Here is a 72,089-nt window from a genome sequence, read left to right as displayed (position 1 = left end):
TAGCTTTGTCCTCCTGCTTTCGAGAGAGTCCTTTATCGCTCCGTCATGAGACCAAAATTGATGATCTCATTTTTGGTACTTTCTCGAAGGTCGGAAGGATTAAGCCGTCCGTTTAGCGCCGCTCGCTCTCACTCGTCTTGACGTCGTTCGCACCGACAGATCGCAGTTCGCAGACAGTCTCTTTTTCATTTCGCACTTCCAGTGGATGAATAAGAATCGCGCTATCATTGCACTTCTCGCAATCGCCGAATATCGCTCACCGCGTTTCATATTGAGCAGAATATAGAACCACATTGTACATTATCTGTAAATATAGTGCTGTTTCAATTATTCTTTTGTGTCGCTCGATTCTGTCTTTCTTGTACTGTCTCTCTCGCACTCGAGTCCGCGCACTACACCGCAATTCGCGCACATTAGAATTTGCAAGATTATCACGAAGTTTAAAGGAATTAGACAAATGGAAAGCAACTGAATTTCGTTTATTTTTATTATATATTGGACCTGTTATTTTAAAATCAACAATGTCTGATGTATATTATACTCATTTTCTTACGCTTAGTATTGCTATAAGAATTTTGTGCGATCCTAAATTATGTATAAAAATGAATGATTATGCACATAATTTATTAGTTCATTTCGTAGATAATTATAAAAATCTCTATGGCCGAGAATATATGTCGTATAACGTTCACAATTTATTACATTTAGCAAATGATGTTAAAACTTTTGGCTCTTTAGATAAATTCAACTGCTTTCAATTTGAAAATCATTTACGAAGGATAAGGCGAAAAATTCAAAACTCAGGAAAACCTCTAGAACAATTAATTAATAGACTTAGTGAAGAAAATTAATTGCCTATTATAAAAAATTCTATAAAATTATATAGATGTGTTCATTATTCGAAATCAGGAAAAATTAAATCTGTAGAATTTAACGAATTTATTATTTCTACAAAAAATCCAAATAATTATTGTTTATTGAAGGACAATTCTGTTTTTATTGTAAAACAAATTATTCTTTCAAACAAAAAGTTGTCTGTTGTTGGCGATCAGTTCATTAAACTTGAACCATTATTTCTACAACCTTGTAATTCATTAAATTTGCAGATTTGTGTAATAGATGAAGTAGATAATGAAAACATTACTGTTCCAATAACTGAAATTAAAAAAAAATGTTTAAAATTCATATATTTTGGATGTGCTAAATCTACCCAGGTAGCAAGCACACGTTATTTTGACGTTTCAAATTGGTCATTTTTGGTCATATGTCGTCAAAGTGACCTATTTTTTATATGACCTTATATTGACATCACGATGTGACATTATTTTGACGTCATATTTAAGTCTTAAACTGACGTCATATTTAAGTCTTAGGCCGGTATTCATAGTCCGATCTTATATTTAAGATTATCTTAAGTCTGGTCAGAGGTTGACTTAAGAATCTTAAGTTATTTTAAGATCCCATTCAACCAATCAAATGGCTGCGTGGCATCTCAAGTTCGGACTTAAGGCAATCTTAAATATAAGATCGGACTATGAATACCGGCCTTAAACTGACGGCTTAATTTTAAACGAGCGGAGTACAGATAGCGCCACTCATCGTCATGCTGAACGCACATGGACGTGGCACGTGGCTCTTCGGTATCCTTCTCGTGTTTCGACGGGGCAGCGTTTCATTTTTGGTTGTCGATCCTGTGTTTCGACGTTGTATCTCTATCTCTATAAATTTGCTATGGTGTATATACTATAATTTTGTATCGTGATTTATTGACATTACACCTGAGGTTGTAATAAATGTAAGTATATGCCTACCGAACGTTCCTTTATTTATACTCTCTCGCGTTCTCTGAAGAAAGAAAATCGGACTGCTATCTTGTCGAAATTGTGTTAGCGATCAAATAGTAAAAGTGTCAACAGAATTATTCTTCTCTTTAATAAAGTAAAGAAAATGCATATTAATGAGTACATTCAGCAGAACGTAAAGCGTCGTCTACAATGGCAGCAAACAGTATACAGAGTAAGCAGTAAGCAGTAAGCAGTACAAAATGGGATTTGTTCATTTTGTTACTCCCAACAAAATGAGCAAATCTCATTTCGTACTGCTTACTGCTTACCGCTTACTCTGTACTGCTTGCTATCATTGTAGATGACGCATAACTGTTATTGCATTGTCTTATTTAATTAATAGAGTCTTAATTAATAGATTTTCGTATACAACATACAACTATATGAGCAAGAAATCATAAACGTCATTTCTACTGAATACGCTCAATAAAACTAAATTTTAATGAAATTAATTATAAAATAATTATTTATTATTTTTTGTGAACATATAGTACCAAAAATGGCTTTTGTGGGTGTTGAATTTGTTAGCGACAGTTGAAGAAACAGACATAATTGCGTTGGTGCATAAATCATGGTTTACGCCTTCAAAGAATCAAGTCTGGTGGCCTCCATACAAAACAAATGCTCAAATAAAAAAAGCACTTTTTATTGAAGAAGAAGTGAAAAAAGATACATGGACATTGTATAGTCAAACGTATATTTTTTGCTTGTGGTATGTATCTTATAGGTATATACATATAGTATATTATACTTATGTTTTTTTGTATAATAGTAATACAAATAGAATTAAAATTATTATCGTTGTTTATTTCCAGAAGAGTTAAATAAGGCTAACAAGAAACTGAAAGAATGTGAAGAATTTTCGGATTTACAAGCTACTACTGGATTAGAAGATGAAATAATACATCAGAAAAGAAAACGCAAACCAAATCAAAAATATCTAAATTCTAGTAGTGAAAATGAAGACCAAGAAAATTTTGATTCTTTACAGCCACCATCAAAACTTTATAAATCAGGTGAGAAACATATTATTTTTATATTCCATTAAATATGATAAAATATTTTGTTACTTATTTAGTTTCATATTTTTACCCAAAATATATACACCATTTTTTGTTTCATATATATATATATATATATATAAATTAACATATATATTTATTATTGACAATTGAATAATAAATTAAAATAATATATATTTATTATTTCAATTTGCAGTACAATTGAGAGATGGATGTTTAAAGACACGATCCAAACAAAATTATGTTGCAGAAAAGGGTAAAAAAAAACAATTTTTATTAATTAAATATTTATTTAGAGAGTATTGGTTTTTAATATCTTTATATTTTTCTTTTAACGTGCTGCATTAGATTATGTATCGCAAGAAATATGTTCAAAATCTTCTGAAAGTTTTGCACGTAATTCACCTATAACTGCTCCCACCTCTTTTACAACTGAAAAAAATGCACATTCAACATTTTTAAATAAATCATATGGAAGTTTATGTACGCATAAATAAGAAGGTATATTTTGTTATTCTATTATACATATGTTTTAATATAGAAATAAAATCATTTTTGTGGTATTGTCACCTATTCTTATTATTTTTTATTGTTTTATTTATATTACATTATATATGTATATGTTTTAGAGGAAATTTTTATTGAAATAAAAAAACTGAGAGAACAAGTTAAAGAAATGCATGGTATATTAAAACAATCTCATATTCCAAATAGTGTACCTATTTGTGATAATGTTCCTGTTGACTTATTTCCACCGAAAACACATGAACAGCTACAAGATTTAGAAAATTATTTAGACTCTCCTCAAAACAAAAAAACTTTGGTATGTTATATTCAATTAATATATATTTTATAACTTATATACTTACCATATTTAATATGTATGTGTGTTCTTTTTGTTTCATAGTTATTATTTTTATCAACATTGGGAGGTGACACTATTGGTACGAAAACTAATCGAATTCTAAAACGCGTTCTCACCAATGAACTTGCACAAGAGTTTAACTATGTAGGACAAAATAATGTTAAGAAGCCTTTTCAAAAACTCAATTTGAAAACTGTGGTAATACGCAAGTAATTTTAAAATATTATAAACATAGAAATAGAAATAATCTATAAACAAAATTTATTGGAGCAATACAAATTTTTTTTGTAATATAATAGGTAGTGTACTAATGAAATCACCTGCGGACACAGAAAGTGATGTTGAAAAAGCGATAAAAGTTTGGTTAAAACATGCTCCGGAAAGGGCAAAAGAAAGTTCAAGAAGACAGAAAAAGACGATATAATTTTACGTATAATTTTTAATTAATATTCTTTACTGTTTTTCTATATTTTCTATATTCTATATTAAATAATTAAAATATTCTCTCTAAAATACTATTTAAAGTTGATATATGTTTATATTCAGTTTAATAATACGCGTTTCAAATTATATTTTCATTTATTGATTTTATGTTCAAAAAAAGTTTATCAGTATGTTAAACAATAGACGGAAACGCAAAGAGTTTGTTGGACGACGCCAACAATACAGAAGAGTAGTAGAAGCTGTAAAGGAAACATTTTCAGTCAATGATTCTAACAGAATGTCTTGTAATATTGTAACTGCAGCCACATCAGACGAAATAATATTATCTAATAATTTAAATAGTAACATAGATTTAATTAATAATGAAATGAGTAATAGTGAAAATATTTCGGAAAATAGTGACTGTTCAAATGTACAAGTCGATAATAATTCTGATGTTGATACTGTGTCTCACAATTATGAACACTTAAATAATTCTTTCGATACAGATCTAAACACTAGTTTAGAAAATCAAAATAGCCTAAGAGAAAAATTAGTTAGGTGGGCTATCAATAGACATGTATCACACACAGCTATAACAGATCTCTTGCATATACTCTCACCCTATCATCCAGAATTACCTCTACATGCTCGTACATTATTAGATACTCCATGTTCTTCACACGCTTCTATATTTCATAAATTAGAATCTGGAGAATTGTGTTACACAGGTATCAGTGAAACTTTAAAAAGCATACTGTCACAAAAATATACTCAAAATTGTTTAAAATTTTGTAAAATATTAAAACTTAGTTTTAATATAGATGGTATTCCATTATTTAAAAGCAATAGAATACAATTATGGCCTATTTTAGGACTTATAAAAAATTTTCACAGTAATCCATTTGTTATTTCACTTTTCTGTGGAATATCAAAACCGAAACCTTAAATATTTTTTTGGAAAAGTTCATAGATGAATTAAATGAATTACTAAATCAGGGAATTAATGTTAATGGAACTCACTTTAAGATTAAAATTCATAGTTTTGTGTGTGACGCACCTGCTCGTGCTTATTTAAAGCATACAAAGCTTCATTCAGGTTATTCGTCATGCGATAAATGTGTTGAGCATGGAGAATATTACAAAAATAAAGTTATTTTTAACGGAGAAATAGCTCAACAACGCACAAACACATCGTTTAGAAACCAAACAGATGATAATCACCATAATGGCCTATCTCCGCTTTTAAATTTGCCTATAGATTTAATTACATGCTTTCCCACGGATTATATGCATAATATTTGTTTAGGAGTAGTAAAAAAATTATTAAAAACATGGATTGGTCCAGTAGGTCCATTAAGTGTTAGATTATCTGCCGATAAGGTTCGAATTGTTTCACAACATTTAGTTAATTTACAACAATTTATTCCTATAGAATTTAATAGAAAACCTCGATCATTAACGGAATTAGCATTCTGGAAAGCAACTGAATTTAGGACTTTTATAATTTATATTGGTCCTATAGTTTTAAAAAATTTCGTAAAAAGAGCTGTCTATGAGAATTTTCTATTATTACACGTTGCAATTACTATATTATTATCACGAAAACATATCAATACTTTTGGAATTCCATTTGCACGAAATTGTTTACTAACCTTTATCAAACATAGTAGAAGTGAATTATATGGTTTAGAATTTGCTGTTTATAATGTTCATCTTTTAGCACATATATGTGATGATGTCGAAATATATGGTCCTCTGGATGAATTTTCGTCATTTCCATTCGAAAATTACCTTGGTCATTTAAATAAATGTAAGATCTTCTACTAATCCATTGAAACAAATATATCGTCGACTGCAAGAAAGTAATCCTTTTTTATTAGAGTTAAATGAACGCAAGTTAGAAAATTTTGACAAAGTGAAATATTTTCTTTACATAGAGCATACAGATGGACCTTTGTTAAATAATTTCTGCAAATGGCATAAACAATATAAAAAAATTACTTTTGCAAATTTAGTATTTACTACTAACCAAAGCAATATATCAAACAGTTATTGTAGTTTGAAAGGCAACACACAAATAATACAATTACATAATATTCTTCAAACAACACAAGGCGATGTTTATCTTATAGGAAAACACTTTATCGAATATTCACCATTATATTTATATCCATGTAACTCATTACTTAATATTTATGTTGTTGAAGGTTTGAGTGATCTCAATAAAATGTGGCCTGTTAATCTCATTAACAGTAAATGTATTCTATTGCCATATATTAATGATAATAATCGTTACGTATGTTTACCAATCATACATAGTTTTGATTGATATATTTAATTTGATTGATAATTAAATATGCGATAAAAATTTTAGTTAAGTTACCAAAGCAGATATAGAATTTTTTAAATTTGGTACTACAAAATAAATATTTTGTTAGTTAAGTTGCTATAAAAAGATTAGATACATTATTTTATTTAAATCTGTGAAAGTAATTTTTAAATATATAATTTAAATATATATTATAGTTACATTGTCAAAAATAAGATTAAATAAGATTTTCTAAAATGTGCAATAACCATTTTAATTAAGTGTGATATGCTACTTAAATAATTATATATTTTTATTATCTAAACATTTATTTTATAATTAATCATTTATTATTATTCTATTTAAATTTATAAAAGACTTATATATTTATATATTTATATAATGTATATATAAGTATAAGAATAATATATATACTATATATTTTTACATATACATATATGTAGATGTAAGTTTATTTATGTTTTAAGAAAATAATAAATATATCACATAAATATATTATGTGCCATATTTGTTACCACATTTGCGCTTTAAATACATTATTATGCTAATAAAAAGATGTCATTTCATGACGTCAAAAATACGGTACATTTTATGACGTCAAAATGCAGTACATTTTATGACGTCAAAATGCGGTACATGTCATGACGTCAAGAATTTTGTGACATTAGACCGTCATTTTTACGTCATAAGAGCGTCAACTCATGACGTCAAAAGTAGTCAATGACTGACCAATTTAAAACGTCAAAATGACGTGTGTTTGCTACCTGGGTATAATTGTACCCATAATTCATAATGAAAATAATTAACTATAAATATTCTACATAACAATAAAACAAAGACAATATAAAAAAATTGCACCTTATTTTTTTACCTGACTAGTCAATCTTTATCCATTTTTATATATCAAAGCCTCTCATTATTACTAACAATAAAACAATTATTGTTAATACTTGTAACATACAAATATAGGTACTTATTAATTTATTTTCTATATTTATCATAATTTTTACGCAAAGAAAGTCAATATGCTCTTTTATAAAAATTTAATTCTTAGTTTATTGTATTATATATAAATACAAAACGTTACAATTCAAATGCGAATACTTTATATTTGCTTATTTTAAATTTTTTACTGAAATTATTCTTATTTTCTTATTTCGGCTTTTTATTATTCTTATTTCGTCTATTAAAAAAGATTTGTAACTACTATAAATGTTTTATATTTAAAATAAAAAAAATTATATATTTTAAAGCAAAATTTATATTGCTTAAAGTAAAAATTATCTAATTAAAACCTATATATTTTATAGTAAAAAAATTTTTTAATTCATATATTTTAAAATCAAAATTATTATCTTGTATAATATTATTTTTCTTATTTTAATTGTTAAAATTTATTACATATAGTTTTCTGTTTAGGTTAAAACATGGCTTACGCAGTAGTTTATTTTATTGATGATGAGCTTACATCAGAGGTTACAACAAACTGGTTACATAAAGATGAAAGTGATTTTATGTGTTGGTGGCCACCATCAAATACAAAGAATACAAAAACACTTATAATGAAACGTGCTGAACCAGATATTACAACTTGGTTACTACTACGAGTACATGTAGAAAAATATTGTGGTAAGAATTATATATTTTACATATAAATGTATTTTTAATATATAATAATTTTAGTATAATAAATATAGTATAATAAATATAGTAATATAAATAAATATAATATTTGCATTCATATTTGTTTTAGACACATTTGAAAAGGCACGTAAACTCGCAAAAGATGAATATTATACCTCCGCAGAGGATACACAGTTGGGAAAAGGACATCGAAAGAAATGTCCTCCAAGTCGCTATATTAATACTATTCCTTTATCTGACTCCTTGTCAGATGAAGGAGATAACGAAAATAATAATAAAACTAACTCACAATCAGTTAATGTAAAATACAAAAAAAAGTATAACTAAGTACACATACTATTGATATTCAAGAACATAATGATAATACAATAATTGAAAGTTGCACAAGCAAATTGCCAGAATGGCCTTCTTCTTCTACAGTCAATTCCAAAAATGAGAATATTGTGCCTACAGATGGAATACTTATTTTCGAAAATAGTGAGTATTTATGACATATATAAATAAAAAAGGTACAAAATAGAATATATACATATAAAACATTTTTTTCACATCAATTTTTCAAGTTGCAGCAAAAAATCAATGTGGACTTGATGAACCTTATGATGACAATCATAACAAAGACTTACAAAAATGTGTTCGAGATATTAGAGGTAAATTTATAATAAATATATTTATGTAAATAAATTATATTAATGTAAAAGTTGAAAAGAGAGAGAGAGAGAGAAATACAATTTAAATCACAATAATTTATTTACAGGAAATACAGAAACATTAATAAGAATGTGTGCATCTTTAGATTTGCAAATGAAAGACATATTGCAGCACATTAACAAATTGACACCAAACATGCGATTCAATGCTTCAACGGAGCGTGTAAAAAATGTATTACCGGTAAAATCCATTGACGAAATTAAAACACTGGAAGTATTATTAAAAGAAGAATCCTTTTTAAAAGAATATGTAAGTAAAAAGATATAAATATAAATAATATAACAAATAATATAATAAATAATATACATATATATAAATACTGTATTAAATAATATATAATATATAATAATTATATATAAATAATATATTAAATAATATAGTAATTATAATATGTTAAATATATTAGTTTATAATTTTTTACCTTATTTATCAATTTCAGAAAACATTTATTTTAAAAATTGGAGGCCATTCACCAAAAGAGACAGTACGGAATGTATTGTCACGTCTATTTTCAAATGAATGCTCCATGAAATGTTCATGGAAAGGACGTCGACAAAATTTCGGCGTAGCAAAATTGACTCTTGTTAATATTATAAAAGGTACAATTATGTCGATATTTATTATATCAATGTTATTATGTCAATATATTTATTACATGCATGTTTATTATATATGTACATTAAATTATATATTTTTATATATATATTCAAGTATCCCTCGTGCAAAGAGCCATGTGAACAATAGTTATGAATTGTGCAACATACTATCTGGCATAACAGGATATAGGAATGCCGGACGTTGTAGTTTCTTTGGATGTAATATCGTTGTTCACAAATATTCCTTTAGATCTTGCATTTGACAGCATTAACAAAAGATGGAATCACATTAAAACACACACATCTATTCCCAAGAACGATTTATCACCAATAATTGCCGATTTAGTAATGCAAGATCTGGAGGAATCAATATTAAATACACTTGATACGAATATATTATTTTACTATCGATATGTCGATGACATAATACTAACCGCGCCCGAGAACCAAGTCACAACAATATTAAATAAATTTAATGGTTACTATAAAAGATTACAGTTTACAATAGAATATGAAGTTGACAGGAGCATAAGCTTTTAGATTTAATAAAGATAATCAATAAAGATAATCAATAATTCCATTTATATAGATTGGTATAGAAAGGAGACATTCTCAGAGAGACTGCTATCATTCTTCTCGAATCATCCTACATGTCATAAAGTAGGGACTATGTACAATCTAATTGATAGAGCAATGCTCTTGTTACATCCTCAATTCCACAAAAAGAATATAGAAATAGTTATAAACATTTTGTTGAGCAATGGATATCCCTTGCATCTGATATTCGAGACTATTAACCGCAGAATTAAAACTATCATCAATAATAAAATAAATACAAAAAGCAATAATAAAAATAATGAAACTAATAAAAATTACTTTGTAATTCCATATATTAATAACATATCTGAACTAGTTGCATCGTCGATTAAGAAATCAGAATTTGCTGTGGGTTACCGTTGTCTCAATAAACTTGACAAGATCATAAAAACACAAAAAGATAAAAATAACCATCGGTCTAACAGCAATGTAATATATAAAATTAACTGTAATAATTGCGACGCTTCATATGTAGGACAAACGAAAAGACAGTTGCACACTAGACTTAAGGAACATATGAATAACATCAAACTTGATTCCTCGAGACATTCGGTTGTCTCTGAACACATTTTAAACTTACAACACACATTTAATTGGAATAAAGTCAAAATATTAGACATAGAAAATAATTTTCATAAGAGACTAATTTCAGAGATGATTCACATTAAAGAGCAAAAAATGGAATTAATTTAAAAACAGACACCGAATTGCTTGATAGTGCATATTTTGATGTTATTAACGAATTATCGAAATTATAGTTTTGTTAGTTTTTTGCTTTGTAATATAATACCGGTTTGCTTGTCATTGTTTATTTACATACATATTGAATTAAAGTCACACCGACACACATTACCAGTCACTCTCGAGGTTCGACAGCGGCATGATGTCTTATACATCGCTTATAATATGTGTCCTTATATCTTTCGACATAACTGTAAGTTTAATTAAGAACTAATTAACGTTTTTATGTATTAATAGTCTTCTGATTTTATTTTATCAACAGCTTAATGGAACTACACTATTGCTAAATTGACATCTCAAAAAAGATAACTTCTCGCTTCACAACGACGAATTTTTCTTTTTATAAAAATCTTAAGTGTCCGCAATTAGTTTCATAAAATGAGAAAAGACAAAATTTTTATATAGAGATGTTCATACTATTATGCTCTGTCCAATCTCTTATATGTGTGTCAAGATCTATTATCTGTTCTTACTCTATTGCAATTTAATTATGGATTATTACACGATTGATTAACCTTCACCATGAATTTTATACACCGTAATGTGACAACTTTAATATCGACTATTTAATTATTATGATTACATGTTTTTTCACTGAATTTATACTGAAGAAGACTAAGTAAAGTCGAAACGTTTATATCAGATTTAAGTATGTTTGATTAAAGAAATTGATTTATTTATAAGTCTTTTAATTATTTGACAACCTTTTAATTGCTCGTTACTTAGGATCTTTTATAATACATTTTTGCGTTGCAACATACGAGCCATATATATATATAATTATTTGTTTTATATATTTTTTACAGAAATAATTCTGGAGCAACATACACTAACGGAAAGAGAATTAGATGATTTTATGGCGGAATGGTTCCGTTTTGGAAAGCAAAGGTTTCATAGAACCAATAATTTGCAAGACCAAAATTAAGGCTCGAAATCAAAGATTACTTATAAAAAGAAAAAATTGACGTATTATCTCTCTCACGCATATGTATGAGTACAAATGGCGAAATGAATCAAAATACGGTGATAAAGTTTTTTTTTTATTTTAGTATAAATAACATTGTTTGTTATTTAAGATACTTTTATTTTTGTTTTTAATGCTAGAGTTTAAAAATTATATTCAAGAAAATGAGTTGTATTAATAATAAAGATGCATTATTTTAGAGTTCTAATTTCTGTTTTTTTTTAATTTAAACCCATTTTAAAGTAACTAGTATAATGTATATGTAATTATAATTAATTATATATATGTTATATATATGTGCATATACATATTCTATGTAGGGTGAATTTTTTTATTTCATCGATTGATCAATCGCATGAAGCGCAAATGAAGCACTGCTGCATTTGCGCTTCATACGATCAATCGATGAATTAAAAAATTCGCCCTACATAGAATATGTATATGCACATATATATAACATATATATAATTAATTATAATTACATATACATTATACTAGTTACTTTACAGTTATATAACAGGAATAGATGTTTGTATATAACCATAATATAACATGTTATATTACATGTTACATCTATAAGTGGGAAATAGTTACATACCAGTAACATATAAGTAACTTTCATGCAATATTATCTGTTATAAAAATTTCTATTGCGGTTATATAACATTGATACAATTGTGTTTGCTGGGACCGGAAGAGGACTTGTGTCTGTTGTCCATGTTTTGTCCTATTTTGTTCTTTCGTATGCTAATGTAAAGTTGATGTTTATGCATGTGTTTTGGATATCTCGAAACAACTATCTGGATTGTGAAGTATATAAAGAAAAATTATAAGAAATAGTGCAAGCAGAAAAAGTTGACTATTTCATTTTCCTTGCACGTGGCGATCAGTAAGTACCCAGATAGCAATGCCTGATGATCAGATTTCATCACGTCATGATCTTCTGATATAGATCGAAATGTGTTGTATGTCTTGTAATTATATTATGATGATAGGTATCATGAGCACAAGTTACATGCACATGATGAAAAATGTGAGCTCAGATATTAACGTTATTTCATTAACTCATGATAATGTCATACTGACTACAATAATTAACTATCATGTATTATAAGTTATGTACGTTCAGTATTTTCGTCATTATTATATATTATGGAGCTCAAGCAAATGATCTCCCTGATGTTTTTAGTCTAAACAAGCAAAAAAGAGAAACATTTTTAAATATATATATTTCCCAAACTGCAAATATTTTTTAAATATATATTTATTAAATGTGGATATTTTTAATATATATATATACAGGGTGTCCGGTAATAGTCACGCCAACCGTCGTGTGCAGATTCCTGGGATCATTTGGAGACGATTTTTCCTCAGCAAAAATGTCGAGACACCAATAATTTTCGAGTTATAAGCGATGAAAATAAAGGGTTTTTCGCAAACGAAGCCTTGTGGAAATAAAATAATAATAAATTCATATTCTTCAGTTAATTTCAGGTAGAGTTTACTTTAATAGAATTTTAATTTAAGGCTTAGTTACAAAGATACATGATGGCAAAAATTGGAAACATGCAAAAAATAATGACCTCCCTCGACATTTTCGCTGAGGAAAAATCGTCTCCAAATGATCCCAGGAATCTGCACACGACGGTTGGCGTGACTATTACCGGACACCCTGTATATATACTGAGAACGCATATGCGTCTACTAATATATATATATATGTATATACACTTACTCCAAAAAAAAGCGGTACACTTAAAATTTGGGAAAAAATTATCAAATTTGAATATCTCAGCGAAAAATCATCGTATCGAGATGATTAAAAAAGCATTTTAAAGAGGAGACTCTGTACTATCATATGCTTTTTATCCCATTGAGTTACGACATTTGACTCACGCCATGTGCCGTGGCGAACTTGGACCATTATTTTTCAATTTTGCATGCTCTTGTTTTGTCATCCGCCATTTTCAATAAATTTATCTCGCAACATTAAAATGAATACCCAGGTAGAACATAAAACTCATAATGACGTCATAATGACGTCATCATGATTTTATTCATCACTTAAAAGTTATCTAAACAGAAATGATTAAAACATGATTTAAAGATGACAAAAAGAATAATAATATTTTAAAATCGCATTATATAACTTTCAAAAAATTTATATTGCTTAAATATTGTTAGAATATATGCGAACAATAGAATAAACAACAGTAATTGTAATATATAAAAAAAATGATCTTATTATGATTGATTCTTGAGATTTTATGCGAATGTCCAACATAGAGTTCGCTGGAATCGCACGATTTTATAACCTCCATCTATCACACAGCTTCAGGCGGGAAGTATTCTGTTTGGCTACGTAAAGTTGGTTACAAGTAGGAAATTACATCATTTGTTTGCCACTTTGCGATCTGGCCAATCCATTGAATATAATTCGCGGTTATTCAACGTAAACGTGTTCGCGTGTGCAACACAACAAGCTAGAGTGCAACGCAACAGTGCAACATAACAATAAATTTTTTCCAAACGTAGAAACCGAAAACCATTATGTCTGGAAATAATAATAAAAAGGTAAGAACTAATTTTATCGCAAAATAATCCCTTTTTTAATTTCTTAATGTAACCTAATCTAACCCTAACCTATTACTCGCTTGATTTTCCTCTTTAATTGTTTATTCAATCTAATTTAATTATGCGCTATACCACCTTTAATTTTTCTATATTTTTAAATCATAGGCTACGTCATTTAAACGAAAAATAGCATCAAAATATAGAGTTAGTGCTACGAAACGAATCGCATTAGCCAAGCTTCAAGCAAGAGCTGCAAGATCAATTGATTCTGACAGTAGTGATGATAATGATACAGACTTTGATCCTGAGGATTTTTTTGAAAGGGAAGATTGTCAAGAAAATAATACCTTCCGCTCAGATCCTAGTTCAGATGGCAATTTTAATTCTCCTGACAATTCCATCAATAACAATATAAATGACAATATAAATAACAATATAAATGATAATAGAGATGATAATGACAGTATTGAGAGAGAAAGAGAGAGAGAGGATGAGACACAAGATAATAATAAACAAATAAGAGATATATTGAACTTTAATGATGAAAGGCAACGGAATGATTATTTATTAAACATGTTAAAGGAATGGGCTTTGCGTGGAGTATCAAAGAAAAAAGTAGATGCATTGTTGACTTTCTTAATGCCAATTTTTCCATTTTTGCCTAAGAGTCATAAAACTCTGTTACGTACTTCAAGAAAAATTAATAATGTCTTCGATGAAAATGATGGACTATTTTGGTACAAAGGAATAAAACTGAATATTAGACAATTACTTTCTGATGAATATATTCGTAAATATGGTGAAATATTAGCGATAGATGTCAATATAGATGGCATTCCTTTAAGCAAAAGCACAGAAATGAATTTTTGGCCTATTCTTAGCAAATTTCGAGATTTCAAACATCCTTTTTTGATTGCTGTTTTTTTGGGCTCTAAAAAACCTACTGACGTTAATATTTACCTGGAACAGTTTGTCGCTGAAGTAGCAGATTTACAAGAAAATGGGTTTCAATGGAGTGATGATAATATATATCAATTTAAAATTAATAATTATGTCCTAGATGCTGAAGCTCGTTCATTTATAAAACAATGTATCGCGCATAATGGCTATTATGCATGTGAAAAGTGCGTTGTACAAGGGACATATTATAAGCGTAGAATGTGTTTCTTTGAGCAAGATTGTCCCAGACGTACAGATGAATCTTTCTATAATAGAGATAATCCTTATCATCATGTCGGTAATTCAATATTAGAGGATATCGGAACTGGTATGGTCTCTCAATTCCGTCTAGATGCATTACATCTTGTGTATCTAGGAGTTGTTAAAAGAATGCTTCTTTTTCTCATAAGTATTCGTTCTCGATGTACATTGTCAGATGCGATTGTGTTTGAAATCAATAATGCGTTAAATAATATTGCCGGCTGTTTTCCATTAGAATTTACTCGGAAACCAAGAAGTTTGGGTGTTCGTAATAAAAGAGAAAAGTGGAAAGGCACTGAATTTAGAAGATTCATATTGTATGATTGTATTTATGTTTTGAAAAATCGTGTGCCCAATAATATTTACCAGTGCTTTCTCCTTCTTCACTGTGCAATTTACATCTTGTGTACATACGATTTTTTTCAAAGAATGAATAACATTGCTAATTATTTGTTAAGAAAATTTGTGAAGCAGTCAGCTCGATCATTTGGGCGTGAATTTGTCGTCTACAATGTTCACTCCCTCATTCATTTGGCTGAAGAATGTCATAACAGAGGTACATTAGATTCCTTTAGTGCATTTCCTTATGAAAATTTTTTGGGTGTTATAAAAAGTCACTTACGCTCTACTCATCGACCATTACAACAATTAGCTAACAAAGATATGGAAACTCAAGGTGCATTGATAAATAACCCAAACCCTCATAAAAATTCCAATTTTGTAACTTTAAAAAAACCATTTGATGGTTATAATTTGCCGATTCAACAATATGCCATTGTTATAACAAAAGATTTCACACTGAGTACAAATAAAGCAAATCGGTATTTTAAAACTATAAATAATGAAGTTGTACGTTTATACAGTGTGATTGATTCTCCTAGAGGTATTATTATTGCGGGAAAAAGATTTAAACGCTATGAAAACTATTATGAATTTCCTATGGAGTCTTCAGAATTGGGTATTTTTAAAGTGTCGAAATTTCAAAATACATTTTATTATTGTAAAATTGAAGATGTTAAAGAGAAATGTATTATTATGCCTGACAGTAATGACACTTTCCTTTGCATTCCACTCATTCCGTTTTTTCATTAAAGTACGTTTATCTTTTTATACAATCCCTATAATATTTAATTACTTTACTCCTTGTATCAATATATAACATTTTGATTATTTGTGTTGCAGTATGTTGTTATGAAATTTCCTATTTCGGATAATGTACAGGAAGAAAGTGTAGCCATTGTTCCATCATCATGGATAAACTATAAACTCAACACTTGTAAATGGCCACCAAAGAAATATCCCTCTGATAAAATCAGCAGATGGGTTATGAGTTTAACAGAACCAAAGGATGATTTTCAAGAAATGCCAATAGAAATCATGCATAAATATGGTAAATTCTGTTTTATGCAGTGTAATAACAAACTAATAAGTGCATTCGTAGTGTTTAATAAAATAAAATAATTTTTAAAGATTAAAAGAAATTACATATGCTATTATATTGCTATATTTATTTCCTTATTCAACGGAATAAGTTTATATAAAAAAAACTTAATATTTTTTATATCCATGTATTTTTTATCAATATTTGTACATTTTTCAATTCAAAGAGCATTATTGTTTCAAAAGAAAAGCATTATAAATACATTAAAAATGTTTTTCCAAATATATTCATAAATAGTTCATTTCAAATTTTTCATACATATGTGATTAATTAATTTCATTACCATTAAAGTAAGATTTGTTAGTTAATATGTTTTCATCAAGTTAATTGTTTGTTCAGATACTTATGCAAAAGCACGTAAGGCTAGTATTAAAGCTGAAGAAGACAGTGCCATTGATACAGCTGCTGGAGAAACTGATACAGAGAAATCTAGAACAAGACGCATGCCTGCAAGATATGTAAATAAGTCTGATAGCTCTGAAGTTGATAATCCCTCTCCAAAGAAATCAAAATATTCCTCTAATGATAGCAGTGACGAAGAAAATTGTACAACAAATAACATTAAGACAAAAGTGAGAATGCTCCTAGAAAATAAAAAAAATCGATCTCCTTCTCTTTTATGTCAATCAAAGAAGCCCAGAATAATAAAGCATACAGTTATTTCTCCGTCCTCCTGCTATACTGAACGGAGGATATTATGTCGTGCATCACAGTCTTCCGTATTGCAAAATAATACTTGCATAGAAGTTAAGAAAAACTCAGCAGTAAAATGTCTTTTCAATGATGGTAAGTTAAATTTTACACAAGTCGTATATACATATATTAGAATTTTATCTTAATGGGGCAAGGTTTTATTTTTTAATATATATATATATATATATTATGATCCTGAAGTGAAAATAAATCAACAGAGTGTTCAAAGCAAAGCTTGCTTTTAAATTCTTTTTGCAAGAGCAATTTTTTTTTTTTTTTTTTTAAACTGTTTTGGCTTTCGTGTATTGCATTTTTGTTCATATTAAAAAATTTCATTGTCACTTATTTCTTTTACAGCGGCTATGGAAATGCCTATTTCTGAGTTCTCCCCTAATCGCAATAAATCACCATCCTCTAAAATGACCTCACCTCTCATTAAAGGTAAAGGTGAAAATAGTACTTTATGATTATTCATTAGTACTGTTTTATAAAGAAATTAAATTTTTCTCTCTGAAACTCAATGTCAAGGTACTTTATCTGAAGTTTTGGACAAAGTTTCTCCAGTTAAAACTTTAACTACAAAAGCTGCAACTTCCCAATTCTGTTCAAACTGTATGTATCTATATGTTATATTGTTTACTTTATTTTATAGCTTACATGCATGATATAATCAATGTTTAAAGAGCATATTCATTGCTCAGCTTACAATTTTATGAAATATTTGCTTTTAATTGATTATTTGTTATAGCATATAACAATCCATCATGTTTTAATGCTTCACCTCTACGAAAGAAATTACCAATACAACATGGAACGTCGTCCTCGTTTTCCGAAAAAATAATGTCTTTTAGTGAAGCCTCTACAAAACAAGATACTTCTATATCTTGTAAATCTGTGACTTCTCAACCATGTCATAGGTGTAAGGTTATAATGTTATTTTTGGGCTGTAACAAATTTTTTGCCTTATATTATGTCCATTTCCATAATTAATTATACTGATATTTTTTGACTTAACTACACGTTTCAGCTTCTTTGCCGTCATTGATGAAAAATGTACAAATAAAATTGGGTACGTTGTTGATTATTTCTTGTATAAAGTTTATGATTTTATTGCCCATCAACACATAATTTATGCATATGAATGAATAATCTTTAACCTCATTATTTCTTTATTAATGTTTATTCAACTTCGAAATTATTATTTATTATATGTTACTTTATTTCAGAGCCTCATATTGCTGCTGTCCTTCAAATTTTAGTGGATAGGCAAGAGGAATTGAATGGCAAAATGGAACATGTAATTTTGATGCTTCATAGGATTCATCGCAAGTTAGCCCCAGAAGAAGGAAAAATTATTAAACCGAAAGGACTCCCTACACTCCCTTTAAATGATGAAGATGCCTTCTCAGAGTTCCAAAAGTTTCTTATATCTGATGATAATTTTTACCCTGTAGTAAATAGAAGTTTCATTATTCATAGTATATATAGTGACACAGTTTGCAAGTTAAATTTAATAGCTACATTTTATTTCATTTGTGTAGATTATTTTTATTAAAATTGAAACTATATTTTATATTTTTTTTGTAGTTATTATTATTATTTTATTGCATCTTATATATTTACAAATAAGTTTAAAAATTTGTCGCTATCCCAATGAAGAAATTTCTTGTTCTTGGATATTCAGTTACTTAATAAACGACATTAAATGCATATGAAAGTATATAATATAATTGTGGAAATATTAAATTTCTTTGCATTTCTTTTTTTACTACAATAAAAAAAAGTTTGATTTATCAATAATCTGTTAATTTAATAATCGAATATATGTAGTTTGTGTTCTAAAATTAAATTTATTTTTTTGAAGGTAGATTATTTTTGTACATTGATGAAAGTCGATGAACAGACCGATGAATATGCAGCTGTGGGACGTATTCTTCCTAAACTTATTACAAATTCTTTGGCTCGCATGATAAATTATGCAGGGTCAGGTTTAGTAAAACTCAAATTTCAAAATACTAAACTTCATGAAGTAATTAATTGTAAGTTTAAATTTAGCTTTTTAAAAAATATTTTTTATTTTTAAGTAACACACTGATCTCTATTTTATACATATAGGTGCTGTTTTAAAGATGTTCCCTGATAGCAATTTGGCACAAGCGGAAAGAAAAATGTTGCGTTGGTTACACACAAGTAACCAGCGAAAAATCTAGTTACGGATTTTTGTAGTAGCCGAAATTGGAATCTAATATTTATGTTATAATAACTATAATATTGTTCTTCTGTGTCAGGATTTTCATTTTGAGTTTTTTGTTTGTTTTAGAGAGATTTAAAAGTTTTATTTTCTGTTATGGTCTTTTTTTAAATTTGTATTACATTCCAGTTAAAAAACAATATCAGAGAATTTATTTTTATGTTAATATGATATACTTCTATTATTATAATATTGTCTTTCTGCGTCAGGATTTTCATTTTGAGTTTTTTGTTTATTTTAAAGAGATTTAAAAGTTTTATTTTCCGTTAAGCAGTCTTTTTTAAAATTTGTATTGTTTTTTAATTAGAAAATAATAATAATAATAGGCGTTTATTTTTACAATTAACATGATGTGTTCTCTTAAAGTGCTAACATTTTGTGCAATGTTTATTTATGATTTATAATAATATATAATTATGTAATTTGTAATGCAAATAAAGCTACAGTTTCGTGTACCACTCAATTTTACATAATATTCTTCTTTTTAAAGGTCATATTAAAGTCAATATGAAATCAAAAATAAGTCATCAAAACGTTGCTAAAAATGTATTAAATGAGATCATTATGATTTTTTCAAAATGACATTTTAGTGACGTCATAATGACGTCATAATGACGTCATTATGAGTTTTATGTTCTACCTGGGTAGATTCTTAAAGTAGAGATTCCAAGCTTCATTTTCGTTTTTTATAAACCTTTCTATCTTTATTATTTACAAAGTTATTGTCATTTGAAATTTGATAATTTTTTCCCAAATTTTAAGTGTACCGCTTTTTTTGTAGTGAGTGTATATATATATAGTATTTATATTTCTCGTATATTCTCAATTTTGGAGTACATACATAGAATGCGTATGTATAGCTAATATATATTAGCAGATACATATGAATAGCGCCGGAAATTACGTACCTAATATGGCGTTTGCCATACGTTAATATCCGGAATTTTTGGCAGCACTAGCCTCTTTTCTACCGGCTGTAATCGCGCGTGTGTTCACCATATGTTTACGTGATTGTAATCGCAGGTAATCTTTTTTTTTTCTTTTAAATTATATTATAAAACATAAAAATATTAAAGATATTTTTGTATGAAAAACATTTTTTATAATATTTGTTACATATATTTGATAGTTTTTGATGAATCATTTAGAAGAATCAGTTAATTGCAAATTTGTGGTATTTTATCGTGAGCTTATATATATATTTGATTTTTATATTTAATATGAACTGTTATTCTTTTTTCATTTTTATTATATTTTATAGCCACACAGATGATAATATTTTTCCCATGTAAGAAAATCAGTTTCAATACGTAAATTTTTGGAGCTGGCCTCTCTTCTACCGCCTCTGTAATTGTCGGCGTTGGCCTCTTATTATTATCTACCGCCTCTGCGTAATTGTTTGCTTACGACATTTTAATCACAGGTAATCTTTCTTTTCTTTTCTAAATTTAATATTATTAAACGTATGGTTAATGTAAAATGATTAGATATCAATACTTATATATAATTATTAGTTTTAAATTTGTTTATAATCATTGCAGATTTTTGTTACGTTATAACAAGAAAAAAACGAATGACTTGTATTGATAATTTTTGGTCGTTTGACATATATCTTGTAATTCAATATATTTCTTACGATTATATGTCTGATATGTCTATGATACGTGATTGCTGCAACATAGAATGCTTTTACTACAGCTATAAAATGATTTGTGCTAACTAGACCTCTGAGATCATATTGAATCTAAATGTCGACAGTTATATTTATGAATTGAATGACTTGTACTGTTAATAAGATGGTCATATAGTAAGATTTCATAGTTATTAAAAAAACAATTATAGAAATGAATAACTTCTATTGCGTAGATTAATACTGAAGAGTCTGAATACAATAAGTGTGTTTATAAGTATAATATGGCATATTCAAATAAAAGTAATAAATTAAAATATAATAAAAATTTCATGCATAAAAGTATATCGCAAAAGAAAAAACAAATATTATTTTTAAGATTAAAAGAGAAATACAAAACATTTAATAAACAATGCGATTTTGAATCTGAAGACAATTTTACAGATGAAGATAATAATTTTGTAAATGAAAACAATAATTTTGCAAATAAAGACAATAATTTTGCAAATAAAAACAATAATTTTGCAGATGAAGACAATAATTTTAATTGTATTAAAGTAACACATCCAAATATAGAGGAAGAATCAAAATTGAATGTTGACTCATTGTCAGATCTAGAATTAGCTGTCAACTGTAATGACAGTTCAATCACTAATCATCAACATTTATTTACTTCAGCTTTACGTAATATTTTTCTCATACATAATATAAAACATGTGCAAGGTGATGTTATTTTACGTGTTTTAAGATCACATCATTGTTTTTCGTATTTACTACGTTCAACTAGAACTTTTTTGCAAACACCACAAAAATCAAATTACAATATTGTTTCATTAGGTTCAGGTAAATACGTTCATATCGGTTTCGAAAAAACTATTCAACAGAAATTAGTATGCATACCTATAAATCAATTACCTACTGAAATAGTTATAGATATAAGCACAGATGGTGCAACATTGAATGGATCGTTTCAATTTTGGTCAATACAATATAGAATAACAAATATAATAAATAATAAACCTATTATAGCTGGAGTTTATTTAGGGAAATCAAAACCATGCGATTCTCATAAATTTATGGAACGATTTGTTAGTGACATTGTACAAGTGATACAAAATGGTGGAGTATCTATTAATGATAAAAAAATTCCTTTACGTATTAGATCTTTTATTGCAGATGCACCAGCAAGAGCATTTATTTTAAATCATAAAAGTCACATGTCTTCAAATCCGTGTTCTAAATGCAAAGTTGAAGGGTTTAGAGCATCTAATAGAATGGTATTTAACGTATTTGATTCACCATTACGAACTGATTTTGAATATAAAATGTGTATAGATACAGAACATCATAATGGTGAAAGTCCATTATCTGTACTTCCAATGGGATTAGTCTCAAATGTTCCTTTCGAATATTGCATTTGGTTTTGCTTGGGGTGACTAAAAAATGGATTATCGCATGGCTTGAAGGGAAGTATACTGTATCAAAATTATCTGGTAGACAAATAAACATACTTTCAGCAAGATTGCTTTCTTGCAGCGTTTATTGTCCACGTGAATTTTCTCGTCGATGTAGAGATATTGTAGAATATAAAACTTTTAAAGCTACTGAATTTCGTACATTTTTAATATACACAGGACCTTCTGTATTACGTGACGTGGTGACACAAAATGTTTATATACATTTTTTATTGTTATCCTGTGCTATTCGCATTCTTATGTCTGATATTTCATCTGACGAAGATATCTTATTTGCAGAACAAGCATTGCGAAAATTTGTAATTCTTAGCGAAAATTTATACGGAATTGAATTTTTGTCATATAATTTGCACGGTTTACTTCATCTTGCTAACGATGTTAAACTTTTAGGAAAATTAGATTCATTTTCCGCATTTGATTTTGAAAATTATATGCCAGAATTTCGGAATTTTGTACGTAAACCTCATCTTCCATTGCAACAATTTATACGAAGATTGCACGAGTTAAACTTATGTGATGTGTCCTTAAAATCGAATAATTCTTATGATATAATACATGCATCCTGTACTCATAAAAATGGTCCTCTTTTACGTAGTATTCCTTGCACATGTACTCAATTTAAATTATTAAAAGTTGGTTATATTACATATGGTTGTAATAAACGTGACAACTGTTGTATTTTAAAAAATGGTATTATATGTATTATAGAAAATATTGTTCAAATCTCAACAAATTATTATTTTATTGTGAAAAAATTTAAGGAAATTAACAATTTCTATAATTATGTAATTGAATAAAAATTAATGGGAGTGTTTGAATGTTATAATTTATCTGAACGATTTATTATTGCTTTATCGGATGTTTATACTAAATGTTTTAGAATTCCAAAATGGTCTAGAATTATTGGCAAAGAAGAAAATATTATTCAAAATACATGGGTAAAAACCCCCAATGTTTCCAGATATATCAAAGATATACGAGTAGATATAATACTGTTTTGTTGAGATTTGAACAAATGTATATATAATGTATATAATGTATTCATAATTATCTATAATTAAATATAAAAATTACTAGATTAATATTGTTCATTATTATTTATCTAACATTAACATTTTTATAAAATTTTATTTATAAAAATATTAATGTTAGATAAAGTAATATGAAAAATAATTGTATTTCTCTTTTTCCTGTTTAGTATAATGTCCAACGTTAAAGGTAATGAAAACAGTCGTATAAAGAAGCATAACAGTAAAATAAAAGAATTGAAAGTGACTTCAAAAGGAAGACATATAATAAAACCCAAGAAATTGCTTACAACTTCATCTGATGAAAAATTGAAAACTAAAAAAAGGATTTTAAAACGCAAATCTATAAATATGTATGATGAGTTGAACGATCTTCAGTCATGTGCATCACAATCAAATATCTTAAGAGATATCACTTCATCAAAGTGCATACATCAAAACGTATTACATCAAAAACACCCCACGCAAGTAACGTTTTACCTCGTAGTATTAGCATGGATGATACTAATCTGTTACACAATAATCATTATTCAAAACAATCGATTAAATATGATGCCACTCATGCATTGACAAGAAATCTAACTGAAGTAGATTCAAATACATCATTTAACGATCAGAATTCACAGCGATCAATCGAATATGATAAAACTGATTCATCATCAAAAAATTATAGTGGATCAGATTCAAATATGTCATGTAATGATCAGAATTTAAAGCAATCAGTCGAATATGATAAAACTGATTCATCATAAAAAAATTGTAGTAGACCAGGTTCAAATATGTCATTTAATGATAAGAACTTAAAGCGATCAATCGAACATGATACAAGTCATTCATTATCAAAAAAATATAGTGGAGGAGATTCGAGTATGTCTTGTAATACTAACAACTCTAAATTATCAAGTCAAAATAATAAAACGGTTGAGCCATCTGAAAGTATCAATGGATTGGAGAAAGATATCACGAACCTACGCGAAATTCTTAAACTTTTGAGGTATGCTAATAATATTAGTTTCTTATATTTCTTTCAATTTATAAATATTTATTATAATTTGAAAATGTTGACTATAAGTTTATTCAAAATTCTTATGTCAAACATGCTTTTAAATAAAATGTTATTGAAATTTATTTATGGTATACCAATAAAAAATCTTATGTCTGTGAAAAGTTTATAGTAATCATGTATTATGTATTATTTTTATTTTATTACATGTATGTACAATTATATATTTTCTACGTTACAGGCAACTGATGGAACAAAATTCTAAAATGTTATCTGACATAAAAACTTTAAAAGGGCAGCATATATCATCGATGCAAAACAATTTATATAAAAGACCAGATGGCTTTCCATTGAAAACGGTAGAAGAATTTAAGGAACTAGAAACTGATACAGATCGTCTGCAAGAATTGGTATTTATAATATACTTTTAATCCAACGACATATATTATAATAAATATCATAATGGATCAAGCATTCAAATAAATAAAGCTGAAATTAATAGTTTATAAAATTAAGAAAGATAGTTGTTCTTTAAGACTAGTCATTTATTTTAGAGCAGAAAGATGTCACTCTATTAGCAATCAATTGTCCTATTAGATAATTGGTTGCGTTCAGCAGAGAAAGTTGCTATACAATAATTGTAAAGCAACTTTCTCTGCTGAACGCAGCCAATACTATATAATTAAATGCTATCTTAGAATTGACATATTGATGAAATATATAAGATACAACTAAAACAATTTTTAAAAAGCTTTCAAAAATATAGCTTTCACAGTAAACTGTCAACATATAGCTTTACATGGTGCTGTACAAAGATATATGCTTGGTCTATATGATATTAATATTCTTTGCAAAAAATATATACGAGGGAGGTCACTTATTTTAATTTATCCACTCAAATATCTTTTTCCTATGCTTTTTACAAGAAACTTTTTAACAAAAGTTGTAAGATTGCAAGGAGAACTATCTATTGATCCTCAATTGGCCTCGTATGGCGTCTTTCAAGGTCATTTTAAAGTTAACTTTTTAAAATAAAATTACCCTAATATATATAATAATTTTATATAAATTGATTCCTTGTATTCTGCATAAAAAATTATAAAGATAAAATAACCAAAAATTGAATGTAGTTTACAAGATATTTTACCTCTCAATCTGACATTTTGGTATATAAAAAATTACAAAATAAAAAAAATCAAAAGGGATATCTTGTAGGGAATAGGAGGGGTAGCTTTAGGTAATGATAGGATTTGGTCGCTTGCGTATGCTGACGATATAGTTTTACTAGATAATAATTAGATAATAATTTATTTATTTATATGGCTATTTATTATCCTTATAACTTATAACTTTTTATGCAGAATATTACAAGAAATTTATTTACATAAAACATTTTGAGTAGTTTCATTTTTAAAAAATCAAGTAAATTTTGTGTGACTTTGAGAAACGCCACTCAAAAATAATTCAAGATCGTGATATAATGTTCCTCTTGAACTCTACTACTTTTTTGTCAGAACATTTTTTTATAAAAAGCATAGAAGAAAAGATATCTGAATCGATAAATTAAAATAAGCAACCCGTATATAATTATAATTTAAAAATTTTATGAAAATTTGTTACAGCTAACATATCTTAAATTTGTTGGTGGCATAAAGTTAAGAGAAGCTCTCAGTCATTTCCAAAAAGAAACAATGACAGATGAGCTAACATGTAAATTTACTTACTGGGGTCGAACAAAAGAATCGTTGTCATTTTATACACAGATGGCAAAAGTGTATTTTTGTACGTATTTGTTGTTTTTTGAAAGCTATATGTATGATATGCGCTACATATATTAAAATGTAAATACTTTGATTCTTGAAATATCAATAATGTATAAATATTTGTATTTTATAGATGCAGCTAAAACGTGTCCAAATTTTAAAGAGCCCGAAACTAGAGCGGAATTTAAATTAGAAATAATGGAAATTTTTCGTGCGGCAAAGCAACGACAGTATTTGAAAAATAAAAGTACAGCGGCACTTTCAGAAGAAAATGAGGAAGAAATGTCTTCTGAGGATACTATTTTCAACGTTCAGTTCAATATTGATGATATTCCTGAAACGGAAGATCCTGATGCGTCCCATGAAAGTGATTGATGTAATGAGAGTATTCAAGATATGCACATTTATTAAAAATGTTATCCCTTTTAAATTTTAATTTCTATCTAAGTTTTTATTAAGACTTCTGGGTCCTCGCGATCATGTTAGATTGTGACGTCAGAGGAGAGAAAGCACACGCTGAAAATTCTTAGATGCCATTTTTAAATGAAAGGATATTTCGATGAAACACTATATTTCAGATGGTTTTAGTACACTTTTAAAATACCTCGAAAATTATTCTTTCCCTTGACAGTCAATCAACAACTGTAAAATAATCGTGATATATCAGACTTTGTCATGTGGAATGACTGCGCATGCAAAGACCAGACGCATTGGGCTTCATATTTTACAGTCATTTTACAGCTGTTTGATTATAAAGAGAGAAAAAGATAGTTTTCGAGGTATAAAGAGTGTGCTAAAGCCATCTGAAGTGCAGTTTCATTGAAACCGGAATATCTTTTTATTTCGAAATGGTATCTAAGAATTTTTAGCGTGTTTTCTCGCCTCTGACGTCATAATTCCAACATGGTCGGTGAGAAGCCAGGAGCCTTAACGGTGCGGACTATCTCAGAACAGCTTTTTTTTTATAGAAATGCAATTTCTTTTTTTCCGCAACATTTTTTGTGCACATTCTGTGTGTGTATAATATATATATATTATATATATAAATAATATATTATTTTTCTATAAAAAAGAATGTGCCCCACATAGCATATGCGTATTCACAAGACGTTAGGAATAAGATATATCCCAAAGATATTTTTAGGCGATAAGAGCCTCTATTACGGTTCTTGGGTGAGTTTGTTCACAAGGTGAAAATTACAAAAGTGAGGAGATTCATTAGATTTCGACAAATGAAATTGTAGATAATCTAGTGAATCTCTCACTTTTGTAATTTTCACCTCGTGAGTAAATTCATCCAAGAACCGTAATAGATTCCAAAAGATGTGGAGCAATAAGTTAAATCCTATATAATATATATATTCGGTCTCGGGTTCGATTCCCGATTCAGCGACTTTCGGATCTATATTTTTCTCGCCTACATTTCTTTAGGGGGGACAGAGGGGATCTTATATATGTAAAATTTCAGTATATTCACTCGTAAAGGACCACAACCACATGGCCGAAACGTTGTGAATGTTAAGAAATCATTTCAAGCTAGTTTGGTCGATTATTCTAAACTCGTATAATATATATATTATTGTATATGAATATGATATTATAGAGAACAAAAAACAACACTTCGTTTAATATGCATGACGTGAAATGCTTCGAAATAGCTATGGTATGTTAGCACTATATATACAGTGATTACTATTAATACATATATATATGATAATAATAATAATTTCTCTGAGAATTCTCTCGGTAACACATACAATTATACATAAAAATTATAGTTATTTATAATTTTAGTGCTATGTATACTATAATTTAATGTACTATAAGAATCTATTAAGGAATTAATTGAGACAAGAAAAATCATTTGAAGTCTAATATTACACTTTCCAGCTTAGTATTTGCAGGAGCAAAAAAGAGCAGTTAAATATAAGGCCGGAAAACGTAAAATTTGCGGTTGGAATGATCGTAAAGCATAGCAATCGACGTAATTTAAATAATTGTACCAGTGTGATAATCGGATGGCATCGGCAAGAAGATAAACATATTAAGTTTGACACACATAAAGATGAAGAGCTTGATAAGAATTATAAATATGAGAACAAGTGGATAATGCCGTTAACTGTGGCTGTGATGATTTTAAAAAGCAAAAAACCTATTATAATAAAACTTATTATATAATTCTAAACGAAGAGAATGAAATGTGTTACGTGGAAGAAGGTATGAAGGGGTATCATTAAGATACGTCTTTATTTAAAATTATATTTGGTTATTCTACGAACTCGCATCCTTCTGTGTGCACAATATCAAACAATATTTTATATTATTTTGGTTTCTTTTGTTATCTTTTTAACTTAATTATTTAATTTATTTTACTTTTTATTTTATTATCTAATTTCATTTATTATTTTGTTGATCTTAATTATATTATATTTTTTATTTAGAATTTTTAAGTCTCTATATATTGAATATATAAATTTGAATTTAACTGGCTAAAAGAGCCGTACGCGGATAGTAGTGCGTCAGTAACAACGAAAATACAATTTTTTGCTGTAATTAAATGGTGCACGGGGTATGAATTTTACTTAGTACGATGCCAAGAGTTATTTGGAATTGAACCTCAATTAGAGACTTAAATACCATTCGCGTACGGCTCTTCTAACCAGTTAAAAAAGAACAAATTCAAATTATATTATAATTTTTATTTGCACTTTTTATTTTAGACGCCATAACTTTAACAACACCGAAACGGATAGATAATAGCGAAATTGGTCGCTATTTTTGTAAATTTGCAGACACGCATTATGTTTCAAATAAAATGCTGGCGAGAATTTATCCTCACGATGTGGCTGTGACTGCCCAGACAACAATATCTAAGAAATAATATAAATTAATATAAATTATATTATGTACTCTCTCATATGTGTGTGTTTGTGTAAGGACTTTTCTCAAAAAATTGCAACGCACATAAATAGAATTTTTTTAAAGTTACATCTTGCGAATATGTACAACATTATTACTGATTTTACTGTTACATTTTACTGCCACAATCAGTCGATCATACTTGAGATATAAACATTTAATTTTAATAATCATATTATCAATTTTTTCATAAAAATATTAATATAATTAATAATATATATTACGTATTAAATGAAATGCTATAGAAGCCTTTACTCTCAGGATGCTGCTGTAACTGCCCAGACAATAATATCTAAAAATTAATATATAAATTAAAATATATAAATTACAATATATAATATATAAATTATGTACTTTGCGTGTTTGAGTTTGTGTCTGTATTCGTATTTCTGTATTTGTGTGTACGTGTGTGTATTTGTATGAAGACTTCTCTCAAAAAATTGCAATGCAAAATAGTTTTCTTTAAAAATTACATTACACAAATATGTACAATTATTATTACTGATTTTATCAATTACATTTTGAGTAACACAATCAGTAAGATGTAAGATATAGACTAGAATTTTAATAATTAAATCATCGATATTTTTCATAAAAATATCAATGTAATTAGTAATATTAATTAAAATTAATTAAATACTTATTAATTTTTATAAAAACAGACGAGACATCTGAAAGGCGACACACTGTCGACTAAAGTGTGCTTTCACGCTTCTTCACAAATATTTTTTATTCTGCTCAAACGTCTTGCCTTAACTATTCCTGACAGATATCGATCATCTCGCTTATTCTGGATAATTTTATTTATTCTTGAGTAAAGATTTCGATACACTTCAAGAATTAACCGATATCGATCACCTTCGATTACGAAATTCATGTTTTTGTTGTAACGAAAGAAATATAAAAGAGAAATTTTAATAAGATAATTAAACCCTCTGTCAATGACTGTCAATTCTATTCAAAGAAATTGTAAAGAAGTGTGAATAAAATCAGTATAAAGTATATATTTTCTCAGTTTTGTAATAAATAATAGGTACTGTATTATTTTGAATTTTTTGAAAATTTATTTCTATTTTTTTTCATCGTTCAAGAATTATCTCGTTTTAAATGTATAAAGTATAATAAAATTTTGTTAATAGTTTGAGTTGAATAAGTTTTACAGCAGTTCGACTTCCGATTGTATAACTACTAAAATAAAAAGGTTTACCTGGACCAGAAAAAAACGTGAGCGATATTAAAAAATTTTTATAATAAATTCAAATTCGTCATATTTTTACAAATTATAGTAACAAATAAATTTGAAACTAAAATTACGTTTTCAGAATTATTATCGATCAAAATAGTAATTGATAATAGTATATAGAATACATTTTCATGAAAATTTAATAAATAATATCTCAATATTTTAATAAATTAGATTTTAAATTATTTTCGTGCGCATTTTTTATTTCTACAAATTGTTCGACTAATTTTAAAATCTTTTCAAAATTGATTTATTTATTCCTCTATATAATATTTGTATATAAACCTCAACATGTTTCCTCTTTTCTTTTGTTAAATATTTTTGATAATTTTAATATTATTTTACATTAATACACTTACTTGTATGTGCATCGAATGCGCATACATGCGATATACATGGATGTATATGTATTTATGAATATTCATAGAATATTGAATGGATGTATGTGATATGTATATTCATTCAATACGATAGCTGGAATATACATAGCATATACGTCTTGTACATTCCATGTATGTACATCGAATGCGCATACATGCGACATACATAGATATATATATGTATTTACGAATATTCATATTGTATGGATATATGTGATATATGTATATCGATTCGATAATAGCTGGAATATCCGTAAGAATATACATAATGTACATTATTCCATCCATGTTCGTCAAATGCAAGTATTAGATATGCGCGAAAATACTGCTGTTACTCTAGTGTTTTTCTAAAGGAATAGAGCATTCAATCTATTCTATTATTAAAATAATAATATATATATATATATATATATATATATATATACCCTAACAGCACATGATATCATACGAATATTCTACACTCATATTGTGAATGTACGTACCGTACGTAATATACTGAGAACATCTCTATAATATCTCTTGTAGTATATCATTTTTGGTATATTTTCAGAATATTATCAGAACATCTCTTGTAGTATATTATTTCTCGTATATTCTCAGAATATACTTTTACGTATATTCTGAGAATATACTTTAGAATTACGCGAATTTATTTATTGGCGGATATGTACAGCAACGCCATCATTTTGATACGAATTTCCGGTATTGCCGGCCCCTAGCGCACGGTCTCTTCCTTCTTCCTTTTCCTTTGTGCTTGTGACGAGTGTACAACGTGACGACGTGATTCTTCATGTAATCCTAATTAATCGCAGGTAATTCTTTTTATATTTATTTTAAAAAGCATCAAATATTCAAATTCAGATATTTTCACATTACATAAAGATATATTGGTCATATTTTTTGTTAGTACTTGCGATAGTTTATGATAAAAAACGTTATTTTGGTATTGAAGAAGACTGAGTACAGTCGAAACGTTTACAAAGATTTTTTAATAATACAAATTCATAATAATAAATAATAACAACCTAAAATTTAAATGCTCGTTTAGTTGGCCTAAATATTTCACTCCTCAAATAATTTGTTAATTTATACAAGCCTATTATTATTTAATTTTTATACACGCTGGCCTTACAATGCGTTGTAATAATAATTATCCATTTAGATATCATCGTTTTAATTTTAATTTCATATATCATTGGTTTGGTGACAAAGCAGTTGAGCACTTGAGACTTTGGCTTGATGCAAATTATGCAATTATTAGAACATGTTCAAAATTATTGTTTTTAAAGGAGGTTGTAAAAGAGGTGGTCTCTTTCCCAAACACTTGCGCAATTATTGTAACGGTAAATTCAATCTTTACCATCATAAATCGAAAAACAAGATGAATGGTTTGTTGTACAAAATCAAAACGGAAATTTTTAACATAGAGATTTTTGATTCATATAGGCTATTAAACTCTCTTAACAGAAATCGATCAAAATATTTTCAAACACTACACAATTGGTTACCACCTTATATTTGGCAAGAAATATTTAACCACCACTTGATCTCTTTTTACTCTTTCAACCAAAAGCTATATCACCTACACAAAAAAAAAATTTTTATGGTTACGGAAACTAAAAGAAACCGAATATATTAATAACATTAAACCAATCGAATTTAATTGCATTATGGAAAAATCACAACCTAGAAGATACAATAAAAAAAATAACAGGGCACTCAGACAATGTTGTTAGCAGCGGCGTGAGTGCGGATAGTTTTCGCGACAGAATTTCCAACCCTTTAGAGCAGACGAATAAAAAATGGTTTATTAATTTGTCCGATAAAGACATTCCTCCGAACGTAACTAATTTATTACAACTAGATAACAATTTTAGTCTTTCAATTAACACCGACAAAAAGACAGCCATACACGAATTTATTAAGGATATAGAAAGCAATTCAAAAAATATTAGAAATCTCACTGCGATTCGTAATGCTGCCATTCCTCAATTTTCATTTTTCTTAAAGAATAACGACAAAAAAACAGATACACAAGAGAAATTATCTCGCATGCAAAAAGAAACAATCAAATTTTGTAATAACAATCCTAACATCTTATTCACTAGAGCGGATAAAGGCAATGTTACGATCGCAATGAATAAAGAATTTTACATAGAAGGAGTTGGGGATTTGTTGAGAGATAAAACTACCTACGCTGTCGTTAAAAACAATCCGTCGGCGAAAATAGAAAGGGAACTAAACAATTATTTAAAAAAATGGTTGAAAAACGACATTATTAGTAAGAAGGAATATTACCACCTACATTCCAGCGATTCTCTCCTGCCTAAAGCGTACGGGCTTCCTAAAATACACAAGGAAAATATACCTTTCAGAATAATAGTTTCATCGATAAACACAGCATTATATAACTTATCATCTTTTCTTAAAATTTTAATGGATAGCCTCCCTCATAAAATTTTAATGGATAGCCTCCCCAAAGCGGAAAGTTTTATTAACAATAGTTTTGATTTGTGCAACATTCTGTCTGGAAAAATGATTAAAGATTCTGATATGGTGGTGTCACTTGATGTGGTGTCGTTGTTTACGAATGTCCCTGTGGATCTTGCACTGAGCGGTATCAGCAATAGATGGCATTTCATAGAACCACACACAAAAATTCCAAAAAACGAGTTTATTAGTGTGATAAAATATTTATTAACATCTACATGTTTTATCTTTAACACAATCTACAAACAAATTTATGGGGCTCCTATGGGTTCCCCACTCTCTCCGATTATTGCTGATATAGTTATGCAGGATTTAGAGACGTCAATAATTGATAAGCTTGATCTACATTTAACATTTTATTACCGTTATGTTGATGACATTATTCTGTGCACTTCTGTAAGCAATCTGTCTTATATCATGGATAAATTTAATAACTACCATGATAGACTAAAGTTCACATTGGAACGAGAGGTTAGCTGTATAAGCTTTTTAGACATATCCATCATAATAATAGACAATATGATACATTTAGACTGGTTTCACAAAAATACATTTTCAGGCAGATTACTTTCATTTTTTTCAAATCATCCTATTTGTCATAAAATAGGAACAATATACAATTTAATAGATAGAGCTATATTGTTGTCACATCCCCGATTTCACAAAAAGAATTTGGAGATGGCCATAAATATATTATTGTCGAACGGTTATCCTCTTGACCTCATTTTTATAGAAACAAATCGTAGGTTAAAACACCTTATAATTAATAAACTAAATACAATAGTTAGTAATAATACAGATAATGTCCGTACTGTCGCGGAGGATAATAATAATAAAAAATTTTTCGTAATACCATACATAGAAACAATTTCCGAAATAGTTGCGTCAGCAATAAAAAAGCCAGACATGAAAGTGGGATACCGCTGCATTAAGAAGTTAAATAGTATTATAAGAGTTCAAAAAGATAAAAATGATTGTCCTAAGAACTCAAATGTTATTTATAAAATAAATTGCAATGATTGCGATGCATCCTACATTGGACAGACAAAAAGACAATTGGGGACCAGATTGAAAGAACACAAGAATAACATCAGATTAGACTCTGCGAGACATTCAGTCGTTTCAGAACACATTTTAAACGAAGGACACACTTTTGATTGGGACAATACGAAAATTATAGATTGTGAGAAAAATTATCATAAAAGGTTAATATCCGAAATGATACACATTAAAGAACAAAAAAATAGCATTAACTCAAACAAAGACACTGAGTTGCTCGACGAGAGTTATTTTGACATTCTTGAAAAATTGTCTGAGTCATAGTCCATGGAAACATCGAGAAACAATACTTGGATAAATATAAACATTCTAACGCTGGCTGTTTTATCACTTCCATGTCTGACGTTCAACTATACACACAACACCGCTAAATAAAACGAACATTTATAATTTCAATAATCTGTAAATAATTATATTTATATAATTTGACTGTTTTAATTCCTATTATATAAAGAACATTAAACAATTTCACAGCACAATTGTTAACTAGCTGTGCAGTTGTCAACTTTGGACTCATAGAATTATATAAGATTCAGAATAACAAATTGACGAGATAAGAAAATTGACCAACACATTCTTCGCCTACTAACGATGAATTTTGGTAACAATTGTTCACTCAAACCCATTGTCCAGCGACTGTTTTGTATCTTGACTGTATTTTAAAATAGTATTTTGTGATTTAAATTATTCTCGGGCGACAGTCCGTTGCTCACAATTATATAATGTCTTATAATTGCGAAAAGACACCTCGTTACTATTTTTGTACTTTGCGGTTCTTATTTGCGCTGATTTATACGTTTTTTATTATGTAAATTATTGATTTTAATGTGACTCTTGTTATTTTGGTATTGAAGAAGACTGAGTACAGTCGAAACGTTTACAAAGATTTTTTAATAATACAAATTCATAATAATAAATAATAACAACCTAAAATTTAAATGCTCGTTTAGTTGGCCTAAATATTTCACTCCTCAAATAAAAAACGTTATTGCAAATTAACCTTAAAATCGCATATTTTTGAAACTTGTCTATATTAAGGTTAATTTGCAGTAATAACCACAGACACATCAGATATGTCTATGTATACATATATACATATTATCGTGTCATAAATTATTGTGCCATATAGATATTTTTAATAATATAAAAGTTATATATCTATTTAAAAGTAAAACATTTCTTTTTTAGTTAACTATACATTGGCGAGAAAAAAATTAAAAGATGCTGAAGAGTTATCGGATCTAAATTCTGGTACTGATAGAGATGAATATTTAAAAAAATCCCGAAAAATTAGAGCCGCAAAAATATTAGACGAAGATACGAGTAACGACAGTGAAGAATCGGATAGTTCACTTATTTCGAAACTTCCAAAAGTTCCTGAAAAGCATAATTATGCAAAAACTAAAACGACGAAAAATGCAACAGTTTCACAAACAGGTTCAGCGAAGCGACTTTTCGGACCAATATTTTTCTCGCCTATTTTTCCGTTGTAAGTTTGAGGTTAATTAATCAATGGAACTCAGTAATCTCAAACCAAGAGATACAGTTCCGAAAAATTAAAATTAATTTTCGCGCTTGGCTCTATTGGCCGACTTTAAAAAACATCATATTTATTTATATATGATAATATCTACTTTTTTATGCGAAAGGTGGCCTGAGCCAGCCAGGGTCTCGCTTTTCTTCCAAATGTAACTTCATTTATTGTTGGGATTTCTTTAGCTATTGCTTCTATACAAAAGAATAAATAAAAACATACATAAGCACACAATTACATCTATGAATAAATTCAAAAAGAACTCAGATTTATAAAATTGATTTTAATTTAGCTTTTTTCTCTGAAACTCAAGTTGACTTAAATTATTTACCATCCATATATAGGCAGAATTATACTTAATTATTATAATAAATTTAATTGTGAAATAATATCTTACCGATCATTATTTTGGTAATTCGACGTCCTGACAATTTAAGTTTGTTGCCTCGTTGACCTTTCCAATTAAAAAAACTTGCTAACTTATCGTCTAGAACCATCCGAAGTACGGAATTTATTTTTTTTTGAATTGATTCTCCCATAATTCCTAAACGTAGAACATCAACCTATAAATTGTATAATATTATAGTTTATGTAAATTTTTTTTAATTTAAAAAGAGCAAGAATATTTTACCACTTTCAAATAAAAAGTTTCATCTTTCTTTAGTTTACGCTCTATTTTCTTTAAATCATCCAGACTTGCTATTGGAAATTCGTCCAAAACTGATGATGTGATAATAGGATTTTCAGTTTTGGAAGAATTTTCAATAGCAGGTGTGACTATTCTCTGTGTTTCCAAAAAACTTTCAATATTCTTGTCCGTCTTGCGCAAAATCAATTTACTTGATAATATTTTAGCTGAAAATGATAAAAAAACAGAATTTTTATTTATGTCTTAAATATAAGTTATTATTTATGTCTTAAATATAAATTAAATGTAGATTTAATTGTATAACATCTTCAGCATTAATTCTATTGGTTGTGTGTGTGTGTGCGCGTGCGTGCGTATGTGTATGTGTGTGTGTGTGTGTGTGAGAGAGAGAGAGAGAGCTGAATTTGTTATAACGGTATATTAAAACATTTGCTTTAATAATAATAATTTCATTGTTATAATATTAACGATTCTCTTATAGGACCTATTTTTAAAATTATAATATGTAATAGTATTAAAATACGATTTAAAATATTAACGTTTGTCAATTTTGAGTAATTGTTAAAAGAAGCTATAATTATAACAAACATTAAAAACGTCGATTTTTATATATTTAATTCATCTTCTAGAGTTTTACACTTGATTCTAATTTGTTTATTAACAATATTGTAAAGAAAATAAATTTTAGTTGCAATTTATTAAATTTTGATCTGCATTAAGAGTAACTTTTTTAAATTGGAGATATATTTTAATGAGTATAATAATATATTATAACAAAAATAATAAAATCTTACATAATATATATGTAAATGATATTTTCAACATACCATGGAGATAACAAATTGCATCTGCAAGAGATTCTAATGTGACTTCTCCTTCTGATTGTGAGTTGTAAGCACATTTATGATTTATCTTGAAATCTATTTTACATCCACTTAAACAATTTTTTTCATTACTTTCTGAAGCAATTGTAGACGTTGATTTTGGCATTCCGTCAAAAGATGAGAACTCTCTTGTAAAGGTATTCTCTTACATTCTTTATAACTTTTATGTGTGTACTTTTTTATTTCATGAGGAACACTTTTCGAACACCGTTGTTCATTAATACAAGATAATGTTTGACGTTTGACTTTTTCATTCATTATATCAGGTAATGGCTGACGTGCGGATTTGCTTATTACATTTGTTAATTTTGGAATGGGTGGTAACGTTTGCACCTTATATCTTTTCTCTATCATATTTTCTTTATCAGATTCCTCAAAATATTTAATTGGTCTTTTTAATCGTTTTCCCTTCCCTTTTTCTTCAATATCTGAGTATAATGTGGCATTAGGATTCTTGCTTATTTTTACTAACATTTTCATCCCCTGATTATAATTTTCTGAAAAAAATCATGAATTTCAGTTATAATATCAAGAATAAAATATTAGAAGAAAAATTATATACAAAAAATTATCTCGCGCGTTATAAAATTTACCTATATTTTCTTCTATCTTTTTGATGGAAAAACAATTCCACTTAAAATCAGGTTTTGCGCAATGTTTTGCTAATTTACATATTATTGCACGACTTTCATGCATAGGATAGAAACATGATGTTCCTCTCGTAATCCACGAAGATGGAATAAGGTCGTGGAAACCTTCATCAATTTCTTCTTCGATATCAGTTTCAAAATAAACTATAGACCACTCTGCCTCATCATCACTACTATTCTCAGTATGCTTTCTTGCGGTATGGATTAATTTTTCATTAATAATAATATTATCGTTTGCAATATTTACATTTTCTTTCGTAATTGTTTCCTCCGAATTGTCCATTGTAATTGCCCTAAAGATACATAAAAACCATATATAATGTATAATTACATATAAATTACATTAATTATTGAACACATAACATTCTGAACAGTATTTTGTAATAATATTAACATATGTATTATGTAATGGGAAAAGTTAAACATAATTATTTATATAAGGAGTCATTTATAAGTACAAATTATAAGTATAAAAATTGTTATATACCAGATGCCCTGTTATAAACACCCATATAATAACATGCATGTTTTAAAAACATCTGAAAGACGTCTAAAAGACATCATTTTTTCAGATTTCTTTTAGACGACTTTCATAGATATATTTAAATCATATGCGTGTGTTGTTTGGATACTTATGCAGTACTGACAAATTATTGATATACATCATTGAGTTTAGCAAAAAGTAATATCAATAAAACACATAAAACAATTAACTGATCATATTCCAATTTTATGCAACAGTAACTAAAACATATAGACAAAATTTACTGATTTATATTAGATAAAGTGCTTCCAAATAGAACACCATATTTAATTAATAACATCAATTTAATTAATTACATCAATTTTAATACAACTAAAAATTTATGTAATTAATGCAATTAAAAATCATCCATTTAAAGGTTATTAAAAGTTATAATTTAAATATAGAATATAATTTTTAATATTTGTTGATTTGTAAATAACAAAAATGACATGTAAAATTTAAATAAATTTAGAAATTAAATTTATAAAACATATATTTACTTTATAAAAATTTCATAAATATATTATATGCGCAGCAATTTTCCTCAATCAATTATATTTAAAAAGAATATCAAAATATGGCTTAATACAATTAAGTAACTAATATTTCTTATTTTATAAATTTCTTTTTTTTAATTTTATAATTTTCTCTAAATTTTCTAAAGCTTTTTAATTTGTTCATATTTTAATAATCTTATTATAAACAAATGAAGATTACACAACTTGTAGATAATGAATCTCTTATAACAAATTTTTACCTGAGGTTTTTTTATTGCATGCAACGATGAAACGGAAGCATATATAACGAAATATCAGATAAAGTGAAAAGAATAGAGAAAAAAGAAAAGATAAGAAAAGAAAATAAAGAAAAGTAAAGAACGAAATAAGATATATACAGGGTGTCCCATAATTCGCGAACCACCCGTCAGTTGCAGGTAGAGCATGTTGAACTGAATAGAAAAGTCCTCTACCATTTTGCGATTTTCGCAATAATTAATGAGAAATAAATTAAAGAAGATCAGCCAAATCGCGTGACGACGGCGAGAAAAGACAGCCCAGTTTCATATCGTTACTAAGCATGCGGCGAAAAGAAACAGTATAATGTTACACGGTTGCTAAGCGCGCGATGAAGCGGGGTGGAGCGCTTTACAAAAGACAGTAACTACATACGAGTAGCGCTAACTCTGGACCCCCGAGTGGGCTGTCTCTTCTCGCTGCACGCTTATCATCGCTCGAATTGGCTGATTTTCTTTAATTTATTTCTCATTAATTATTGAGAAAATCGCAAAATGGTAGAGGACTTTTTTACTCAGTTTAACCTACTCTACCTGCAACTGACGGGTGGTTCGCGAATTATAGGACACCCTGTATATATATATATATATATATATATATATATATATAATAAATGATATATGAAGATCTATAATATACATGTTGATTAATTAAAACGTGTCACAGTGTAAAATAGACGAAACAACATAGCCATTTTTGTATGGCAATTGTACATATTTTGTGGTAATTTGTGACAATGGCCACTTCTTGAGATTAGACAATTTGCTAACTTTAAATACCCCTACGCAGGAACTCTCCGAAGGTATAGTATAAAAATCACATTTGTCAATAAATTCTCTACCAATAACAACTGGAAGCTGCAAATGCTTACAAAAAGCTATATTCTCAATTTGAATAATTGTTCCGGCTGTAGTACCACAGCAATTATTGGGACTTTGGTTTATTATTTTGAATTTTGCAAGAGCAACACCACGATACTGACGCGTACAACCTGATAATACTGGACCGGTACAATGAGGGCTAAAGAACTTTGGAAATTGACTCTCTTGGTCTGTTGAATAATTAAACTCAAATGACATTAATTCTCCAACTCGTCGTCCGATTTGTTCAAGTGGCTTACTACGTCCTCTGACTTTTCTTTTGATATTCTGCATATAATTTTCAAAGGGAAATGCAGATATCGTATGCAAGGAGAAATCATCTAATTTGTCGACAAAATAATCAGCATCATCAACTATATGAATGTTGTTATGGAAATTATGGGTAATAAAATTTTGATTGTACAATATTGCAGTCGATTGAACAAAATGTTTTAAAAGAGCTTTGGCAAATTGACGAAGTTCTTGTTTTTTACAAAGATTTGGATTTAATAAAATTCTCATTGCAAAATGAAATTCCAAAAAATGAATATATTTTTCATCGCTTAGAACATTTTTCAGAACAATATGCCCTATATACAGAAAAAATAATCTAAATTCCGTTGCTTTCCACCGTAAAACAATGTATAGCTCTCTAGGTTTTCTTGCAAACTCTCTAGGAATATAGCATTGAAATTGAACAAGAAGATTTGATACCAATTCAATTTGAGCAGCCGAAAATCTATGAGGAATTGCTCCTTTGCACCACATATTCATCATTGAACGCATAACGCCAAGACATTCCAGATGCATATAATCAAGAACAAAATGATGTACAAAATCTAACCCTGCAATATTAGTAAGAGGAGTATCTCTACGACGAAACATCGGATCTCTCCATTGTAGAAAATCCTCACAAGTGCGAGCAGGACTCTCTAAATCAATAAAGATTCGTCGATTGTCTGATGTAACACCGCGAACAGTGCACCTAGTGCAGGAATAAAAACCAGTATGCGATACTATTCCCATTACCAAACTTTTTGCTGGGACATCGCAAACAAAATATACACCATCTAACTGTGCAATGTGATTCTCAAAATGAAGGCCATTCTCATGCAGACTGATAATTTCTGAAATAAAATCTTTAAAGTAATCTTCTAAATTTGTAGGTTTTTCTTGACCGTAATATATTCCTATAGGAAACACTTTGTTACGTAATTCTGGAATGGATACTACAGTGCATAATATAGGATACACTTGATCAGACGAGCTTTTGAACAGAGGTAATCCATCAATATTTATTAATAACTTAAAAGAATCAATGGTTTCAAATTCTTAGGAATAATTTTTAATAATTGTTTTTGTAATCCAATGTGAATATAATAGCCAGAATCAACAACTTTTTTAATTAATTTTACTTCTGTTTTCAATAATGTTCGTGCATCGACAGGGAATGTGGATTCTGATTCATCGGCAAAACATTCGTGATTCTCTTTTAAACCGTGAAGTAAATCTGAAATAGCTTTGTGAGTTATATTATGCTTTAAAGCCCAACCGTGAAGAAATTTTAGTATTTTTGAATTGTTGTTAGACTGAGAACTGCTCGAATTAGATGGTGAATGTGGAAGATTTTCAGAGTCGTCATCTAAAGTATTATCTTGTCTACAATTTTCATTATCCCAATATTCAAAATCAGAGTATTCAGAGCATTGAGAGTGTTCAAAGCATTCAGAGTCTTCAGAGTCTTCATAGCATTCAGAGTGTTCAGAGCATTCACAATTATCAAAATATTCAGAATGATGAATAAGTTCGGAAGACTGAGAAAGTTCAAAATGATGAGAATGATGAGAAGGTTCAAAATCATTAGAAAGTCTGAATTCTTCTTGAAGAGAAAGAAAATCTGGTATTTCGGAACTATTACTTGTAAGCAATGAAATATGTGATTGCGGAATATGCTCATCAAATTCCATTGAAGACTAATCAGTTGAATTTGGTTCTACATTCTCAGCATTCTTCAGATTCTGTATTTTGGCTCTCTTGGAAAGCTTATAAAAAGGTATATCTTTTGGCATATTCTTGAAAAAACTAGAAATATATTTAATAAATATAAGGTTTGTTATTTTAATCTCCTTAAGCAAATATACTCCTAAATATCATAAAAATTAAACCATAAAATTAAATCATAAAATTAAACCATAAAATTAAACATCTATTTGAATATACAAGATATTTGCGAAATACTTGAACAAATAGCACACTGCATTTATAATTTATAATTATATATTTATAATTTATGCATTTATAATTTAATACTTTGTATACAAAGTAGCATGAAAAATTGCATCATATACCGTTACAGTAATTTATTGTATACTCTAATAAACAGACTCTATGTCGTAAATACTCTATAAATAAATAGAAAATATATGTAAAAAATTGTTAAAAGAAAAAATTTGTAGATAAATAAAAAATTAATAAGCTATACGTATAATTTAAATAGGTTACAAAAAAATCACATAATCTGCTGTTAACTTACTTTTAACCGAATACCGATGTCTTACCTTTTACTTAAGCAGTGGTGTCTTGATATTGAGAGATATTTTAAATGTAAATATATACACGTGTGTATATCTGTGATTTCCCGTATATGTATATATTCCGTTCTCTTATTCTTTCTTTGCCCAACACACGTGGCGAACGAGGTTCTGATGAGTGGCCACACACAACCGACAAACGACAAACTATAAAATTAAACATGGATTTAAAAATACATATTTACGAAATACTTGAACAAATAGCACGCTGCATTTATAATTTATAATTATATATTTATAATTTATTAATTTACATACAAGGTAGCACGAAAAATTGTATCATATGCCGTTACAGTAATTTATTGTATACTCTAATAAATAGACTCTATGTCGTAAATGCTCTATAAATAAATAGAAAATATATGTAAAAATTGTTGAAAGAAAAAATTTGTAGATAAATCAAAAATACATAACCTATACGCGTATAATCTAAATAGGTTACAAAAAATCACATAATCTGCTATTAATTTACTTTTAACCGAATACCGATGACTTACTTTTTACTTAAGCAGTGGTGTCTTATTGATATTGATATTTTGTAAATATATAAATGTGTGTATCTGTGATTTTCCGCATATATTCCGTTCTCTTCTTTCTATGCCCGACACACGTGGCCAACAAGGTTCTGATGAGTGGCCAACCGACAAACTAGTGATGTGCGATTCTGAATCGATCTTCATGAAAATCGATTTTCTCGTCGAGAAAATCGATTTTTTGTATCGATTCCATAGTATACGATTTTCGAGAGAATCGATTTTTTTAAAGCTAGAATCGATTCTTTTTTGTGCTGTTTTCTGACTTTCTACTGATATCGGTGAGTACTACGTTTTAAATAAATAATGAAGTTTGAATTGCCATGCCGTTAGCACAGTATATACAGTAGCGGTGAGTAGCTCAACTCTCTCTCGGCACCTTTGATGTTAGTCTCATTTAAAGACTGGCTCAACGATTAATTAAAAAAATTGAAAAAGATTAATGCGTTATTTAAAGTACTTTTTACTCTTATCTTACACCTTTCAGAACCTACCTAACTCCTAAACTAGTAATCGTCGGTCTTACAAGGTTTTAGCTAGAATTCAATTTTACATTCGACTAGAAAATTATCGACTCGCAAAGGAGATCTCGGCTCTCTTTAGGATTAGCTCGACCAGCTTGAACTCCCGAAGGTCTACTACAATTTTTTAGATAAAAAAGTATAGTTTAGTTAATTTCTTTATGTTTCGGCATATTTCTTCTTTTATGCTAAATAACGTAAAAAAATCGATTTTCACGAGATCGATTTTTTGTACTCCGATTTTTATGAGAATCGATTTTTATATGTGCGATTCAAAATCGATTCAGAAATCGATTTTTATCATACGATCGCACATCACTACGACAAACGATAAACGACAAAAGACAAAAGACTTCATCGTAGTAGTTATAGCTTTGTCACTAAAGTTAGGTTTCTGTGTACGCGGCGAACGCGCAACGGCGAACGAATTATATAAAAGGCGGGAAATGAAAACTGATTTTATTTTTAATATGGAAATAAATTTTATAATTAGTTGTTAATAAACGTTGTTAATAAGTGTTTTCTATATACAAAAAATTGTATTAATTATATACTTACTTTTTAGCTTTTTATATACTTACTTTTTAGTTTTTTATATATTTTTGAATTTTTAAAAATCAATTATTATCAATACACTTTGCATATATTCACTTATATTACACTTTATCATATTCACTCATATTACACTTTATCAAAAATATAAAATATTTATATGTATGTTCTAATTCTAAAATTCCATATGAATTATACTCTAATAATTGGTTGATTTATCAGACATATATATAGTTTATATAGGCATATATACGTCACATATATAAATATTTTAACAAATCTTATATTTTATGCAATTAATATAAAATAGAGATTTAATAAATATTAAATGAATATTATTTTTACAATCTGTTGTACAATGTACAATTAATGAAAAATAAACATTAAAAAAACATTTAAAAAATATTGTTTGCTCATTAGGTTAATGTTTTTCAAATCATTATTGCCAATAAATAATTAATGTGAAAATTAATATTAAATAAATGTTAAATAATCATTATATTAATATTTTTTTATAAATTGCTATTTTAAACAAATATTTAATGTAAAATTAATATTTAATAAATATTAAATAAACATTATTTTTTCCAATCAGTTGTACAATGTATAATTCATGAAAAATAAATATTAAAAATACATTTAAAAAATATTGTCTGCTACTTGGGAAGCTTTTTTAATAATTTTTTAAAGAAAATATACGAACATTTTTTTACAAACATTGAAACTTTAAATCTTTTAATTACTTTTCAAATTCAAAATTGATATTTTTGTTTAGAAATTCTTTATATAAAAAAGTTTTTTTTTAAATAAAAATATAATAAATTAATAAATATAACAAATATAAAAACGAAATTATATATTTTGGCTAAATGTTTTAAAATAATTATTTATAGACAAATGTTATATTAATATGCAAAGTAATTTTATATACAAATAAATATTTGAGAGAACATTATTTCCATATATACACAAATATTTGTTTTATAAACTTTTATAACACAATTTTTAAAATAATTGTAGATTAAACAATTGATTCGTGTTATATGTAAAGATCTCAAGAGTTCATGTATACATTTGATGAGGAGAATATTTTCGAACGATGTAGCAGTTCTTTACAGCTGGTATGGGGCAAAGAAAAAAGAAAAATTTTCACAGCTACAAATTTGTAAAATAATTATGTGTAAGTAGAATGAATTAATAATTCTTTATTTTACATTACTAAAATTATTTGTTACAATAATCTATAACAATTTTTTTTATTTAGTAATGTTAAAAAGAAAGCATACTAAAATGTTCAGATTTTTAAACATTCCCTTTTATATATAGTAGAAATGAAATATACAAATATCTCTTAATTATTACTCTAAATTAGATTTAAGAAATTTGTCCTAAAATTTATTAAATAAATTCTAAAAAAATTTATTTACTCTTTTCAGGTGTAATAAGAAAACTGCATCAAAATGCAACGGATGAACAGATTTCCGCGCCAATAAAAATATGGCTAGCCCATGCAGAAGAACGTATGGGGAGAGAAAAGGAGCAAATAAGCACAGCACACTAAGAATAAACGCCGGTAGATGAAGAATCTGTCGTGAGGATAATCTCGCCGGATTTCAGATTGAAAATCTGTGATTGATTTTGAAAAAGTTTTACGTATAAAGATATATATACACAATATATTTTAGGCTATATATTTTCAAATCTATTATTATTTGATGAGATACTTAATTTGAAATTAAGTGAAATTTTGTCTTATTAAATTTTTATTTAATTGTATTTCAATTCAATCTTTTAATTTATCTTTTATTAAATATTTTTCTTTCTATTTAATTCTCGTTGGAACGTGTCTATAATATATATATATATATATATATATATATATATATATATATATATAGTGTATATATAGTGTATAGGAAGTTATATATATATATATAATATATAAGTAACTTCGGTGCAATATCTTATATCGCGCTCTTTTATTGATACTGATATGCTTAAATATTCTTAGAATAAGAATTAACAAAAATGATTCAAATGATTATTTACTTTCTGTTAATTATATAGAATAGTAAAAATAGGATGAAATATTTGATCTCCTTTATATGTTTATTGTTTTGAGATTATAATAAATATTCATAAAATTTAAATAAACAGAGTACAAATTAATTTAGTAATATCCTAATCTAACCTCTAATCCTAAATATATATGCATAATATATCGGTAATAGACTGAAGATATACCGTTAATATCCTATAGATATCACCGATATATACAACCCCTAATCCTAAATATATATGCATAATATATCGGTAACATACTGAAGATATACCGTTAATATCCTATAGATATCACTGATATATACCATAAGATCTTCTTAGTATATACTAGGAACTAAAATAGACGGACATTAGAGCATTCTTAGTACGTACTCAGTACATCATAGTACGTATCTCGAATACTCTGAGAATATACTCAATATACTTTTGCGATATTCTCCGAACATTCTTAGTATCTACATGTGCTGTTAGGGTTATATTTAAATAAACAATTGTTTTCTTAAAGCTCAAGACATGTTGCAAACAGAAGCAACTCTAACCTCAACTTCTATGGAAGTCGATGAGAATGTCAACATAAACATAATAAATGAAGATTTTTCTTCAACCTTGTCCAATTTGCCATTTTTATTAAAAGGAGAGTATTTTAAGGTGACAGCAAACTCTACAGACCAGAAAATAATAGCACAGTGTCAAAACTGTCCTAAAACCATAAGTGGCTCACGAACTTCTACAGGAAACTTTGTTAGTCATTATAATGTGAGTTACATATTTGTGTTTCAATTATAAAATATTTTTGTATTTTTTCTTTTTATTTGTGCATTGACACATCTACTTTAAATTTAAAAAATTTTATAATGTTTTTATTTTGCTGTTTTCTTTTTTTAGAGATTACATCCGCAGTTATATGAAAAAATTAAGCTGAAAAGATTGGATGACAAAAAAAGTTTAAAGCAGATAAACAACGAAATATTGTACCAATGATGCAAAACAAATTGCCCATTACAGTGAAGCAGGTAAATATGTTTAATATATTTAAAAAGAAATTATTTTTAACATCGATATTTTGTAGATAGAAAGATACATTATTTTTATCTTTGCAGGCTCACGATTTAATTTTAACTTATTTAATTGAAGAAATGCGTCCTCTAAATACTGTGAAGAAACCATCATTTAGAAATTTAATTTATGGATTACTATCTACTAATGAGCCGGAAAAATTTCTGCCTGGAAGGCATGCTTTATGTATTGAGATTAATAATTCTTATCAAACAAAAAGGTTAAAACTAAAAGAATTACTAGAAAAGCAAACCTATATTTGCCTAACTACTGACATTTGGTCATTTCGTAATAAAAGTTACTTAGGTATGACAGTTCACTTTATCTTAGATACATATGAAAGACAATCTTATATGTTAGCTTGTAGAAGAATACTTTACAATCATACCTATAAAAATATTGCATTGATTATGCATAACATAATGATTGATTTTAATTTAGATGTCTCTAAAGTTACTCATGTAATAACCGACTGTTACGTCCTGGCTTGCACGAAGGAAAGGCCTCTCGAAGGTCGTAACAGCGTTTTCCCGAAATCGAGTGATTTCGGGTCGAACGGACTGTCTGGCCCTTTTGCAGGTCAACGACTGGCTAGTCGCTTTTACCTGGCTTATCTCAGGGGGCCGTTCGTCGGTCCTTTTCGGTAAGGGAATTAAATCCCTTTTACGCGGGATAGGACCTTGTGCGATCTCGGGGGATATATGAGGGAACACAGGGGTTTAAATAAGACTTTAAATTCGCGTAATGTAAATAATTATCATTTATTCAAAAAAAATAAAATCTTAATAATATTCGGAGAATTAGACATTTGAATTTGTGGACATGTATAAACAATTATATGAGTGTGTGTGTAACGTTGATGTGCTATGAGGCGGTTGAGGATTCGCGTTGGCTTTTGATCGTCCCGTTTCAATCGGAGAGCGCGTTTCAATACCCTCGACGGGCAGCGATTTCCACTACTTATTAAGTTTAGTCGCGATTCCGGGGATTTATTCACTTCCGTGATCGTAGAAGAATGAAAGTATTCACTGTATATTATTTGGTGAGCGGGTTGGCAGCTATAGGTTGATCCTCAGGATCGATGGTTCCTTCGAGTGGTGTGGGCGAAGGTGTAGGTTGACTGGTAGCTGGTTGTTGAGCCCCGACGGTCACAATATATGTTTAATGCGAGGATCCAGAAGTGTGTAACTGCCACGACGTAGGCGGAATTAATAGAGAGTGTTCTTGGAAGATTCGCTGCTTTTATACTATTCGTCTGCCCTTCCTATAGGGCAAAGGGCGTCTTCTTTTCTTGTGACTCATAGTCATACGTTCGGTGTTTAATCCCCTTTGCGCAACGTATTGCTTCCTTGTATGAAGAGTTCTTTCCTAATTCCGATCTTTGGTCTACTGATAGCGTGTGTCGATCGTGATATTTCAACATTACCTATGACTTATTGATCAAAGTGTAAGTTTCGTAATCTCACCGATCGAGTTGTTTCACAATCACTGTCTTTCTCCGTTTAATTCTTATAACTAATTTCGGTCTTATAATTAATATGTTCGCGGAACGCGAATCTGCGTAAATCGGGGAGGAGAAAAGAATCGTGCAGTCCACAGGACGTAACACGACAATGCCACAAATTTTAGCAAAGTGTTTAGATGCTTTGGTGTTACCAAATTTGAAAATTCTGAAAATCAATTTATAATAGAATCAAATGAAAATACTTTTGATACTATAGATGAATCCGATTCAGACATTGAAGTTACTGAATGTAGAAACATTATTACAAATACTGATACTACTGTACATGAAAATGAGCATTTTACGGATGAACTGGGAAATGAAATTATATTACCCCCACAATTAACATGCTGTTCTCACACATTAAACCTTATCGCTACAACAGATTGCAAAAAAATTTTAGAAGATCCTAAAAACGCTTCTTTAAAAAAAATATATCGCTCAACTTTTGCTAAATTAAGTGCTTTTTGGAATATACTTAGTCGCAGTACAGTAGCATCTGATATTTGTTTTAAAGAATGTAACTGTAAATTTCCAATACCTATTATTACGCGTTGGAATTCTCAGTATGACGCTATTAAAAAGATTCTTGCTTATAAAATGAAACTTAACATTCTTTTTGAAAAATTAAAAATCCAAAAGTTGAGACCAAATGAAATTGAATTCTTAGAAGAATTTATTACAATTATGTCTCCTTTAGCAACAAGTATTGATATATTACAAGGAGAAAAAATGACTTTTTTAGATTTGATAGCACCTACGATTATTGTTTTAAAAGAAAAGCTTATAAAATTCACGCATTTATTATATTGTAAACCACTAGTATCTGGAATAGTACTTGCCTTAGATAAACGATTTAAAAACATTTATGATTTTAACTCTTTTAAAAGTAAGCAGTTCATCTTATCTGCTCTCTGTTTGCCAAGATTTAAATTAAATTGGGTGCCGGAACATTATATGGAAATGTGTAAAGATCTTTTCTTAAAAGAAATTGAAAACTTGCATTCTCAAAATATAGCTTTTGATAATAAATCGACTTCTAGTAGTAGCGGAGATGAAGACTTTTTTCGTGATATAGATAAAAAAAAAGGAGTTTCTAATTTGATACAGCCAGATATTAGTAGTAATATTGAAGCATTGTCATATTTAGAATCAAAATCAAAAGAATTGAATTCCCTTAATTCTTATCCCAATGTTAAAAAGATGTTTTTCAAATATAACACTTCATTACCGTCATCAGCGCCGGTAGAACGGCTCTTTAGTTCTGGGCAACAAATTTATGTCCCTCGCAGAAATCGTTTATCAGACATAACTTTTGAAAAACTATTGTTCTTGCGCAATAAAAATTTATAATAAATAAAAAAAACTTATAATAAAAAAAAAAATTTATATTATTCCCAGCAAACACAGAATATAAATATTATTTAACCTAAGAGAAACACGTAATATAACATATGTTATGTTGTAAAAATATAATTGTTATATAACTTAGAAGTAACATGTAATGTAATACATGTTACATTATATTTATATTACAGTTATATAACTTTATTTTATATTTACAAATATAACTAAGTTATGAAACTATTATATTACTTTGTTATAGTATTCACCTACTAAGGTGAATGGTAACTGTAGGTGAATAGTAATATATAACAGTTATATTGCATGTTACATAACATTTATTATGTTTATATTATATTGATAATATATATAATTTAAACTTTGCATGTGCATAATTCCGCGCTTTCGAGTTTCGATGAGCTCGCGTGTTATATTAATATATATATATACTTTCTGCTAGTGACACATAAAAGAAGACGTCTTTCTAAAGCGCAATTTAAATCAGAGGTAAGTCTTTTTTCAAATAAACGTATTATCTTTTATGAACACCTCAATACGACAAAAATTTATTATACACGATCCGACGAAAGTCCCGCCACTTGGGTATTCATCGGCAGCCAATCGCTACGTTTGACAAACGCGTCGTACAAGTGTACACCCTGCCATGTGCTCTCTTCTCGTATCCTTTGTCCTTTGGCTTTATCGAAGTAATAACACATGTGTGCTGTGTACATTTGCTATAAAGGTAATTCTCATTATCTTACTATATACACATTGTATAAAATAACTTGATAAGCATAAAAACTTTTTTAACTATATAATATTTTATACATACATTTGTGTGGTTTCTTACATAATTTCATTCTCTTGAAAAGTAAGAAAGGTTATGCGGTAACAAAGTATTTAAAATAAAATTATAAAAATGTAAGGGGAGCAAAGGTCTAATTATTGTGGAAAATAGTAAATTAATCAAAACCACATTTATTCGGGAGGTATATTTCGGTTACACAGAGCGCTGATCCGTCGTCGACCAATCTTAACTGAGGAGTGTGCTCGAGACGTTCTCGGGCTCGCTATCTAGGTGGTTGTTTATCGCAAGTCAAAAGACCCGTCGTCTAACGCTAGTCGCTCTTGAAATCGAATAAGGATCAGCCGCCTGTTTACAGCGCTACGCTAAAGATAAACCGATAGTGACGGCTTTCTTCGCTTACGCATCATAAGGGAAGACCGCGGCGTTGAGCGGTCGCCTAAATAACTCGCAGCGTCCTTAGACCTTTGTATATTACCGCGATGTACATAGCTTTCGTCATTCCGCTACAATTCAGCCAACCTGACCCTTAATCGTCTCGATTAAAACTAGAATTGTTATCAAAATAAAACACAAATGACAAACTAATTGTACGTAAAGTAAAAGAAATAACGATGCTTATTTTAACGTAAGTAATCGCTTAGTATCTGATACAGAACTTAATTAAAGATTATAAAGAAAATTCTTTTATGTTATCTTAAATCTATACAGTGTTATCCTATACTTAATTAACATGGTTTCCATAATCGCATGTTCGCCGCCTCCCATGTACCGCAGTAGGGAGTATTTGTTAACTGGTGGTCTTCGACGTCGGTTAATACATAACGATCGTTTCTTAAAACACAGCTTACTTGATAGGGTCCTTTGTAGCGCGGGATTAATTTTTGTGATGCCCCGGGCGTACAATCAAAATTTCGGACCATTACTTTATCTCCTACCACATACTTCTTCGGATCTTTATGTTTCCGGTTATAAAGGCGTTTGTTCGTCTCTTGATTTTCTTGAATTCGCTCGCTCGCTTGTTTGCGCGTCTTTATTAAATCACGGGCTACGTCGATATGTTCGCCTGCTTCTAACGCGTCTAACAATCCGTCCACCATATTTCCTCGTTGGCGTACCCCGAAAAGTAATATGCTCGGGCTTTCATTCGTCGCCTTCGAAATGGTGTTGTTACAGGCAAATTCTACGTCTTCAAGGACGTTAAACCACTGAATGTTTCGCTCATCTGCTAGTTTCGTTATCATAGGCAGTATTGTGCGGTTGTATCTTTCGACTTGACCGTTCGCTTGAGGTGAGGCAGTGGCGACCTCAATGTGCTGAATATTGTGCTCGTTTATGAATTCTTTAAATTCGCGGGACGTAAAACAGCTGCCTCGATCTGACACGATACGTAAGGGTCGACTGTAATGCCTGAAGTAAGATCGGAGATTCTTTATGACCTCGGAAGTGCTTGTGTTCTTGGTAGCGTACAGTTTTACATACTTAGTAAACGCGTCAACGACTAAAAGGATATACTGTGCTTTGGATGACTTCGATCGCGACGCGGGCGATAAATGATCGATGTGTAGTGTGGCGAACGGCACGGTACCCTTCGGTATACTATGCAGTGTTCTCTCAGGCCTTCCCGAATTAGGCGTGAACGCAATGCACTTCAAACAGCTCTTGATATGTTTATCGACTTTCGATCTTATCTCCGGGAACCAATAATTATTTAGTATATTCCGGGTCGTTTTCTCAGAACCGACGTGGCTCATTTCGTTATGATACTTATGAATGACATTAGATTCTAGCATTGCCGGTACATAGAACAATATTTTTCCCTTTTGCTTTCGGTATACCAGCCCATTCCTCATTTCAAAAAACTTGCCTTCCGAATGTTCTAATTCTGTCCGAATCTTTGAAATTAACGGATCGTCGCTTTGGCATAAAGAGAGGTTTTTATCAAACGAATTATCCTCGACAACTAATATCTGACGACTCAGTGCGTCAACGTGCAACATACGCGAGCCGGCTCTATGCTCCAAGACATAATCGAAATTCTGCATCTCCAGTACCCATCGCGCTATACGCGGATTCGTCTCTTTTTTATTCAGCGTCAAACTCAGGGCTTGGCAATCGGTAATTATTTTAAATTTAATTCCGAGTAAGTACGTGCGGAATCGTCGGAGTGCATAGATTATCGCCAGCGTTTCCAACTCATAACTATGATATTTCGATTCGACGTCCGTTGTTCTCTTTGAAAAATAAAAGATTGGGTGTAACTTCCGGTCCAATTTCTTTTGCAACAAGATCGCGCCGAAACCAATCGCGCTTGCGTCGCAATGTAGTTCGGTTTCGCTTTGTGGAGAATATATACTCAAGATAGGCGCATTCATTAAACGATTTTTTAGCGACTCGAAAGCCCGGTACTCCACTTCTCCGAATTGAAAATCGGCATTTTTTCTAGTGACGTCATACAACGGCTTAGCCACAATAGAAAAGTTCTCTACGAATTTTCGGAAATAGGAGCATAGGCCTAGGAAACTTTGCATGTCTCGAACGCTTCGCGGAATCGGGAAATTCTCCACTGCCTCAAGGCCCCGGTCCGTTGGGCGAACACCTTTATCAGTAATTGTATAACCTAAATAGTCTAGTCTTGTCTGCAAAAATCGACATTTGTCTAGCCGTAGTTCTAATCGGTTCGCGACAAGTAATTCGAAAATTTTCCGCAACACCCGAAAATGATGCTCAATGGTTTCCGTAGCAATAAGAAAGTCATCTAGATAAACTGAGATATCTCCCGTGTTGATTTGTTCTTTAAAGATCTCGGTGACATAACATTGGAATTTGAGGGGGGCACCCTTCAAACCGAAAGGCATTCTTACGTACTCATATTGTCCAAACGGCGTAACGAACGAGGTATATTTAACCGATTCCTCGTGCATTTTTACGTGGAAAAAACCGTCTTTAAGGTCGAGTGTAGTAAAATATTTTTTGCCCTCTAACAGATCTAATTGGTCCTCGATCAGCGGAAGCGGGAAATGATCACGCGTAGTAACTTTATTTAGTCTCCTAAAGTCCACGCACATTCTCAACTCTCCATTCTTTTTCTTCGTCAATACAATAGGTGACGCGTATTCGGACGTACTTTCTCTGATAATTCCTTTCGCGATCAGCTCATCTAAAATTTCTCGTAGTTTACCTTTTTCATAATACGAAAGCTTACGTGGCTTGCAATAGAACGGTTCATTATTCGTAAGGATGAGCGACATGATATTTTCCACTGCCGGCCGTGATGGCCTCGGGGCATTTATATAATTCGCTTCTAATAAATCGCGCGCTCGTTGCTTCACCTCAAATGGAAGATGGTCGTTAACTTGCATATCATCCACCGACATACCGACATCTCTATCAAGATTAATATTCATAATATCGATTATTTCTCGATCGCTGCCTATCGATAATTTCGCCTTTTTCATGAAATCGCGTCCCAATATAATCGAACTTTGCATTGTATCATCAGGGACGACTCGCAATATTATCGCGTACTTCTCGTGTTCAAAAATAATCGTAGCCGCTATACAGCCTATCGTTCTTAAATCGCTACCATTTATACCGACAAATCGATCCCGGTCTATCTCAACGGTTATACATTCTCGCGGGACATATCGCTCTTTTACGAAGGAAATAGGGCTGCCTGAATCAATCAACGTCAAAACTAACGCTAACGGCACTGTCCTTAGTACTTATCTGAAGCTCGACCTTCCGTTGAAAATCGTCGCATTCTATCCGCTCGCGCGCCAGACAGTGAACGCCTTCCTTGGTGGAATCCTTGACAAAATCGCACTGGGCTGCTCGGTGTCCCAATTTGCCGCATTTGTAGCACGATCCTCGCTCCCGTTTAGGTTTCGTGCACTTCGCCGCGATGTGACCTTCCTCGTTGCAGTTGTAGCATTTCCTGGGGCTCGTCTCCTTGGGCTTCTGCTCCTTGCTCTGCAGCTTGCTCTTTCCCGTCGTCGTAGCCGGTTGTCGGAAAGCTCCCTTCGGGGCCTGGACGTTCGCAAATGCTTTCAGCATCTCCTCTGTCGACTGATAGCACTGTACTCGGGCTTGCGTGCGTAGCTCCTGGCTCGGTATACCCTCGATGATGTAGCTAATCGCCTCGCCGCCTGTCACCGGTACTTTATTTGCGAGGATCATTTTGTCGTGGAGGTAGTCCGCAAAGGTCTCGCCTGCGTTCCACATTCTTGCTTCCAATTGGCGCCGTAACATCAGTGGATCTGCTTGTTGTGCGTACATCCTTCGTAGTTCTCGGAAAAGGTCGTTACAACCTAGCTCGACGCAGTCGATCCTTGAGTGATACCACTTGAGCGCCTTGCCGGATAGCTTGCTACATATCAGCGCTTTCGCCTTGTGATCGTCTAATTCGTAGGAAGCGAGCAGCATCTTCGCCTGCCTTTCCCAGCGGTCGTAGTCCAATTCACTACCGTTGAATTCACCGATAAGATCCTTGAGGTCCTGCCACTTTCTTACACCAGTTCGATCGAGCACGTTTCCTTCCCGCGGTGGCGTCATCCTCGCTAACTCGAGCTCCCTTCTCAAGAGTTCGATCTCGCGCTCTGCTAGATCTCGCTCCTTCCTTAACAACTCGATATCTCTTGCCGACGGGACGACGTTCTCGACGCTCGTCCCTGGCCGGGGCTCGTCGTCTCGCATCTCATGCGCTCTGGTCGATGCCGGTTCCGTCGCTTGTAACTCCTCGGGCGGAACTCCTGCGTCTAGTAATCGCTTCATCAACTCGACCTTCGTGCCCGTCGTCGGCAGATTTCTGCCCTTTAGTATCTCCTTAAGGTCGGCGACCGTTGGCGTACTCATCGTGGTCTGTCGTTTGAAACAGTGTCACACTCGTAATTACTAAGCCGCTTTGCTTAGTCTATCGTAAATAGGGTATCGCAGTCTCGTAATCGCAATCACCCTCGAAAATTTTAACATAAACACGTAAGGGCACTCGTAAATCACACACATAAAGAACTTCTTCCGGACACGCGACTTCGTACCGGACTTCGTAACATCGGTAAATCACACACATAAAGAACTTCTTCCGGATACCGAACTTCGTAACATCGGACGCACACAGGTGAATCCCACTTCTGACTTTGTAAGGGGAGCAAAGGTCCAATTATTGTAGAATGTAGTAAATTAATCAAAACCACATTTATTCGGGAGGTATATTTCGGTTACACAGAGCGCTGATCCGTCGTCGACCAATCTTAACTGAGGAGTGTGCTCGAGACGTTCTCGGGCTCGCTATCTAGGTAGTTGTTCGCAAGTCAAAAGACCCGTCGTCTAACGCTAGTCGCTCTTGAAATCGAATAAGGATCGGCCGCCTGTTTACAGCGCTACGCTAAAGATAAACCGATAGTGACGGCTTTCTTCGCTTACGCATCATAAGGGAAGACCGCGGCGTTGAGCGGTCGCCTAAATAACTCGCAGCGTCCTTAGACCTTTATATATTACCGCGATGTACATAGCTTTCATCATTCCGCTACAAAAATAAGTAGCTTATAAAATAATAAATTTAGGTCTCTTTTTATAATTTCTAAAAATTATAAAGCTAACCTGTAAACCTAACCTGTAAACATGGCATATTCTTTTTATATGCTAATTCTGCTTTCATTGTATTTTTAACAATTTTACCACGTTCTTTTCACTTTCCACGTTCTTGCATAATTTACATATATACAAGTTAATGGAAGCTCTCTATAATTTCTTTCAACGAACCAATATCATGATAAACATAATTTTAATAACAATTGTTTATCATCATATTGGTCCGGTGAAAGAAATTACAGCTTTCATTAACTTGTACATATAAGTTGCAGAATTTAGAATTTGATCATTATTTTGATGTTTCTTTACTCATATTTTTATTAGTATTACTTTTATCAAAACAATTCATACATGTATATATATATATATATATATATATATATATATATTCTACGCAGCATGCACATTCTAAAGAAACATTATAAAGATATGTTTTATGGTAAAAAAATATTGATTTAAAATTTTAAATGTATATATAACTTCTGCATTTTTCTATTGCGTTTTACTTTTTTCTCAATTTAATCATTTTATAATTTTATAATTTAATTATTTTACTTTACAGACCATTTCTATTCATCTCGCAAAGTGGAGACAAATATAAAACAACAAATCGTGCCTTCTTCTTTCTTTTATAAAAGTTGTGCCTATTCTTTTTTGTAAGTAAAAGTATTATTTCAATAAAATAATTTATTATTTTCATAAGGTTCTTGATCTATTATCTGTGGACACATGAAATTATATCTGTATAAAAGCAAGAAATCGTTTTAAATTTTTCATCTCAATATATATTTACCTTTGATAAAATAGACTAGTACACTATACAAACTTTTTTTCTGATGGTTCAATTAGTAAAAAACTTTATTATGTAAGTCTTTTTATGTTGTAGATAATATAAAAACATTAACACGGATGCAAACATCATCAAATCTTAAAATAGAAGAAATAAAACAACGATTAAAAAACATAGAAGATGTGTTAAAAAAAAAAATAGTTCCAGAAGAAGATGACAATTTAATCATACAATTCTTGCCTCTCAATTCAATTGAAAGAATAAAGGAATTTCAATTCGATTCACAATTAGTATGTGGTGAAGCTGTCAACCAATTTGTAAGTAAAAATAAATATTTTGTTTCATTGTATAAAAAATTTTTATTTAGAAACGTTTTTTTAAACTCTTAAATGCATTTTTATTTATGTATAAAATATTAAAACATTTTTGCATAAAAAATGTCCTTTTATAAATATATGCTATATGTATATTATTATGTATATATTACTGTAATAAATTTTTTTATGTATATATATTTTTACAGAAAGGGTTTATAACAAAAATAGGCGGAAATAGTCCGCGAGATTACATTCATAGAATTTTACAAAAAATATTCACAAATGAATGCGCACTACAATGTTCCTGGAAAGGAATAAGAAATAACTTTAAGCTATACAATCTGAATCTCGTAAAAATAATAATAAGTATGTATATAGAAAAATTAACCTATATATTGAAATATTTTATTTAAAAACATGTTTTTCATACTTCGATTTTTTCTTTTTCAGGAGAAATGACTTTACGTTATGTCAATTTGACAGAAATGGATTTTGACAACATTGCGGCGGAATGGTTTCGTTTCGCTCGACAACGAAAACAAAGGGAAGATAAAAAACAGGAAAAAGAACAAGAATAAATGTTATATAATTATTCTTTATTTACTATATAATTTATATATGATGCAACAAAAAAGGAACATATGAATAGAATGTGATTCCTTCCCTATAAAATTACCGACAAGGTAGATTTTTTTTAAATTTGTTTTTCCAGTTAATTATTCATTTAATTTTCATTTTAGAGATTAACATATAACAAATAATTAAAATATTTATTTTATATGATGATTATTTATTGATGATTTATATATTTTATTAAATAGTAATTTAAGTTAATATATATACATCTGCAAGCTGTGATTTAAAATATATTATCAATAATATAAATATTTTATTAATATTTTGTAAGATGTTTGTGATAGTATGTAACAAAAGAAACTGTGCGGTTTTGTTTTATATAAAGTTTATATATAATAAATAATACATACTTATATATAAAAAATTTTTCTTTTACATTTTTCCTGCAATTTTGAATGGCTATTTTGACAACAGTTATATAACACGAATGCCTTTTTATCGAACACGTTTTAGGACTACGATCAATTTCCGATTTATTTGTTTTCCTTTTCCTTTTACGACAGAAATCCGTTAAAAGGGAAAGAAAAACGAATTAATTGGAAATTGGTCGATGTAGCTCTAAAACGCGTTCGATAAAAAGCATTAATGTGTTATATAACTGTTTTATAACAATATTATAACAAAAAAATCAATAGTATAGTATATAACAATTCTATTACAAACAAAATAACAGCGTTATATAACTGTTCAATATGTTATATTATAATTATATTATTTCCCCACAACTTATATAACTATTATATAACATTTAGGTTATTTTGATTATAGTTATATAACATTTTTATAACAAATTATATTTCTATTATATAATTGTAATTTTGTTTGAGTGGGAAATTACAACTTACATGTATCTTATATGTAAAATGTACGTTATATTACTTGTTACATTCTGTTTCATTACGGCAATGTAACAGTTATATCTGTGTTTGCTGAGTTATATATAAATTTAATATATTATATAAATAATATATTATATAAATAATATATTATATAAATTTAATATATTATATAAATGTAATATATTATATAAATTTATATTATAAATAACATTTTTTATTGTAAAATTTATAAATAAAAAATTTTATGATAAATAAAAAAAGTATAAATACGTTTTTATATCCCTTTATAATTTACATTTTTTCTAAAACTTTTTTATAACTTTTTTCTACTGTGTTTAAATAAGGTCTTAAAAATATTATCTGAAAATTATCTAGATGAATCACCATATAATTTTATCTTTTATCTAGATATATTTAAAACGAAATCATCTTAATCTTATCTAAGATGAATTTATATATTTTTATCTTATCTTTATCTAGCTAATTTTTAAATCATCTAAGCACAACACTGATTGTTAGACGACAAATGATCCGATATATACCGCAATGTCAAAGCAATTCGTTGCTCTGGTTCAAGTGCTCGTGGGCTTCGTTTCATTAAGCTTGGATTAACAATGTCCATCAATTGCTGGAATGTTGGCAGTGTCATACGTGTATACTTATGGAACATTTGCTGATCTGTTTTTATTTCCTGAAAAAGATTGTAAAAAGCTCCTTGCTGTCTTCTTCTTGTGTTAATTGCTCGTACTCAGACACGCCGACGGCGACGACGTTCACGGTTGATCCTGTCTCTACAACGTTGCACCAAAAGTGCTCCCATATTGACCAAAGTAATTAACAAGAAATCGAAATCATCCATTTCTGTGAAATGTTGAAATGTGAAACCTGTGAAATATAATTTCAGAAATGTGCATACAAATTAAAATTAACCTCAAAATACTGTTTATGAAACTGAGACAATTTACACGAATAATTATATACTGTCATTGTCAGTTTATATTTTTATTACATTGATAATATAATATACACATGGAACAGTTTACTAACAACTTTCAGAGCGATAAGACGTGTGTTTTGAAGCGTCTCTCGGAGAGTGTTTTGTTTTCGAGTACATTCTACGCTCCATACCTCTAACACATCGAGTATATATCTGTACTCTAATTACATAATTACATATTAAAAATGGACGGCAAAAAAACATGTAAGGGGTGTGGCACAGTTGTTGCCAAGCCCATCGTCTGCCTCAAATGTGGCATTGTATCACATCCTGGATGCGTAAATCGCACGGGGCACCCCCACAAGGATGGTAGGTTCACTGACTGCATCCTCGCCGCTGCATGATACCGGACACTCTAAGCAAGCCTCTCTTGGATAGCATTCATAAAATATTCCGCTCAGAATTCGCTGCTTTTAAAAAAGAATTATTGGAAGATCTCAAAGCTGACATTGATAAAATAAATAATGATGTATTACGCCTGTCGGAAAGAATTGACAGATTGAAAAACTTAGGAACGCACCCAAAGGGTGCCCCCCAAGAGGAGGAGATCCTAGAGGAAATCGCCGAGAGAGAAATGAGATCTAAAAACCTCGTGTTTTTCAATCTGGAGGAAGCTGAAACTTCAACGGATTCCGTAATCTCAGATTTGGATCTAGTCAAGGACATCTTAAAAACAATAATTCCCAGGGATGTACCAAATATCAAAATCTCAATATTGGGAATGAAGCGACGTGATATCCCTAGACCTTTACGAGTATCGTTTCTGACGAAGCAAGAAGCTCTACTTTATTTGCGTGGGAGAAAAAGTATTCGGGACCGGCAAAAATTTATCTCGACAGAACTCCTAAGCAAAAGGAACACCTAGAGAATCTGCAGGCGAAGCTGAAGGTGGCTCGTGATGCAGGGGAAAGTAAAACTATCCGATATATCAATGGTGTGCCAAGGATTGTAAATGTGCGTCCAAACAATAATAATGTAAAAAATTGACTTTAGCGGATTCCGACCTCGAGCAATTATATGTTGATAATTGTGATCGAAAGCACTTGTTTGTTGGTGCGATATATATACCACCATGCTCAGATGTATCTGTTTACGAATCGCAATGTTTTGTTATGAGTGAACTAATGTTGGGATTTCCAGATAGCGATTTTTTGATTGTCGGAGATTTCAATATTCCGCATATAACTTTCGCAAGCGATATCGATGGAGCTTTTCGTTATACCACCACTCGGGCTCGAAATTTGACCAGTCAAACAGGTGTTTTCTTAAATTATTTAAATGAACTCAATTTATATCAACATAATTATATTAAAAATGTAAATGGGAATACACTTGACCTAGTTCTCTCGAGTTTGACTGAGGTTACTGTAGGTATGGCTCTAGACAGCTTAATTGAGTGCGATAAATACCACCCAGCTCTATGTTTCGCTCTACCACTGTCCATTACCAAACGAAATAAAAAGTCAATCACTGTGAAGAGAGACTTTAAGCGTGCGAACTACAATGCTATAAACGAATACTTAGGCAGCATCCTCTGGGATAACGAGTTGAGGGATTTGTCGGTTGACCGCGCGGTAGATTTTTTATATATGCATCTAGATTATGCAATCTCTCGTTTCGTGCCTACGTATACGTTGCGAAAATCGTCTTTTCCCAGCTGGTTCTCTGGGGAGCTTATTGCACTTATAAAAGCTAAGAAAAAAGCTCATTTAAATTACAAAAAATCATGCTCAATAACTGATTATCTTGAGTTTGCTGGTGTCAGGTCGAGGTGCAGAGCTCTCTCTAGGAAAACGTGGAAAAGTTATCTGCGGAGTACGGAATCTGCTATCTCCAGAAATGTAAAGACTTTTTGGAGTTTTATAAATAACATTCAAAATAAAAACTCGTCTCCATCGTGCATTCGAGCTAATAATAATGACTTTATAGATGATGATCTGGCCATAGCGAACACCTTTGCCGATTATTTCGAATCAGTGTACGCGCGAGACAGCTCTGCGCGCGTCAAACACAGTAGCGAGCCTATCATAAATATATCGAATATCGATATAAGCATTGGGGAGGTTTTCATGTGCGTGAATGGTTTGAATGCTAATACAAGTCCGGGTGTTGACGGCATCCCCCCGTTGTTTATCAAGTCGTGCAATTTCATTTTATCCAGAATACTTTGGCTAATTTTTCGTAGCTCTTTATCTTGCGGCACTTTTCCTACCGCCTGGAAATCTTGTATTGTGACACCAATTTTCAAGGGTGGTGATGATACATTAACCTCAAATTACAGGCCTATTAGTAAACAATGTATAATGCCAAAGATTTTTGAAAACATTATAACGATGAAAATGTCTCAGCTCCTAAAAAACATTATTATTGGGAAGCAGCATGGCTTCATGAACTCTCGTTCAACATCTATTAATCTAGTTTTGTACCATGATTACATAGTCACGGCCCTTCAAGAGGGTTGCCAGGTGGATGCCGTCTACACCGATTTCAGGAAGGCATTTGACAGTGTAAACCATACGATATTAATTAACAAGATGAGTGCTCTCGGTATTAGTGGTGGACTCCTGGAGTGGCTAGCGAGTTTTATCTCGAATAGATCTCAAACCGTAAAAATTAATAACACCTACTCCAGAAACATTGCGGTTTCATCGGGGGTTCCCCAGGGATCACATTTGGGCCCATTACTATTCAACATTTTTATAAATGATATTGAGAAAGTGTTTGTTCACTCCAGGTTTCTGCTTTATGCCGATGACCTTAAGATTTTTCTTAGAATAAACAACTCAACCGATGCTTGTCGACTGCAGCAGGATCTGCAGGGGTTGGATGCCTGGAGTGAGGCAAATGGGCTGGACTTCAACATTGCTAAGTGTCACGTCGTTCACTTTAGTCGTAAGAAAAATAGTAGCTTATATGACTACGTTCTGAGCGGAACTCCTCTCTCGGCCGTTGACTCTATACGTGATCTTGGCGTGATATTTAGCAGCGATCTGTCCTTCGAGAATCATTCACTCATATTACTAATTCTGCATACAGGAAGCTGGGGTTCATAAGTCGCACATGTAAATTATTTGACAGAGTAAATACGCTAAAAATGCTATATTGTTCGCTGTTGAGGCCTCAACTGGAGTATGCCTCAACTATCTGGGCTCCTTATCAGCATCAAATCAAAATGCTCTGATTGAGAGGATTCAGCACCGCTTTCTGCGCAGGGCCAGTTTTAAGCTTGATAAACCGATGAGCATTTTTGACCACAACTACGATCGTGTGATGATATGAAATTGTTGACCCTCGCGGATCGAAGAATCGAGTTGGACTTGACGTTTATTGGCAAAGTAGTAAACGGATCGATTGATTGCCCGGATTTGTTGGAGCGCATTGGGCTGCGTGTGCCTGGTAGATCGCTTAGACATAATCAATTATTTTATCTGGAGACGCATCGCACGTCTTATGGGATGCATAAGCCATTGAATAGACTTTGTTCATTGGCAAATGATTTTGCAGCGCATGTTGATTTCTTTGCCATGAGTATAAACCAATTGAAAAGCGCTCTGCACCGTTTTTTAGTTATGCGTTTCTGTTCTGGTATTATGTGAAATTATTTTGTATTATTTTATTTTCGTATTTTGTGTTTCTTTTTTTTCTATTTTGTTTTATTTTTATTTTGTATTGTAAAAGGCAATTTATGCAAAAATTGTCCTTTATTGTGTTATGTACTAGAGAGTTCTTCCCGTTCATCGATTAATAAATAAATAAATAAATAAATAAATATAATAGTGAAAATATACTTACGTGTTAATCAATATAATTTCGTTTTTTGTTCTTATTTTCTTTTTACAAACTTTTCTTAGGACCGGCTACAATGAGTTATTATGCCTGTGACTATGTATTATGTATTTTTATGTAGATTGGAAATTCAGAAGCCATGGGCAGAATGCAGAAGCCATAGCGCATGCGCTATTCAGAAGCCATGGACAGAATGCAGATACTATAGCGCATGCGCTATGGCTTCTGCATTCTGCCTCTGGCTTCTGTAATTTTACGTGCTTCCAGCTTAAGACATATTTATTACAATAATCGTTAATATATTAATACAAGTATTGCTTTAAAAAATATATTTTATTAGAATATAAAAATATTATGATATAGAATCGAAATAAATTTTTATTCTTATACTTTACCTCCAGAATACATTTTAAAAATATTGTACTGCAATTGTGAAATAAAGAGCTTGCGGATATTTGTGCAACAGAAATGTTACTAATATTTTATATAAGAAATATAAAAACGTTTAATAATATTACATATAACGTAATATTTTAATGAAACAAAATAATAAAAGTATCTTAAAATAATAAAATATCTTAAGTAAAAAAATAAGTTTATATATCTTTTTAATATAAAAATGTAACAAAAAAACGAGAATTAATTAATAAGATAGACACATTAAAATTTAGAGACTCAATGTTTTCTTAAAGTTAAATAAATAAAAATAAGTACAAGATTTATCAAATTATATAGTAGAAGCATGTGCGTATATATGTATACTCAGGATTATTATTACTATAACCTCAAAATCACTATGTTTGATTAAGAAAGAAATAATTGTATTTATACATATACCTGTACGATGTCTTCTTATATTTTCTTTTTTGGATATACATATATTATTCTCTGTGTTATATATATTTTCAGCGGTTTCCTTTTTCGCGCAGTATATAAATATGCACTTCCATATATCTTTGCAATGCAAATAAATATGTTGGATGAATGAATTTGAATGTAAATAGCGAATAAAACTGAAATAAATATGTCACAATAAATAAAAATGTAATATATATATAAACACAGTTATAAAATCAAGCACAATTTTGCATGTGAATGAAATAATATATATATACTTACTGATCGCCACGTGCAAGGAAAATGAAATAGTCAACTTTTTCTGCTTGCACTATTTCTTATAATTTTTCTTTATATACTTCACAATCCAGATAGTTGTTTCGAGATATCCAAAACACATGCATAAACATCAACTTTACATTAGCGTACGAAAGAACAAAACAGGACAAAACATGGACAACGGACACAAGTCCTCTTCCAGTCTCAGTCCTCTCGGAACCGGAACTCGAAATTTTCCATACGCAATGCGCATGCGTAGTCTTCTCCCGAACTTTCTACACGTACGCAATGCGCATGCGAGTATGTACGTTACCGATCACATGAACGATTTCGATAACTTGCGTTCAGCAGAATAATTAATATATTAACTTGCCGTCTTATTCATCGATGATGATGCGTTAGATCCATACACATAGAAATATAGATATATATTATTATATATAATTTATAAATATATTTTATATATTTATAAATAAATTATTTTATAATAAATATATATAATATATATATATTTTGTATAAAAATATATTTCCTATATACCTATGGTTGGATCTAAGATCGTCATAACGATATAAATAAACAAATTTAGCGACTATAAATAAAAATTGAATATATATGTATATACATATATTGCTTTTGTAATGTTCTGGAATGTTGCTGTAACATTCTCATGAAATATTACAATTGTATGTTTCTGTAATGTCTCTACAACGTTACATTGCAACTTGCAAGATTGTAACATTGCCGCAATGTAACTGCAATGTTCTGTGCTGTATGGGATATAATATAATAATAAAAATAATATAAATTGATACTGATACTCTGATAATAAAAATGTACAAATATAATACACATCAGTACGTATACATATATGTATATACAATGTGCCTCGTTTGTAAATCACTGTATATAAATAGAATGTTATATCCATAGATGTATATGCAAGTTACATACATTGGATATGAAATTAATATTCAGTGTATATGTAAATTATCTGTCATACCTTTCACAAATGTATACAAATGGAACAATGTACAAACAATCGTTGAATTTGTATATAAATAGGATATCCAATGTACGTTATTTTTGTAGATTACTGCATAATAGAATAAGTCATATCCACAGAGTATATGGAATGCACATGAGATGTCCAATAAATATCTACTGCACATATAAAAACAGATATTTATGTACTTCTCTGTATGTATACATACATATACTTAAAATGTTCGACAAATATACACATATATATTGTATAGATATATGCGAATGCAACGCGCTGTATGTGCACATAGTGCACATAGTGTTCGCGATATCCAATGTACGTCGTTTGTGTATCACTATATGTATATAAGAATATGTTATATCCATTGATGTATATGCAATGTATATGTTATAAAATATCTCAATTTTTTAAAAATAATTAGTATAAAATAAAATAAAATTATCTTGTCTCGCGGCGGTCACCCGAGGGAAATTTTTAAATAATTAGTATAAAAAATATTTTCAAATTAGATTAAAAACATTTAGTTGCACTAATACGTAAGATAATTTTTATTTTATTTTATATATTAATTATATTAAAAAATATTAAAATATTTTTGTTATATACTTTTAAAGAGAGTACATTTTGTTTTAAATAAATTTTATGTCATTTTTATGTCATTTTTATGTTTATATAATATTTTACTAAAGATATATTTTTTAACTTTAAGAGAAAGAACTACAAGAGTTTTAACAGTCAAAATCCAAATGAAGCCACATTTAAGATTGACTGGTCAAAGTCCGAAGTGATTTTTTTAGTTTCTAACTTTAACCAGCCATGTTAGTTATTCCTAGGATTGAAAACATACCAGTCAAAAGCCGAAACACAAAACTATTTCGGGCTTTTACCAAAACGCTTGGTTGTTCCTGCACATTGACCAGTTAATCCTAGGAACGCCCGCGCAACGGGCTTTGACCATGACATATATGTATACAATGGATGTCAAAATGTTTACTGGGTTTTGACGAACTATTTTTTGTCAACGTGTAAACGCGTATTATTTATGATATTTTGTTTCTGATATAACCAGGATTTCCAATTATTTGCCGTATCAATCATTTTTATAAAAAAAACTATAAGGGAACGGTTAACTTTTTCTACCGAGGCCGTTTATCCATGGAGAGACCACTGCCACTTTTCACTGTTTAATTTTTAATTTATCTAGAAAAGTAACAAATTCGTTAAAATCAAATGCAGTACTACGATCAGTTACTATTTTTTGGTCTACCAAAAATATACAAAAGTAGTTTGCAAATGATTAATCTTTCGTTCCCGTTGACTTAATTGAAAATAACCATGTGAATCGTGTATAGGCATTCAGGACAATAAAAATATAGCAATATGCTATTCATCTGTCGTTTCTTTTAAAGGACCAAAGTGGTCTATACGTAATATTTTACGAAATCGTGAAGTTTTTTTTTTTTAGTTAATCAGCATTTATCTTTCTTTGGAGTGCGTCGAGGCATCTGCCATTAGACATGTAATACGATTTTCAATACAATCTCGTATTCGTTTCCTCGGAAATCAGTACGTGGCGTATATATATGTCCTGATAAGTTTTTCTGTACCGTAATGCGCCATTTTATCAAAAATGCGTGTTATATTATTAGCCATAAAATCCGGTATAACAAATCGTAGGCGATCTGAGTCTTTTGTATATATTAAACCTTTTAATTTGAAATTTATCATCATCTTGAAATTCTCTAATTCTCCTGCTATTGTTCTTAATTTGGAATCTTGAAGTTGTTTATATGCTAACTCCCTTTTCAACATTAAAATATCTATAAATCTTTTCGACTCAGAGCGTCGACATATGTTATATGATTGCCGAATTAATAAGTTTGACTTTTATAGTTTTGTAATTGAAACATTCAACATGCAATTCGCGGATTAAGATTCGCTTTATTTATTGCATAAACCAGTGCATTACATCAAAAGTAGGCGCCCATCTTAATCTTATTATATTACTGTTTCTACGAGAAGCCAGAAATCATTTTAAGACCATGTTTTTGATAAATGAGCAATGCAATGGTGTTTATATACACCATTACATAAAACCTGAGAATTGATTTCTCAGCGTTAATAACTCTGAAATCAGTTTCGTATTGTCACCGTGCGAGATATTCAATATCAGATTGGAATTTATCTGTCGACTCGGTAAAAACGGTATTTACACAAGTAAAGTAAGAATAAGAAAACTTATCTGCATAGATTGAAAATGTCACGAAAAATAGTCAGTATATGATTAAGTTTGTCAAATGAAATAATTTGGACCAATTCGTCACCATCTTAAAATTGTAAATGACAGATAAAGAAAAAGTTAGAAATGCATGGTTTATAGTAAAACGTATGAATATGAAATTGAAAGAAACAAGTAAAAATATAATGTTATAAATATTTCAAGAATTAAAATATCTATTTTTTTTAAACCTATAATAAAATAGTAAGTATATAAATAAAGATAAATATATAAATTTAAATTAAAAAAAAAACTATATATAATATTAACTACATTTATCTTAATTAAACATTAAGAATTTTTGAGATTTTTTATATTAAACATATATTTGAAATAAACGAGCTATGTACGAGCCGCGGATATAGTGCATCAATTATATCATTAAAAGACTCAGGTCAGAAGTTATTTGCAATTGCTCCATCCTCAACGTATCTTCAATGTCGATCATCAGCGTCAGCGCTCACAACGTCAGCTCTACTCGAGGCGTCGTTTTTCTGCAACTACGCCCACGTATCGATCGAATTTATTGTTTCTGCATTCGTCCTCCTAAGATCACTGGCCGTATTCCATCCATCCAATAGCAATTATATACTGGAGTTATCTTGTCTGCCGTTAGCCGATCCGAATTTCACGATTCCTAATTCAATCGACAGAAGCGGACGTTTACGGATTTCTGTTAGTCGAATCCATCAAGCGAAGACCGTCAAAGGTGTCCATCGCTTAATGTCGACAACAAATGTCACTCTGGATAGTTTCTGGACCCATTCACACTAACACTTCAAAGTTTCAGCAAACTGTGCTCATCTTCCGCTTCAAAAGACGTAAATCTCAACGAAGAGCTTGAGTGGTTTTAGCTTTAGGAAGAAGTTGAGTGATTCGTCAGTTACTCAATCCAGAAAAACAAAATCATTTTCTAGCCATGCATTCTCGCGACAAGACCGGACGATACATCGTTCGTTTATTATTTTGGTCGGCTCACAAGCGTCAGGAGGACTCCCGTTCTTCAGCTGGTCGCCTACTTGAGCGAGTTCGCCAACAAATTTACCGCGATAAGTCCTTCGGTCGACTTTACACTGAATTCATGACAGAATACGCCGCTTTGGATCACATGATGTCAGTAGCTGCTTTTCACAGACATGGCGAAGTCTCAGTCTTTCTTCCACATCACGTCACAGTCCTCCGAGAATCTAGCGTCACAACTAAGCTGCAAGTCTGCATGTTCAATGGCTCATCGCGTGCAACCAGTAGATTCTTTCCAATGGCTATCTTTATGCTAGGCCCAAACTACAGCAAGACTTGAACACCGTCATTTTTACGTTGGCGAACGCATTTGTCTTCGCAATTGACATCGAAAAGATGTATTGACAGATTCTGATACACTCTGAAGACCGAAAGTAGCATTCAATTGGACACATTGTTTATTGGTCAATTAAACATACGACTTTCTGATTGGTTAATCCTGCTAATGACTCTAGGCATCGATCGATATGAGTGATAGCGTGTAATCGCATTATGTGCAAATAAACTTCTAAAAGAAATTTAATCCTTCCTTCACCTCACACTTCAAAGGTAAATGAATAGCGGTGAAATCAACGAAATTTCATCTTTGATGCATTCTTGACGACATCGTGATTACTTATGAGAAGTTCAGCACACTCCTCACACAAGTGAAAGCGATCTTAAATTCGTGTCCGCTCTGCGCTCTTTCCGACGATTCTGCCGATGTCAACGCACTTACACCCGCTCATTTCTTCGTCAACAAGTCTTTGATTGTTATTCCAGAACTTTCGCTAACCGACGTTTCAACATTGTCACGCTGGCAACTTCTCCGTTACATGCTCGATTGCTTCTGGAATCGCTGGTCCATCGAATTACTTATAACGCCAGCAGATCAGAAATAAATGGCAATAACCCACTCTGTCCACTTACATCAGATTTTTTGCGCTAATACTCAACGAACGATTTCATTCGATGCAATTCACAAAAACATATATAAAATTATCATTGTCATTCATTCATTCATTCATTCATTTCGCTGGTTGTCTTATCATTTATATCATTATTTCGCGTTCTACAAATTTAATTAGTTTTCAGCGACGTTAAGGGGATCTCTCAGCGAACGGCGAACTCCTCCGAAATAGTAGCGTCCTCATTTTAAAATTAAAAATATCGATAATTACGACTGACTCTTAGAGTAATTACTGACATTTTAAATTTCATATTATCAATCATCGCAGATCAAATATGTATTAGAAATGTATGTATATATTGCACACATTAAGTCACTTTTTGTTACATCCAATACTATTATAGGTTTGAACGCAAATATGTACTGCTGTTTTTTGCTCTACTATACCTACAACACACGCTCACATACGCATGAATCGTAATACAAACTATATTGTTATATTAGATTTCTAATCTAGATTTAGAAAATAACAGTGTTTTCTCGTGTACTTCAATCTCAGGAAACTTGTTTCTACGTTCATACAAAGTGTACACTTTTTATATGAAGCAGCTTTTATATAATATTATGATGAGTTGACAGCTCATCTGCAATTTGAGACGCCATATTAAGATAAAAATAGATAAGGAAAACTGTAATTTTGTAATTATTTCTCATTTTCCATATGAAACCGGAGTTTCCTGAGATCATTAATGTATATATTGCAATCATGGAGGAGCATTTTTAATTCTGTCAAATTAATGCGACTAGAAATACGAAAATAGTAATTTTGTCGATAATACAAACAGTTGAGGGATTCCCTTAATTACGTCCCTAAAATGGCGGTGATCAATATATTTTAATTATTTGCATAATTGCTGAGTGAAATCGCTGTCATTTTGATGTGCTTTATTTGTTTCGATCTATAAAACAATCTATAAATAAAGTTCTCATCAACTCAGTGCAACGTCGCGGTACATCGATCGCTAGTGTTGAGTGTTTTTTTATGCTTTTATTAACATATTCGCTCGTCTC

The 72,089-nt window shown here is 30.1% G+C and overlaps 1 protein-coding gene and 2 pseudogenes across 2 annotated transcripts; 2 read left to right on the top strand and 1 right to left on the bottom strand.

Moving 5' to 3' along the window:
• The first annotated feature begins 24,205 nt into the window (after window positions 1-24,205).
• On the top strand, window positions 24,206-36,381 carry LOC145937856 (uncharacterized; annotated as a pseudogene).
• Window positions 36,382-36,518: 137 nt separating this feature from the next.
• On the bottom strand, window positions 36,519-51,666 carry LOC145937855 (uncharacterized; annotated as a pseudogene). The gene is made up of 6 exons (XR_014425649.1): window positions 51,576-51,666; window positions 38,549-38,857; window positions 37,899-38,452; window positions 37,054-37,277; window positions 36,820-36,985; window positions 36,519-36,616 (listed from the first exon to the last, which is right to left on the bottom strand). The product of XR_014425649.1 is annotated as an uncharacterized LOC145937855 (transcript).
• A 9,597-nt stretch (window positions 51,667-61,263) lies between these two features.
• LOC145937854 (uncharacterized) lies at window positions 61,264-64,202 on the top strand. The gene is made up of 5 exons (XM_083041219.1): window positions 61,264-61,614; window positions 61,668-61,833; window positions 61,917-62,180; window positions 62,265-63,895; window positions 64,002-64,202. Exons 1-5 carry the CDS (start codon window positions 61,264-61,266, stop codon window positions 64,200-64,202), a joined length of 2,613 nt encoding a protein of 870 aa, XP_082897345.1.
• The last annotated feature ends 7,887 nt before the right edge of the window (window positions 64,203-72,089 follow it).

The sequence above is a fragment of the Prenolepis imparis genome, unplaced genomic scaffold, assembly GCF_030444845.1.
Source record: "Prenolepis imparis isolate NDT839.2.m4 unplaced genomic scaffold, iyPreImpa1.0 SCAF_6, whole genome shotgun sequence".
Taxonomy (NCBI): domain Eukaryota; kingdom Metazoa; phylum Arthropoda; class Insecta; order Hymenoptera; family Formicidae; genus Prenolepis; species Prenolepis imparis.
This window is presented reverse-complemented; position numbering and strand designations above follow the sequence as displayed.

Bases quoted from the DNA above. Each gene is read 5' to 3' on its own strand.
- LOC145937854 (XM_083041219.1), top strand. From the start codon at position 61,264: ATGATACCGGACACTCTAAGCAAGCCTCTCTTGGATAGCATTCATAAA. The intron at 61,834-61,916 runs GTAAAACTATCC...AATTGACTTTAG, and splicing joins GGCTCGTGATGCAGGGGAAA to CGGATTCCGACCTCGAGCAA. The intron at 63,896-64,001 runs GTGATATTTAGC...ATTATTTGACAG, and splicing joins ACTCTATACGTGATCTTGGC to AGTAAATACGCTAAAAATGC.